Source organism: Nycticebus coucang, chromosome 23 (assembly GCF_027406575.1).
Source record: "Nycticebus coucang isolate mNycCou1 chromosome 23, mNycCou1.pri, whole genome shotgun sequence".
NCBI lineage: Eukaryota > Metazoa > Chordata > Mammalia > Primates > Lorisidae > Nycticebus > Nycticebus coucang.
The window spans coordinates 26,165,369-26,237,457 of NC_069802.1; the positions used below are offsets into that span (position 1 = coordinate 26,165,369).

Genomic DNA, 72,089 nt, shown 5'->3' on the forward strand with positions numbered 1-72,089 from the left:
TTTTAGTATGCCTTGAAATTTTTTGTTGACGTCAGAATGATGTATAATAGGACCTTAAATACATAGGCATTTAATGTGAGGTTTTATTTTATTCTGGCTAGAAGTTGGACCGTGTTTAACACTTGCTGTAGCTGGAAGTGCTAGAGGCTTCCAATTCCGCTAGTGTCCCAGTTTAGTCTTAGTCTTCCCAATTGACTTTGGGCTTCCCTACGAAGTCTTCCTCAGTGGGAGGCTCTGTCTTGCAGCTTTCTTAGCTGTAATCTACTGTTATTATCCTAGAGCTGTGTTGGTGTTGTGGTAAAGAGTGGGGAGGAGAAGATTTGTAATTGTATAATTAAATTAATAGGGCTATGTCCCTGAGCTTTGATCTTCATAAATGTTTGTGAACTTTTTTTTTACTTGAAGTCTCCAGGAGATCAGTTCCCTTTCCCAAGGTGGAACAAGGCTCTGATAAAGTCTTTTCTCTGGAAAGGAGGCCTTCATTATGAAGAATGTTCTGGGCATACTTCATAATGGTTACTCTTTCTCTGTCTCTTCCAGAGCCAGGAGGGTTTTTGTTGTTGTTTGTTTGTTTGTTTTGTCTTTTCGCTGTGAAAACTTGGTGGATTCCCTGAAGAAAAACCCCATCAAAGTGTCGGGTTTCCCACACTAAATTCCCTGGAAATTTCACACACTAAAAGCTGGGTTGGTGGTTGTGGGGAGAAAGATGGAACGGCAAAGAAACCCATTAAACCAGGCTCTCATTTATGGGAATGGCCTGTCCTACTAAACAGCTATGTCTCATTGTAGGAGACAGAGTTGCAGGCAGGAGAAAAACAAAGGTTAATGTTTGCAACACTCTGTAAGCCAGTTTCCTTAGAGTCTGGAGGGAAATTAGTTGAGGGCTGATGTTAGACTTGAAGTTAGCAGTTAAAGTGGAAGTGGACAGTAGCAATCAGTTTTCTTTCCCGTAGTTTGTACGTCACAAGGTAGGCTGGTAGGGCCTCAGAGAAAAGCGATTCCATTGACAGTAAGTAAGAAAAATGGAAAACTAATTTGGAAACTTTAGGGTGGAGACGTATAACCAAGAAAGAATTCAGAATTCGGTCCAAATTGTAGGCAAATCATAAAAACTCAAAAGCACTCTTTCCGTACCAGAGCCTTAACCTGGACGTATCACACATGCCTCATTAAAGATTTTGATCTTCTTTGGATGTTTCCACTTGGGCTTCTGTTACTTATGTTTAAGTTCTGGAATTGATCTTCCATTTTCTTTGCTGTCCACAGCAGCATGTAAGAACCTTTTTATATGAATGATCCCCAGAAGGATTTTTGGTCTTCACACTTAGATTTGAATCACAGATTAATCACTCTCAGCCTTTCACTATCTCTCTCCAAGATATTAATTCCACTTAGCAATAGCCATCAAATCCCAATGAGCTCATGGTTACTATTTCTCCCATACTTGAGACCCATGCATGCTCTTTTGCTGTACACCACATGTTCTTCCCAGTGCACTACAAGTGAAATTTTAACAATTACCTGCCTCCTTGTGGTACCTATGTTCTACCTGCCACTACTGATACCTTGCCAGCCAGCAATGGGTGATAGAATCCAAAATGCAATCATAGTATCTGTTTTCTTGGATCATTTCCAGCAGTAAATCTTTTAGGTTAGGTTTCATGAAAAGTAGACTTTGAGGCAAAGTTTAGCATTAGAAAGTTTATTAGGTAGTACATGTAGGATCAACATCAGTAGAAAGAAAAGATAAAAGTAGAATCAGATAGGAAAAAGTTGGTTGTGATGCTATTGTGTCATAAAGAATTTGACTGGTCTTTGTCCTTGATTCATAGGAGGTAACTTTTAAACCCTTGGAATTTCCTGAGTGGTAGGACAGTGTCTTTGTTATTTATAGTGGGTCCCTGGACCACATTTGTATTCATGCTAAGGAGATAACTTAGGATGGAGGCTGTTTCTGCCACAGAGACCAACCATGCTATTAAAGGGTGGAAGCTTTGAGCCACATGATATTGCCCAACCTCCTGACCTTTAAGGAGGGGAAGGAGGCTAGAAATAAGTTCAATCATGGAGCCAACGATTCACCTTTATAATGAAATCCTAATAAAAACTCCAGACACTTAGGCTCAGTGGAGGTTCCTGGCTTGTGAGGACATCAATGTGGGGGAGGGTCATATATTGTAATTCCATGGGAAGAGGAGGCAGAGGCTCTGATTTGCTTTCCTTTGCTTTCCTGAGTTTTGTAAGTCATTCTAGTAAATTATCAAATATAATGGGGTTATGAGAAATCCACAGTTGGGTAGAAATACTGGTAGCCTGAAGATCCCTGAACTTATGGATGATTTCTGAAGTGAGGGCATCTTCGGTGCTATTGGGGACTTTGCCTTTAACTTGTGGGGTCTGATGTAACTCTGGATGATTAGTGGCCAAACCACAGTGTGGTACATCAGATGCAAACATAACAAAGGCCTCAGCTGATCTCCTGGTGAATTTAGGTACTTTGAGGTTCACAGATGTCCCCAGTTGGGTGGAGGGGCCCCACCTTTATGTCTCAAACATGTACTCAGGCTGAGCATTGGGCATGTCAGGTTTCTTTAGCCAAGAAAGTTCCTGAAGAGAGCTGACTGCTAAAGAAGGTTGGATGCAAGCAGCACTCCCAGCAGCTGAGGGATGTTTCATTCTGGAGGTGGGATTTTAATGGCAAGTCATAGCATCCAATATAGTTTTTTAACTACTATCTCTTAAATAGTAGAGAGGATAAAACAGTACTGAAAATTCTTTCAAATTTGTAAGCATTTTGTAGATAAGAGAATTCACAGAGGGAGATCAGTGGGTTGATCCTGGCAAATCCTTGTAAGTGATCATATTGTTTCCCCATTTAAATCTTGTTGCTCTCTTCCTATTGTTTCAGGAAGAATAAAGCCTTACTCCTCAGCAACACTCCTCAGACTCTGTATGATATGATTCCTTCTTGCATCTGCAGGATTATGACTTCCTCATGTCGTTGTTTCACCATCTCACCCTCGTTTTCTCTGTCTATAGATTGCACCTTACTTTTTAAAGTTCCAGGGCAGGTGCACAGAATATTTTCTCTGCTTGAAATGCATTCTTCCCTCTTTGGACGATTTGTATTCATTTTTTAGGTCTTTGTCTAAATGTCTCTTTCTCAGAGAGGACTTCCGTCACCCTCCATTAGATGAAGGCCACTTGTTGTATGCTCTCGTGGCTTCTATCCTCTGTATACAGTCTTTTAAAACACTTAATACAAATTGAACAACATGGTTATTTATGTGTTTAGCTGTTGAATGTCTGTCTCTGTCCCTTTTACGTGTTTCTTGAAGACAACGATGGCTATTTTTTTCTGTCCTCTTTCCTTAGCATTTAACTCAATCGCTGACATGCGGACTTAATAAATATTGAGTGAAGTGATTAAGGCATGGGCAACCGTGGTACTGTATAGTGGTTAATAGCATGGCTGTGGAATCAAGATTGGGTTAAAATACTCCAAATACTAATTTGTCCATTGAGATCTCTGTAAACGAATTCTCCATCTAGGCGATGTAGAAACTGGAATATCATCGCATGTTGAGTTTGTCAGAGGAGGAGAACTTACCCTCCCTAACACCCTAGGAGATTAATGTAGAATGAGATTACCTATTTATCAGCAGTTGTGCTCAGTTCAACTGAGGCACAGTGGTAAGAAAGCAAAAGTGAATAGAAACTGAAAAGAAAACTGGAGTGGCACAGGCAGTGTGGATAGAGAGCAAAAGTAACCTACACAAGTTTCAGGGTAAGAAAGAGATTTTATGTGAGAAGAACAAAGAGAAAGTTTAGAGCACTTCCAAACAGAGTTGGAAGTGGGTCCCTCTCCAGAAGGAGAAAAGGTGAGAGAGTGTGAGACACAAAGGCCTGCAGGGCTATAAATAATCTTTCCATTTGAATTTTGTTGCGGGTCTTTCATTGACCTTTTTGCGCCTCCAGGAAGTATTGTCTTTTTTCCATTGGTCATTGGTTACCATGTTACTTCATAGCCATATTCTTATGGGCCCTCCAAACTTTCTGTCTTAGCAGGCCAGGTTTTCCTCCCAGTTCCTCTTGAAACAGCCCAGTTTTCCTCCCACGCACCCTTTCTTAGTGTCCCTGCTCAAGTCTTATAGCACATAACTCAATGTTGCCACAGGTCTCACATAAGCTAACGTATATGAGGAACAGTTCATAGGACATACTTTATATGTGTTTGTTATTATCATTATTATTAATTTAGGTTGGGAGACACCTGTGGCTTGAGACCTGGAGCTGGTTAGCTGCATTAGACATTTCTTCCAGGTGAGTAAGTCCATATCATAGACCAAATAATAGATTCGAGTGGGGCATTTCTGTAAGTAGAATTCTAACTTTTTGTCCTGACAGTGTCTCCAATATTTTAGAGTTTTATATTAGCCCTCAGATTGGAAACTGAAAACTGAGATTATAATAGGTAGAATGAAATCTTGACTTTGGTGCTGACTTTGACACTAACTGGCTGATTTAACTTGGGCAAAGTCAAGGAGTTTAAGTTCCTTCATTTGTAAAATGAAGCAAAAAGAGATAATCAGTTGAAAACCCTTTCCGGGTTTATAAGTCAGTGATGATACATCATGATCTAACAAAAGCTAATACAGTTGCAGATACTAAAATTCATGGATGTTCACATTCCTGACATAAAATGGTGCAGAATTTGCCAATAACCTTTGCACATTTTCCTGTATACTTTAAATCATCTCTAGATTACATATAATACTTAATACAATGTATATTCTATATAGTTATTATGCTGTATTGATTAGCAAATAAGAATCCCTAAAACGTCTGTATATGTTAAGTATAGATGCAGCCATACATTTGGGGGGTAATATTTTCTATCTGCAGTTGGTCAAATCCATGGATAAGGCATCCAGAAATATGGAGGCTCAAATGTACTGTGATTTTTCCTAGTATTGGAACACAAACATACCTAGGTTTATCAGTTTATTAAATGCATTTTCAACTTATGATATTTTCAATTTACAAAGGATTTATCAGTACATACCCCATCAGTACAGGCCCCATAAGTAGAGGGGCATCTATACTTTAATAAAAGTTATGTGAATGCAGTCTCTGTCACACTTTCAAAATATCTTATTGCATAATACCATGGGTACCTGAAACCACAGAAAGTGAAAACAGTGATAACAATGGGACTACTGTACTTTTAGGGTAGAACGTTGTACAAAACATTTTATAGGTGCAAAAAACATTAATGTTTCTTTGTGTTGACTTTGGAATGTGGGTTTGGTACAGAAAAAAAAAACCCTTCTTTATCAGTTGCAATCTTTTTTTATTTTTTTGAAAGAGGAGTCTCACTCTGTTGCAGCAGGCTAGAGTGCTATGGCGTCATAGCTCACAGCAAACTCAAAACTCCTGGCTCAAATGACCCTCCTGCCTCAGCCTCTCCAGAAGCTAAGACTACAGGCACCCACCATCTTGCCAGTAGTTTTTCTATTTCTAGTAGAGATGGGTCTGGCTCTTGCTCAGGCTGGTCTCGAACTTCTGAGCTCAAGCAATACACCTGTCTCAGCCTCCCAGAGTGCTAGGATTACAGGAGTGAGCCACCCTGCTGGCTTATCAGCTTCACTCTTTAAATTGTATTTAATTAAAACCATTGCAGTTCTTACAATTTGATATGAACCAGAGTATGGTCTTCCAGGGTAGCCAAAAAGACCAGCTGCATGAAGGTCAGAGTTCACCCTGCTCGAGTTGGTCCACAAATCTTTTCTGGTGCATTTCTTCTGGAATGAATGCAACTGAGAAAGTAGATAGGTTCTAACAGAAGAGATCCATAAAAGTCATAAGGGTCATCCTGCACCATCAATTTGCTGTCGCTTTACAAAGTATAAGGTACAGCCCTTATGGCTGTGTGATTTCTTCACTTTTTCTCAGCCTTAGCTTCCCCATCTATAACATATCCACATCTACCTTGCGGGTTACCGTAGAATGAAAACAGCTAGGGTTAACACTGAAAGGCTGTGTAGTAGGCACGCGAAAGACAAGGCAAAACAAGCTGTGCATTCGCTGGCAATTTTCTGTATTCCAGTAAAAACATTTATGGCTTGAGCGCATATTGTCCGCGCTAAGGGAAAAAAGGGCAAAATAGATTATGCCAAGTCCTAACATTTCCTCACTTTAGTTTTCTCAATGCAATTGTGCGTCGGGCGCAGAGGTTCTAAGTTCTAGATCTGGACTCATAAAAGCTAGGGTACTACAGACGGATAGGATTTCCTAAGTACGACTAGATTTTCCCCATTTCCTAAAACATGAGGGAGGGTAAGGACAGACTGAAATAGAGCGTTTAGGCCACAATGCTCAGACTCCCAGGCAGCGGCTCAAAGGGGCGGAAATCTCCAGGAAGAAGAGGAGGCTGGAAAGAGGGCGGGCCAGAGATCGGACCAATGACGCGACGGGCGGGATTGGAGTTCCCGCCTCTGGGCAGCGTGCGCGCGCACCACATACGCACGTACGTACGCACGCACGCTGCGGAAGCGCGCGCGCAGGCCCAGCCCTCGCCGCCGCCGCCATTTTAGCTCCTGGTTCGGGCCGCACGGTGTGGGCTGTTGTAGCGGGCGGGGTGGGGGTCCTCCAGAGTTAAGTAGCTGTCCTCTACTGTGCCCATACGGTAGCCAGCTTCTTGTTTTTCTTCCTTCACAACCGCCCGCTCCAAGAGTGCGAAGATGTCCAAGCGCCACCGGCTAGACCTGGGGGAGGATTACCCCTCCGGCAAGAAGCGTGCGGGGACCGATGGGTAAGCGAGGCCGGCGGCGCGCGGCAGCGGCTCGGGCTTTGTTGGGGTCCCGGCGGGGAGCGGGCGAGGCCTGGTCTGGCCGAGCGGGCCGGAGCCCGAGCCTTTGTTTTCTCTTGGGCTGGGTTCCTCCGCGTCCGGTCGGGAAAGAGCGGCGTCTGTCCGGCCCGGCAGGGTGCGGGGGTTTGTGTGTGCCGGGGTCGCCGTCCGGCCCAGTGGGGAGAGAGAAGAGGCCTGTCGCGGACACGAGGGCGCCGCCTTTTCTAGGCCAAGCCAAGCGAGGGTCACTTTCGATGGGGTCGGGCGGGAGTGAACCGCGGGCCTCGTGGTCCTGTTTCCGAGTAAGGCCTGGAGCCTGGGGCGAGAGTGGGGGAGGGCGCGGCGGGAGGATTGGCTTCCAGGGGCACCAGATGCTTCTCAGGCTGAGGGGGCCGGGCAGGGGGCAGTGGGTGTGAGTGTGGGGGGCGCGGCTGGGCGCTCCGGAAGGGGGAAGGCGGAGGGTGGAAAGTGAGAAGCGTGTGGATTCTTGTGTAGGCCGGAGTGGGGGTGGCGGGAGTTGAGTGAAGCGAGCAAAAGGGTAGTTCTCGGGGGAAGGGAGAGTGGAGAGCCTTGCCGAGAGGAAGGAAAACGTGTGGAGTATTACACCCAAGGCTGGAAGGCTGGCGGTTTGGAGCGGCTGAGTTTATACTTTGGCGGGAGAGAGCGTGCCTCGGTCCATTCAAACACTTCAAAGTAGATACTAGTCAAACTTCCGCCCTCTACCTACGCTCCCGCCATCTCCTTTATTTCCTGCCTTGGTTAAAGTAGTGGTTACTGAGCATCCCTGGGGTAGAGATTAGAACGCATCCTTTTTTTTCCCCAGTAAGTTATTTTCTATCCTCTCAGATCTTTCTCAAAAGTGTCTTAATATTTTTGGAAATAGATCGCCCCACTGAGAGTTGAAATACATTGACACATGATGTTCCGGATTCCTTTGACTTAGTCTTTGCTTAAAGATACAGAGGCATTTACCAGCGATCTCATAAAAATCATTTCTTGTCCAGTGCATGTTGTTACTTCTGCAGTACAGAGATTTATTTGAATAATTCAGGCAAAAAACACACAGGTCTGAATATCCAAATACTTTGCTTACTTTCATTTTGTTGTGTGTATGTAACTTCTATGAATTTTTGCTCACCAAAAATTCGTCAGTGGGATTGATTTCCAGGCATCTGTTGAGTTTCAGTGTGGAGTGTAAGCCAGGGTAGGATGTACTCTTAGATGCCTTCGCATATATTGAATTATTGAATACAAAACAGAAGTAGGTCACATTTTAATTTTGTAGATTTCTTTAGGTTAAAACTTTAGACACCGTAATAGTACAATGGCATTGCAGTGTTCTCTGTAGGCTGCCCTTCCCATCCTCCATAACCCACAAATACTAGTGCATTTGAGTTATGTGTCACAAACCTTTAGCGCTGGATGCAATTTAAGAGTATAATCAGCCCTTCTCAGGAATGAGAAATGGAGACCACAGATTAGGTGACTTGTACAAATTTACAGTTTACAGCAGGATCTAGAACTCTGCTTTTTGCATTTTCACTGTTCAGCGCTCAGCCTAATAATGTAGTTAACAGTCATTACAGTGTATTTTAATGACGTTTATAATGGGTTGGTAAAGTGAGAACACTTGGTCCTTGATTCCTCTGCTGCAAAAATAAATGGGTTGTCATCTGGCTAAGATGCACTTGATGTCACACAGGTTGGAACAAAGTATATGGGGAGGGAATGAGTTCACTCATTCGTATATATGTGCATGTGTGCACCATTTAAAATGCTTTCCTTGATAGTGGTCCCATGAAATGTATATGTGGTGGTTTCCTTTCCCTTCCTAAAACAGATCGCCTAGTAAGAATGTGTACTTTTTGCGTCTATGGTAGTAACCTTTGTATATTGACATTTGCATGTAGATAAAGGAGAGATCATCTTTGGAATAATGCCTGAGTTTTGAGAAATTCTAGGGAGGTTTTAATACTGATTGCCATATCATTTGAGTGCCATTTCTAATGGAAATGGTTTTATTTAGCAGTTGGTTTGCAATGTTTATTAGCACTCAGGGGTTTTTATTAAAGCCCTGGTAGGTGGTTTTATCTGAGATATGGGCCTGTCTCGAATGCCACTACTAAACAGGACTGTCCATTTCTCCAATAATGAGAAGGCAGAGTAATTCAATGGGCTATTTCACTTAGATTAATGCTCCAAACTATATAAGGCTTTATTTACTATTAGCAGATTTTAACTTTTAAGTCAGGTAAAGCAGTAGATTTCTGTTACGTATTCTGACTTCATTGTTTTCTTCATCAACCCACAAAATTTTAATTACATAATCCCTACTAAACAACTTACTGTTGAAGTATGGAAAAACTTTTTGAAATCAGGGACATTTTTCATTTTATGTTGGTTTTTGATATTGTTGACTAAGCATTTTCCTTTTAATTACAGAAAAAGGAAACTAATATATTAATGCTGTGATAACATGTAGAGTACATGCTATACACTTGACACCATTCTAGGTGCTTTATATGTAATAAACACATTTTCACTCTGATCCTATGTAGTAGGTGAGGTTAAATAACTTTCCCCAGGGAACACAAGAAATGTCTGTACACAAAAATATAAAGAAAAAGGCAATAAATTTCCTGAAACTGTCTCCATCTTGGAAGAACATTTTTTGGTAAACATTTTATTAAGATCACTGCATATTTACTCACAAATATGAGCTGTAATATTAAGTATAAGTGGAATTTGTCAGTGTGTGCCATTTGGTGCTTTTTTTCACTTAGAAATGCCATTGAATATAGGTATACTTGTCCTTTTCCTTGACTCCATAGTATTCCATTTGTAAAGGTGCATCATAAATTATTAACCCATCTCCTATGTGTTGTTTATGTAGTTTCCCAGTTATTTTGTAAATGAAAAATATGATGGACATCCTGATAGATAAATATTTGTGAAAACATATCTTCAGAAGTTCCTGGAAATAAGATTGCTGAATAAAAAGCAGTTGCTTATTTAAAATATCCCTATTTTGATGGCCAGTTTACATCTTCATTAGCAGTACTTCAGTGCCAGTTGTTCTTTGTGTAGGGTTTTAACATAGTCTTGCAACTTAAAATCTTCAGTGATAACTCATTTATTGGGCATTTTCAGTGTGCCAGGCAATGTTTAGGCATACTACATGTTAATTTATTTAATCCCTTTTTATAATCCACAAATCATTTAAAAACCACATTTTATAGATAAAATAGAAATATATAGGTATGTTTTAAGAGGAACAAAATCAGTTATAATTGGTTAGCTTACCATTGGTGTAGCTGGGGGAACATCCTAAAGAATGAATGCTTGTTCCTGCTGTGTTACTGATATATTCATGCTTTGCTTAATGTTGGGGACAAGTTCTGAGAAATGTGTCCTTAGGCAAATTCATCATCATTTCAAATATGGAGTGTACTTACACAAACTGGGATAGTATAGCCTGTTTGCTCCTAGGCTACAAACCTGTACAGCATGTTACTGTACAGAATAAATACACCAAAGGAACTTGTAACATAGTGGCAAATATGTGTATCTAAACAAAGAAAAGGTAAAGTAAAAATATAAAGTATTACGGGCCCACCACCATCCATGCAGTTAGTTAACCAAAATGTTACAGGTACGTGACTGTACTTGGAATATAGGAAATTTGACATACATTTAATATGGTGCCTACCTACATAATTTTAACATTTTAAATGACCATACTATTTTTGTATGTTATAGATAAGGAATAATGAAGATAACTTCATTATTGACTGGGTCTGTACACCTTGTGGCAAGTTTGTATGCTATAGGACTTGATCTGAAGTAAACTGGATTAGTAGAATGAATAAACATAGATTATTTTACTTTATGCCCACCATCAGGCCACCTCATAGGCAACCTTCAACTGAACACATAGCCATGAGCAACCTGCAATCATTCTGCTTATGGGGATTCCTAGTATAGATTATTTTAAAATTACCATTGTATGGGTACCCATCTCTAGTAACTAGAAGTAGATAACCCAAATTGAGTATTTAAAATTGACCTGAGTTTAATATGGTGGCTACCTGGATAATTTTAACATTTTAAATGACTTAATAGTATGTTTTGCTGTGTATAATATGTTCCTGTATATAACGCACACCCACACTTTTAGCCTAAACTTTCAGGAAAATGCCCCTCAAGAAAGTGTCTAGTTCTTGGCCAGGAGAGACACATCTGGGGAGGGCTAACACTCCTCTGGTAAATGCACATCGCACCACCTTCCCACAGCTGTATGCTCTAATCTTCTTCGAGCCCTTCCCTCCCTGCCAAGATGGCCATGTGCAAGGTCTTTAAGTGGCAGCTTCTGAGGCTGCTTGCCCTACAGGCAGCCAGGTGGGTGACTGGGGCTTGCATAGGGGTCCTGTCTGTGGGGCCTTGGGGCTTCTGTATGGCTGTGGCTCACCTCATCAGCCCCAACACCACCCCCTCCCCTGATTGTGACACGGAGGCCCCTGCAGCCCTCTCCCATGAGATCCTGGATTTTCCTGGACTGGAACCCCCAGGAGGCCTGCTGGGATCCTTAGGCACACTACCCACGTATGATGTGCATTGTTATTTTTCCCTTAGAAATTTGGGCCAAAAGGTACACATTATACACAGCAAAATATATTCAGTGAAGCTTGCTTTGTCTAGACTTCATTTTATGGTTGACCAAGGTATGTAGGTTTATAGAATATTTCCAATGTTTTATTATTGCTATTAGTAAACAATGAAAAAGGAATAAAAATTTTTAAATATTTTCTTTATAAATTAAAAGCATATCAGTATATGCTTATTGAACCAAATAGGGAAAGTGCTGGAGATTATTGCTAAGAAAATAAACTTAGCTATAATCGATATGATTACACTTTTGAGGTATACATAACATTGTTCTATGCTCTCTTCACTTACAGCATGGAACATTTTCTTGTGGCAAGGAAAGAATATTTGAAATGAATTAAAAGGGTCAAGCAAAACTGCTCCTCATTACTGTAACACTGTGAGGTGTTGTAAGTTTTTTGTCCATTAGCAGTGTTCTTAACCATTTCTTGAATATTTCAGTGCAAAAGATAGCTCTTCACATAACATGAAGGATTGTGATGCTGTCTGTTTCCTGATTAGCCCCCTTTCCACTTTCTCCTTAATCTCTAGTGTCTGTAACTTCTCTTGTTTACGTAGGAGTTTTACTTGCAAGATGCTGAGTTCTTGTATTGTCTCATCTTATGTTAAAGGTTGTGGGAAAGAGAGCATCGTCAAGGAAGGGAAAGATGTTTATGGTGGAGCACAGTGGGCTCCTTGATAGAAGTTCTTTTTTTATTATTTTTGACAGTTACATAAACAATTGAGTTTTATCTGTTTATTCATTTGGTCGTTGGACATTTATACTCTTTTTAAAAAATATAATGCTACCATAGGAATTTTGTATAAAATTTGAGATCTGAATTCTATATTTTTATTTTTAGGAAGGATCGAGATCGTGACCGGGATCGTGAAGATCGGTCTAAAGATCGAGACCGAGAACGTGATAGAGGAGATAGAGAGCGGGAAAGGGAAAAAGAAAAGGAGAAGGAACTGCGAGCTTCTACTAATGCTATGCTTATCAGTGCTGGATTACCACCTTTAAAAGCTTCCCATTCAGCTCACTCAACCCATTCGGCACATTCAACACATTCTGCTCATTCAGCACACACAGGGCATGCAGGGCACACGTCCCTTCCACAGTGCATTAATCCATTTACCAACTTACCCCATACTCCTCGATACTATGATATTCTGAAGAAACGGCTTCAGCTCCCTGTTTGGGAATATAAGGATAGATTTACAGATATTCTGGTTAGACATCAATCCTTCGTACTGGTTGGTGAGACTGGGTCTGGTAAAACAACACAGGTGAGTTATTGTATATCATGGTACATATTTTATTAATATTTACTAACTGTTGCTTGTTTGATGCTGCTTGTTGTTCCCATTGTCTGTCTTGTAGAACATTTTGAAGAACAGTTGCATTGATGTTTAGCAATTTCTAGTGACTTTCAGAGTGGAAATCCAGTAGGAAGTCCCTGTCTTCCCTTGGTCTGTGGATGAAAATAAAATAGCAGTACCATTTTTTTCCAATTACATTACCTTAGATATTGCAAAGTGATGCTTTCCTACCCATTTTGCTCTGGGACAGTACAGATGAGGGACCCACAAAATTTGTTTTCCAGTGCTCGGGTGGAGAAATCTGAACCGTTGGGTTGTTTTGTTTTTGTTGTTTGTTTTATATTATAACTCTTTGAAGCATTTGAATATTATGTATTTTTTTAAAAACATCATGTGTTGGAAAGCATACAGTCTGTACCCATGACTTTCATTCATCTAGTCATCCCCCGCCCCCTACCCCACTGTGGAACTTAACACTGTCACTGATGTCTCAGTAATATATCTAGGATATTTTTCAAGCATGGATGGGTTGTTACTTAACGTTTATAGGCTATAACGTTTATAGCCTGTCCCTAATGGTTCTTTTGCATGGGCATGTATGTAGAAGGAGGGAATTGCTGGGTCTGAAGATAAGTTGTAATTGTGGTATATACAGCTAAATAGTGTATCAGTTTACCCTTCCATGAGCGTATATGAGAGCACATGTGGGAAACTCTTAGAATATACCACTGAACTTGAATTTTATAAATCTGACAGGTGAAATATGATATTTTGATGTGCTTTTTAATTTGCATTTTCTTGCTATGAGCAACAGGTTAACCATCTTTTCATATTCTTGAGTCTGAATCATTGGTTAGAAATTTTTTTGGTTTTAAAAGTAGCAGTCCCTAGCCATTGTGGGAAATTCAGTACAGTTTTGAAATGAACTTAAAAATGAGCTGTCTTACTATGTAGAGATGATTGTTAATATACTATGCTGCTGGGTGGCGCCTGTGGCTCAGTCGGTAAGGCGCCGGCCCCATATACCCAGGGTGGCGGGTTCAAACCCGGCCCCGGCCAAACTGCAACCAAAAAATAGCCGGGCGTTGTGGCGGGCGCCTGTAGTCCCAGCTACTTGGGAGGCTGAGGCAAGAGAATCGCTTAAGCCCAGGAATTGGAGGTTGCTGTGAGCTGTGTGAGGCCACGGCACTCTACCAAGGGCCATAAAGTGAGACTCTGTCTCTACAAAAAAAAAAAATATATATACTATGCTGCTTACTGGCCTATATTTTTATATTTATGAACATATGGTACATGTTTATAGTTGAGCGTACTGCATATACAGTTTATCTTTTTTGTAAATTATGTGTGCTGTAGATCATTTTTGAGTATTTTATGGAAACATTTTGAAGGCTACTATAGCAACCAAAATAGTCTTTTATTAAAGATCAAGGCTTAGTATAATTTTTCTTTTTTAATGAGAGAAAACTTAGTGTTGATAATTAGGAAATGAAATTGTTAAAGAAGTTTTAGAAAGTACATGAAAGGCTGTACTTATCGCTATCATAGTATTTTTAATAGTTATTTGAAATGTTTTACTAGTTTGCATAGTATAAGTAGCAGCTGTTTAATTGGCACTTGGGTAAAGACCGGCACTGTGTATGTTACATGTATCGTTTCATTTAAGTTATTCTACAGCAGGGAAGGTTTTCCACCCACATTTTACAGATCAGCTGAATGAGGCTTATATTTATGAGAGCAGGGTGGCCATAGTTATGGGTTTAAGCGGGCTCAACATGTAAAACTTTGTCCCTTTATCTTATAGCTAAAGTTACGTTTATTTCATAATGCTATTCTGTGCTCTGGTATGGTCAGCCTCATCTCAGATGAGTTTATAAACAGTGTAGAAAAAGGTCAAGTCAACTTGAAACAAGCAATTTGTGATTATTTGGATTTGGGGAGGTTACTTAGATATTTAGAATTGCAGGGCATTTGGCGGGGGATGGGGTGGTGTCAAAGGGAAACCAGTTTTAAAAGTTAACTTTATCCAAAGGCTTTTGGCACACTTATTAAACTTTAAGTGTAGTCAGCCATTTTTTTTTTTTTTTGTTATTTCTTTGTGCTTATGAGAAAGTGAAGTTCTTCTACAGTAATGACTCTAACTTTTGACAGACCCCAGTAAAGGCCTTTCATATTGCTGTTTAATATTTACATACCACATAAACATATAAGAAACTGAAGCTACTAGTTCAGCTTTGGGTAGAGTGTAGAGGGTGTATGTAGGGGAAGATGGGGCAGGTGACACTGGAACTGTACATTGAGTGCCAGTACATCTTGCTATAGATTGGGAAGCCATCAGATTTTTTAAGTTGGAGGGGAGTGGCAAAGGATGTTTACGAAAATAATGTCTTACCTAGTGAGCATTTTGATGACAGACAATTTAAGAGGTCATAATAAAAGTTTGGACTGTTTGAAGGGCAGTAGGAATGGAAAGTAAAGGCTGGATTGGAGTCGGGATGTTCACTGTTCCGCAGTAGGGCAGATGGAAAGAATTATAAGTATTTGGAGGCAGGTGAGAAATGGTTTTGCTTTTGACCATGTTGAATTCGAAATTCTAATAAAATAGTCATTATTTGGGTGGAAATGACAATTTAGGTTGGGGATGAGAGCAGGAGTTAGAGTTGACATTGGTGTATTGGTGACATTGGTAGTATTAGAAATTATGAGAAAACTTAAGACCACTCAGGGTAATGTATGAAACAAGAACAGAGAGCCAAGGATCAGTTTTTTAAAAGATGGCTTCAAGTGGAGGAAGGGAAGAAGCTAAATAGTTTTAGAAGAACTGATTCCTGGCTTAAACAAGCGAGTAGTTTATGTATTTCAGGACCTGCTTCCCTTCCTGTTGCTATTTTCCTTTGAAATGTGGATAGATGCATTAACTGAGTGGTTGTCCAGATCTTGCCTGGGAATTTTTAAAATTAAATCTCTGAAACCTTTTTAAAGGCCCTAAACTTGTTTTTGAATACTTTAAACAAAACAAAATACTACCAGTACGTTGAATTGGTAGAAGCAGGTAGGAGAATCCACCTATCTTATATTAAGATAGATATTAGAGATCTGTAAAAATGTAAGACAGTACACTCATCTAAGTTGGTTTGATTTTTGAGATAGTCTCACTCTTTGGCCTGAGCTAGAGTACAGTGTTGTCGTCATAGCTCACTGCAACCTCAAAGACCTGAACTCAAGCAATCCTCCTACCTCAGTCTCCCAAGCAGCGTAGACTACAGGGGCACACTGTTGCAGCTAATGTTTGTGTTTTTGTAGAGACTGTTTTTGCTCAGACTGATCTCAAACTCCTTGACTAAAGCAGTCCTCCTATCTTGGCCTCGTGCTAGGACGAGCTACCACGCTTGGCCTAAGGTTTGAAAAATACAGTTATGTTGGGGGAGTTGAGTCCTTTCTCTTCTCCACTGCAAGACCATGTTGCAGTCATCTCCATTTTAGAAAATGTAGTTAGTTTTCATAGGAAGTGTTCTTTGTGTTAACATAGATTGGATTTTTATTGTTAGGAATTAGTATAGTTTAGCAATTTTTCAATTTTAATTTCCTAACACAATGAATCTCTTAGATTTGGCATCCTTGTTATTTTGAATGTAAGGAGGTCCTGAGATCAGAAGTTTCAGAATTGCTAAATTAACCATGATGTTTTGTTTTTGAAGTGAGAATGAGCTATCCTTTTCACTGCAGTGAATTCAAAAATCTGTGAACATGCCATGAGAGTTCTCAATTAATATTAAATATCATTCTTTTTCTTTCTTTTTTTTTTTTTTGCTGGTGAATGTTTTTTAATTTTATTTTGATAGGTCTTTTATGGTACGTTTCGCTTTGGTAAGAGGGTTCCTGAAATAAGGTATCTATTTACCTACTTACATATCTGTCTCTACATATATAAAACCTTCATAAAACCACTTAAACATGGGTCTATGGGTTTATGCAACTAGAGAGACACTGCTATTTTTGTTTAGTATTTTTGTTCATTTAAAACCCGTTAAGCAGCGGTTCTCAACCTTCCTAATGCTGCTGCCCTTTAATACAGTTCCTCTGGGTCACGACCCACAGGTTGAGAACCGCTGTTTTAAAGATACATTTTTTTTTTGAAGACAGAGCCTCAAGCCATCGCCCTAGGTAGAGTGCTGTGGCGTCACAGCTCACAGCAACCTCCAACTCCTGTCTCCTGTCGAGTCTCCTGTCTTTGCCTCCCAAGTAGCTGGGACTATAGGCACCCATCACAACGCCTGGCTATTTTTTGGTTGCAGCTGTTGTTTGGCAGGCCCGGGCTGGATTCGAACCCGCCAGCTTGGGCGTATGTGGCTGGCGCCTTAGCCGCTTGAGCCACAGGCACCGAGCCTAAAGATACATATTCTTTTTTTTTTTTGTAGAGACAGAGTCTCACTTTATGGCCCTCGGTAGAGTGCCATGGCCTCACATAGCTCACAGCAACCTCCAACTCCTGGGCTTAAGCGATTCTCTTGCCTCAGCCTCCCGAGTAGCTGGGACTACAGGCGCCCGCCACAATGCCCAGCTATTTTTTTGGTTGCAGTTTGGCCGGGGCTGGGTTTGAACCCGTCACCCTCGGTATATGGGGCCGGCGCCTTACCGACTGAGCCACAGGCGAGAAGCAGCATAATCATCCCCCCTTCAGAGTTGTTTCTTATTCGTGTGAGCAACCTGACTAAAATGTAATACAGTAGTGCAACAACCAATATTCTTGATATCAAGTATCACTGTACCAAAAAACCCCGTGTTTCTGTGGTGTTAGAGTCTGAGTCTTTTGGAAGCTTTGATGGAGACCAGTCACCTCCTAGCAGTGGATTTCTGTTTTATGTGGTAAGCACTTAACATTTTCCCCATAGTTCTTTTCTATTTAAGTGACTAGGAAGTAAGCAGAGGATCTATTAGCTTCTGTTGATGATGAAACAAGGAAGGAAGGCAACCAGCTTGTGCCTAGAAATTCTCCCTTCTACCTTCATGCCCTTCTTATTTGGGAAAGTGTTCCTGCTCTGGGTCCTGTTGATTTTTGAGACTGGAAAGTCCTAAAATTGACTTTTAAGGTGGTACCTGAGGTGTTGCCATTGTGCAGACTTTTCTGAAGGAATAGTTAGTGCTAGGAAATAGTTTCTGGTGACTTGTAAACCAAATTTTGAATGGAATTAAAAGTATAGCTTTTAGGCTAGGCACAGTGGCTCACGCTTGTAATCCCAGCACTTTGGGAGGCTGGATGGATCACTGGTGGTCAGGAACTCAAGGCCAGTTGACATCCCATCTCTAAAAATAGCTAGGTGTTGTCATGGTTCCAGCTACTCTGAGAGGCTGAGTCAAGAGAATGGCTTGAGCCCAGGAGTTTGAGGTTGCTGTGAGCTGTGATGCTGTAGTACTCTACAGAGGGCAATAAAGTGAGACTGTCTCAAAAAAAAAAAAAGGTACAGCTTTATAGCTACAAGGAGGGATGATTCCTACTTTTACCCGCATTTTTAACTTGAATTGTATAGGAATTTAAAAGTTATACTTTCTTGGAATATTTTTGGAAGCTAACATTGCTGTCATACTTGTTAAGTAGAATTTGTTGTAAGTTGGATTTTTTTTTTTATTGTACAGAGAAATATCTATTGAAGGGACAGTTCACAGCAAAGCCATATTGGACCTACTCCATTCTGGAATGTAATTGTGTCATATCAATATTATACGTGACCCTTCCTTGGCTTAAAAGAGCTTCGTATTATTATAAATTTGAGTTATAAATAATTCTCTTAGTCATATGCCTAATTGAATTTTGTTTTTAATTATTGGAATGAGATAAAGTGCTTTATGTTAAATGTACTTGATGTTCAGGCAGAGCAGAATTAATTTAAATGTGAAATTATTTGATAGATCCCACAGTGGTGTGTGGAGTATATGCGATCGTTACCAGGACCCAAAAGAGGAGTTGCCTGTACCCAACCCAGGAGAGTGGCTGCAATGAGTGTGGCTCAGAGAGTTGCTGATGAAATGGATGTGATGCTGGGCCAGGAAGTTGGTTACTCCATTCGATTTGAGGATTGCAGTAGTGCAAAAACCATCCTTAAGTAAGTATTACATCTTTAAAAATGAATGCTTTTCTTCTCTGCTTGTAGTTTTATGCCACTAGATAGGGAACTTTGCTAGTGCATGACCAAAGTCATCCAAATTTAGAATAGAATTGTCTAAAGTAGACCTTCTTAGACTTGCTGGATGACTTTTTAATATAAATTTTTTTGATAGTAAGATAACATAGCTATTCACTAAAAATGAAGTTCAGAGTTCAAATTTTAGCTAATTGGTTTGTGTAGTAAGTGAAACGTTACTAATACTTTAAAATGTGTCTTTAGTACATGCGCTTTGATATATTATTTAAATATGATGGAAAAGTAAAGTGATATATCTTAGTAAAAGCTGCTTTTAAAAGAATGGTGTGTAGGATGGAATATGATTTGGGGGAGAGGGGACTTTTGATGTTAATTATGCAGCTATTACCGTGCATGTGTTATAAGCTAAAAGTGGGAATTTTTTGTTGTGTAATATACTCTTGGAGCCTCCTAAAGATCCTTATCCCTCTTTACAGTTGTGGTCCACATGAATACCATATTGAGCTTTTTTCAAATGTTTTAACTTTCCTAATTTTTTAATCCTCATCTTACACTTTCAGTCTGTATAAGTAGCAATATTTGCTGCCTAATGGGCATTCTTTTGAAAATCTTACTTTCCTCTTGTTGCTTCTGCTTATCTGTGTTTGTGACATTTTAAGTCGGTTTTAGAAAGGATTTCTTTGAGTTGGGGCAGTGGTACGTGTCTGTATTGCCAACTGCTTTAGAAGGCTGAGGTGAGAGAATTGTCAGGCTGTAGAGTTTGAGGCTTCAGTGTGTTGTTTGTGCCTATGAATAGCCACTGCATTGTAGCCTGCACAGCATAGTGAGAGCCTGTTTCTTTAAAAAATAAAATGATTTCTTTGTCACAGTGCACTCTTTTCCTAGAGGGTGTTTTTAAAAGACATTTGGGACAGAATGTTACATGGTCAGTGATGGGAGTCTTTGATGGCATATAAATAACAGTGTTAATGAAACAAGAGTCTTAAATAATTTTTTTTTTGGCTGGGGCTGGGTTTGAACCTACCACCTCCGGCATATGGGGACAGCACCCTACCCCTTTGAGCCGCAGGTGCCACCCTTAAATAATGTTTTTTTTTAAATCATGTATTTTGTAGGAATTTTTAAGTATATGCAGAGGTTGAATAGTATAATAAACTCCACATGTATTTATCACCCACTTTCAACCATGTCAGTCTTGTTTTATCCATATCCCAACCCTTTCCCCGTCCCAACTTATTTTGAAGCATATTATTAATATCATTTTTTATATAAATGTTTCGGTGTGTATCAGACAAAGTTTCCTAAAATGTAACTGTACTACAACTATAAGAAAAATTCTTTAAAAAAAATAAAAATTAAAAAAAAAAAGAAAGAAAAATTCTTTAATCAAAATAACCACTGAGTGCTGGTTCTATGTCAGTTTCTTACTTTGATTTTTTTATCTCATTTTATTAGAACTTAATAATTCAGTATCAGTTAAAGTACTTAAATCAACTTGTCTTTAAGACTTCATGAGGTGTGTTTTGGCTTAACCCAAATTTTCATTGTTTGTTAAGTGATTTCACGTTGATCATTTATAATTACAGAATAATTACATCAACAAAAATCATAGCTTATTATTTTATACTACTTTAAAATGCACATAATGTCAAGGACTTGAGCGTAATAAAGGGCAGATTTTACTCATCTTTACTAGGAATATCATTCTAATATTTGATACATTTTCCATTGAAATTTCTTGGGTAAGCAACCCTAGTTGAATAGAGAGAACAGAATTGGGAAATTGAGATGACAATTGCACGTAAGTGTTGGGGCTGTGTATGTGTATAGTAGGAAGTAGAGAGTGGATAGGCTTTCAGAAGTTGTATACTTATGAAAGATTATGGTTCAGTTGATAGGGAATTGGGAGTAAGACATAAATGGATTTGATAGCTCAACAGTGAGAGTATTTTTGATACTGTCATGTTTTCTTTTGTAGCAATTCCCAGAGATAGTAATGAAACTTTCATTTAAAATTGTAAAGCCTTTGATACTCCTTTTAGCATCTACTGAAGAGCTAAGAGATAATCTGGTGTTGTCTTTATGTATATTAGCAAAAGAGTGTATTACTCCCATAAGTTACCCCAAAAGGAAATAAAATTTTCAAATGTAACTGTCTCCAATTTGATAGGGAGAAGGCTGCTGGTAGTCTTAACTAATAGGAATACTTTGTTAAATGCTGAAACCCTAGATATATTTTGAATAGTAGTTTGTCAACTCATGGAGAATCCATATATTAAAAACAGCAAAAGCCTTAACTTACTGAAGATCAGTTACATAGTTTATTGGGTAAGAAGAGTGACTATCAGTACTCTCCGGTAGCTATTTTCATATATTAGTCACCTAATAATTAAGTACCTTCTATGTGTCAGGCAGTGAATCTGGTCTCAGTCTCTATAAAGCAAATAAAAATACAGATGAAAAATTTCAAATTGTGATTAAGCTTCTGAAACAGAATGTTGGGGTTTATATGAAAGAGAATTTTAGTTAGAGAATTTTAGTTAGATTAGTAAAGAGGCTTGAAATAAAAGTAATGGTTAGCCAGAGCAGAGGTTGGAGTGTATAGGGTGAGAGCTTTCCAGGCAAATGGAACAGCAATTTTTTTAAAACTTTTTTCTGAAAGGAAAACTCATACTTGAATACTTGAGAAAGCAGTTGTCTATATATTCTTTAAGTAGCCTATTGATTTCTGCAAGTCAGCATTTCCATGCCAGATCTGTTTTAAGATGTTAAAGGGTGTTTTAATCTCAAAAAGACAATATAGATAAGATGAAAGAGAATCCCAAAGTATTTCAAAATATAACAGCCTAATTACATACACTGCTACGCTAAGGAGCTGGATGGTACTGAACCCCTAAGGTTGACAGCTAGAGGATTATTGGACAGGTTCTTGGGGTCTCTGGTAATGAGAATAAAGTACTAATTGTGTAGGGATTATTTAGAGATTTCAGAGTGGGTTTTCAACAGGACAGTCTCAAAAATAAATGGCTTGAGAAGAGAACCAAGAGGAAATAGTCTAGTGCACAGCCTCTTAGGGTCACAGTGCCTGAGTTGTGTCCTAGCTCTGCCGCTTAGTAACTGTGACCTTTGGCTGTCTATTATAGACTTCTTGTGCTTAGTGATTTTTTCAGAAGATAGAGCTGGTACTTCATAGGGTTTGGAGATTAAACCTTGGAGTACTCCTGGCACTCAGATTATTTTCCATTGCCGACTTCACATATGTACATAGCTCAATTGTTTGCTGTAACAAAGCTATGTGTTTTGGCATCTGTTCTTCAGCATTTCAGATTTCTAAGAACAGATTACAAATGGGTATTGATACTTTATTTTTGTTTTCTTTTTGCCACATTTGTTATATTAGAACATTAAAACATTGTAGATGGCAATTTATTCAAAATATGTTGCCTTTTCTTGTAAATGATGACTGGCCACTAGTTAAGATTAGTATTTATCTTTTTATTTTTTTTTGAGACAGAGTCTTGATCTGTTGCTCCAGGCAAGAGTGCCCTGGGTCATAGTTTACAGCAACCTCAAACTCCTGGGCTCAAGTAATCCTCTATCCTCAGCCTCCTGAGTAGCTGGGACTACAGGCACTTGCCACAACACCCAGCTAGATAAGATTAGTGTTTGTCATACTGTGTAATGTTGCTAAGAGTATGTCAAATTGAACTTGAGCCTGTGTGAGTCATTGTTGGCTCCTTTACCAATGAAAAGAACATTAAATATGTAGGGACCCTCTACTGGTATCAATGGTTTTTTATTGACTTGGTTAAGGAGGTAAGCTATGAAACAATTAGGAAGGTAATTTGAATGAGTAGATGGTTTCACAGAGGAGGCTGTATTTCATCTGAGTTGAGAAGGAAGGGGAGAGACTTAGGCAGTTAGACAAGCAGCATTTTCCAGTACTCCAGGTAGATGAACTAGGTTATTATGTTTCAGTAATATCCCTATGGCACCTTAGGGATTCTAATTACTAAATACTTAATAATTCTATTTATTTAAATAGTTGGGTCCTAACAACTTAAGTATTTAAAGTTTCTTTTAAAAATATATGAACATTGAAAAAAATACCTTTTTCATTCTTAAATAAGCACTATTTACCAGTGCGTCTGCACCATTTGAGTACTGCAGGTTTCTCAAATGTTGCAATCAGATTAGACACTGCCACCCTTATTTTCTACTCTGCACTTTTGCATGCTACTCACTTTTTATAACAGTGACTTTCAGAAATCTAGCTTCACAATGATTACATCATTGAAAGGAATGTATGATACAGTGTTAGAACTTTGAACTACCTGAAATTCATAGTCCTGCAGTGTCCTACATGGTAATATAGAAAACAGGAAAAATTTTATGTGTTCAATCATTAAGACAACGTATTCTAGGTTATTTAGCATTTAACAGATTGAATTGACAATTTGTACAATATTGAGTGACCTGTCTGTACCCCCCAAAATGGTTTAAACTTTGTGTTGGCTGTGGAAATGAGCATAGACGTTAAGGTTATAGAAGTATTCCAAACTTGAATTGTGAAAGCCTACAGCACGGGTAGGAGATGAGACATAGCCTAATCTTGAGGAGATCGTAATATTGAACAGAAAAAGTCTTTTTTTTTTTTTTTAAACGGCTGTGTTTACATGCGTCAAGTTTCCCTGAAGTTTTCTTTACATAATTTCATAAACTGAGAAACTTAGTGCTAGCCATTTTTATTACACGCACAGAAGGCACCCTTAAAAGTTAGTGCTGAATCTGAGTGATGATTGTAAAAGTAGCCGGGTTATCTTACTCTGGGTTACATATAAATGAATAGATGTCAGTACTGTTTTTGTTTTCTGTGGCATGCAAAAGTAATTGATAATGAAATAAATTATTTTGATGTAGGAAAATAATTTGTGATGACTTTATTATAGCTATTGACTTACTGTGATAGCATTTACTGTGAGCATGTTTAAAAATTCTTGGCTTTAAAATTGATCATTTTGTAGTGCTAGCATCATGAGGGATGGTGTCTTAGTCTTTTTTGGCTCCTGTAACAAAATACTGTAGATTGAGCTTATAAAAACCCCAAATTTATTTCTTACAGCATTGGAAGCTGAACAGTCTAAGATCAAGGTGCTGGCAGATTTGGTATTAGGCAAGGATTGGATTCCTGGTTTATAGAAGGCTCAGCTTTGTTTTTACGTGGTGGATAGGAATAGTGAATAGTTACAAGGCTGAGCCATCATGAGCTAATTACCTCCTAGAGGCTCCACCTCTTAAAATTGTCACTTTTCAGGGGTTAGGATTTCAGCATGAATTTGTGGGGAAAGACCGTTGAGACTACAGCAGGTAGGTAGGATGTTCTGGCTCACCAGCCATACTGAGTAGTGAAGAGAGCTATAGTGAATAAAATGACTACGCTGCTGTCATCTGATATAGTTCCTAGTGAATGAAAGCTATTTTAGCTTTTTGTCATTTTTTTTTTTAATTAAGTCTTTTGCACATAGATCATAAATACATTTATGCCAATTTCAGTGTGTTGATTATTTGTACAAATTGGAGTGTTTACATCATACTAATAAATATAGCTTTCACCTCATTTACCCAATTATAACATTAGGACATTTGTGCTCTACACGTGATAGATCCAACTTGTACTTGCAATGTGCTCCATAGTTGTGGTCCCCCTACTATCCCTCTCACCTACTCCCCATCCCTCTCCCGCCACTTCCCTTTTCCTTCTTAGCCTAAAATTGTGTTTCCTTTTTCATATGTGTGAGTTATTATAACTTGGTTTCACAGTAGTACTGAGTACATTGGATATTTTTTTTTTCCATTCCTGAGATACTTTACTAAGAAGAATATTTTCCAGTTCCATCCATGTAAACATAAAGGAGGTAAAGTCTCCATTTTTTTTTTACTGCTGCATAGTATTCCATGGTATACATATACCACAATTTATTAATCAATTCATGGGTCGATGGGCAAGCTTTTTGTCATTCTTCTGTGTCACCTTGTTGACATTCTAAAAGTATTCTACAGATAAAGGCTTCCAGGGGCCTATGTAGATTATTCAAGGCCTATTTTACTTATATAATGTTAATTATAACATTAAAGAAATTACTAATCTGTTCGGGTATATTGATGTGGGTAAGCTTTTCTTTAAATTAGGGGCATTTTCAGGTTGTATTCAAGTTGACTAGTCAATCTAAAATTTGGTGCGAGTAGTGAAGGTTGTATACTTTTAGCATTTTAACATAAATGCTATAGATTCATTTATCAACTTGTTAAAGTTAGACCAACACCATTTTGTTGCATGTGGCCCTTTTGTTGAGAGTTTCACTTAATTTTTAAGATGGAATTGAAACTTCAAAAACTTGTAAAATAAGCAGGTATTGTTATTCTGGGCTCCAAGAGACTTAAGTGTTTTAGAATTCTAGGATTCCAGGTCCCTTTTAGTCTCTTAAAAGAGCTGTCTCACACATTTAATAGTTTTCTGTGTGTGACTTGTTCCAAAATTTGCTGAAGCGTGCAACTTAGCACACGCACACGCATGTGCACAGGGTGGCCATAAAGTTCATATACAATTTAAATAGTTACAACCTTTTTCCCCCCCAAACATAGTTTTGCTTTGTCACCTGGGCTAAATAAAGTGCCAGTGGCCTCAGCCTAGCTCACAGCAACCTCAAACTCTTGGGCTCAAGCAGTCCTCTCTCAGCCTCCTGAGCAGCTGGGACTACAGGTGCACACCACCATACCCATCTGATTTTTCTATTTTTAGTAGAGGTGGGTTTCACTCTTTTCTGAAGCTGATCTCAAACCACTGATCTAAAGTGATCCTCCGGCCTTGGCCTCCCAGTGTGCTAGGATTACAGATGTGAGCCACTGTGCCTAGCCAAAGGTTCATATTTTCAATTCCTTTTTCTGAGTTTAGAGTTTTAATCATTTCATGTCAAAAGTAATTGCCTTGACACAACTGGTAAGAACAGAAATGCATTACATTTTGTTGGCTGAAAGGTTATCTCAAGGTTTCATTAAGTTACTCTGGAGTTAGTTAAGAGTGTGGTGTAGGGTTTTATTTATTGCGTACATAACCAGGTGGCAGGCAGTTAGTATACTCAGTGCTTTATATATGTACATTGCTGTTTATTTTAAATACTTTTAATCCTATTCACATTTTACAAATGGAGCATTACAAAAGTTGAAGAAATTGTCCAAGGTTAGAAAACAATTGGAAACCAGCTTTGTCTTTGTAATAAGTATGTGTTTTTAACCATTGTGTGTTTTTGTTCTTTTCCTTCATCCTCATTTCTTGTTGTTCCTGTAATTCTCTGTGTAAGTATTTATAAAGCTTTCCTAGGTAATATGGAAAGCAGTAAGTAAATCTGATTACTCAGACTAAAACATGTCAATCGTTTATAATGGGTGCCTTTTGAAGCACATAGAAAGAATTTCTTTGGATCATGATGAGTCAGGTTTTAGATTTTTTTAGAAACAGTTTTGGTTTAACTACATATTTAGTTATTCCAGGATAAAGTGTATACTTTGAAAGGCAACCAGAGTAACAAAAGTGAAATAGCACAGCACAAGTAGGATTTTCATGACAGATAAAACCTCTCCAGCATTTATACCAGGGCTTTCATGTGCATAATAGTGTGGGGATTGTTCTAGAACAGTTAATATCAAATTGATTCATTCTTTCTAATGCATTTATGATTGTACCATAGTTTGACTAATCCTATGGATAGATACTCAAATTTGCAGTGTTGCTATTAGAAAGTCACCATCCTCTTAGAATCTTGTACACTTTTTAAAACATGCACATCAGTGAAATGAAGTAAGTCCATACAAGTGAAATTGGTTGGGTATGCTTGAGTTTCATCAGCTTATGCCAGATTGTGCTCCATAGAGATTTTATCTACTCTCGTTAGAACAGATGAGCATCCCTTTCCATGGCTATGTGGCATTATAGAACTTTTTTATCTTTGTCTATCTTTTATTCGAAAAATAGAATCTCCCTGTGGTTTTAATTTAAATTTATTTCATATGAAATTAAGCAGCTCTTTGTACGTGTGTGTGTGTGTATGTCTAATTAGCCATTTGTATTTCTTTCTGGAGTCTGAGACTGGTGCTTTTCTCATTTTTCCACAATTGCTACCTAGTTGACAGCCTTTGTCAGGTGCTATTTTAAGATGCATCTCAATTTTAGAAAAGTTAAATTTGACAAATATATTTTATATAGAATTGATGAAATTTGATGTTTGTTCTTTCCCCATTTTTAACATTTCTGCTGGAAAAAAAGGAATGACTGGTCAGCTCTGCTCCATGTTGTTGTGGGCATTCGAAACTTGAGGAGTGTGAGGAAGAAAAAGATTAAAATAAAAGTAGTTGTCTTTATGAATGAGTTTTAAGAAATTTTGAAGTCTGATACGTTATCAGTTATGTGACTTTTTCCTCACATATATGATGTCTGAAGTTGGTCTGTATCTTCTGTCTCTGGAGCTCTTGTAATTTGTGGCACTTTAATGGTTGTCATTGTATCCGAGTGCTTGGACTTTATCCAGCTGTGCTTGGCATTACTTCAGCTAAGTAATGTGAATTGTTGGGACTATAAATATGGAGTTTCTTTGCTAATTAAAATGCCTTCAAAAATATTGGAGTAGATTCCATGGTGAAATGAATAGTTACTGAGTATCCAGAAAGGCTGGGAAATGGAGAGGCTGGGGGTAAACTTGATAGTATTTGAGGGGATGTTGGAAGGGAAACCAATTGATATTTTTATCCTGCAAAGCAACAAAGGAGCCCTGTTGAAGCTAAGGAAGTTAGCACAAGTGAGTATTTCTAAAGGCAAGAGAAAATGCCCAGGAGGATCCTTAGATAAATGAAAGAGATTTCTAAGCAGCTAGAGGCTATAGTGTCACTGCTTGATACATGGTGCTAGACTATGGGGTTGGGCCATAGTTTAATTGGGCAGTGTTTGTCCTTCTGTGTTCTTACACAAAGTTACCTTGCAGCTAATGTTGTTGATTCCAGAAATGTGATAGTTTACTTTTTAAAATGTGACTAAGGAAGAAGAAACAAAGTATATAAATGAATAAAGACGGGTTTATCAAAAATTAATTAAATTAAGAATTAAGTTTAAGTGAAATAGAAGGATTCGCTTCTTTCTATTGGGTACTATCAGTTTGTTAATGCTCCAACAGATGGCATTGGCTAAAAATACCAAGTTGGTCCATGAAAGATTAGCCTAGACTCATCATGAAAAGAGCCAAAATAGTGAAGATATAAATGATTACTTCAGATTTTTATACCACTTTAAATCTGTAAATAAAATCATGTTTTTTTTTTAATTTATGTGAATGAGCTGTGACTTCAGCATGTAGGGGCATACTGTTTTTTTTCCAGGTGCCAAACAGGTTCGTTGTTTTGTAATGGTAACAGCGACAATCTAAGTGGAATGGACAGGAGACAACTGACCCACGCAGTTCTCTGCAGACCGCCCTTACTCTGTGATTGCCTCTCTTCTTATCCAGGTCTCCATGGTGCCTCTCCTATGATGGCTAGATTTCATATTAGTTGCCCTTTTTTGAGCCATCCCTAAGGCTGGTTTCCCTCTCACTTTGGTTTGTTGATGAATCTGATATCTTTTTGCTTTTTATCTTCCATTTATGTATCAGCACTTCTATAGTGTTGATGCTCCTCTCAGTCCCAGTGCCTTACTGAATGAATTTCTGTTGTGCTTCTGTAGGGTCATTTCTTTGTGAGGGGGGTGGGGTGGGGCTGGAGGCAGGGAAGACTCACATTCTATCAGCCGTTTTGAACCTGGAGTTTGTTGGTTTAAGCAAGGACTTTTAAAATCATCTGCTCAGGTAACATTTTAGTAATGTGATACCATGAGGCAACTTTAAAGTCGTTTATTGGTTTCGATTTCAGGTTGAATATAGGGTTGTAACTATTTAAATTGCACACAAACTTCATGGCCACCCTTTATTTTTATGTTTAAAATTCTTCTTTTAAGAAATTCATTTATTCAGGTTCAGTGCCTGTAGTTCAGTGAGTAGGGTGCTGGCCACATACACTGAGGCTGGAGGGTTCGAGTCTGGCTCGGGCCTGCTAAACAACGAGAATTACAACCAAAAAAAATAGTCAGACCTTGTGGCAGGCACCCATAGTCCCAGCTACTTGGGAGGCTGAGGCAGGTTGCTTAAGCCCAAGAGTTTGAGGTTGCTGTGAGCTGTGACGCCATGGCACTCAAATAGTGAAAAAAAAAAAAAATTCATTTATTTTAATGATTTTTGGGTTAGCATTTGTATGAAACCATGTGATTATTATATTCTATAATCAGGGATCTCTGGTTTCCTCAGTACATTTGGGTGTTTATACTTGGCATTTGATAAGATTTGATGATGTATATTTTATTTGATGATACACTCTTGGAAAATTTTCTTGAAGTTTACTTTTGCAATTAATTATGAAACAGTAGCACTATTGTCTTTGGCAGAAGTGTATTTTTTATTTACCTATATAATGTCTTTGCATTTCTTTTTTATGGTATGAAGTTTAGTTTTAAAATGACGCAAATGAGCTTTGACCAACATGTTCTTTGTAAATATAGGTATATGACCGATGGCATGTTACTTCGTGAAGCTATGAATGATCCCCTCCTGGAGCGTTATGGTGTAATAATTCTTGATGAAGCTCATGAAAGGACACTGGCTACAGATATTCTTATGGGTGTTCTGAAGGAAGTTGTAAGACAGAGATCAGATTTAAAGGTGAAGTAATGTCTAATCTACTTTGTTATGTCTTCATTTTAGATTTTAAGTATATTTTCCCCACTTTTTAATAATGTATTTTTAAGTCAGATCTCAGTTTTTAATTCACCCAATTATTTTATAATCTCTTCATAATAAAATACTTTGGTAATTATGCCACTTACCTTACCCTTCGTTAAACCAGAGGCCTCCTTTTAGTATCAGATTCATGGCCTTATCCCAACACTAACGCTGTACCCATTATATCTTGTAATAGGGAATGGGAATAACTATACCCAGGACGAGCAGCTCCTTAGAAAAGCAGTTGCTTAAAGGCTTAAAACTATATTCTGATATTTTTGACCCCCCAAAGTTTATGAAGTTCTTTTTGCTATGGTATATGTGTACACCATTCATTGGAATGTAGACTCATTTGTTGGTATGTGTGGTACAGAAGGATTCTGCACTGGGAAGAAAGGTTCTGGGTCTCTTTTATGAGGTCTGAGCATGTTTTTGCTTATAAAAATTAAATTTGTGTTTTAAAAATATATTTAATGAATTAATGTGTGCTATCATTGCTTACTAAACTTAATGAGCTACTGAGGTTTTAGGGAGAAACTCAATTTAAAGTAGAAATTAAGGCTCAGTGCCCATAGTATAGTAGTTACGGGCGCCAGCCACATAATCCAAGCCCGGTGGGTTTGAACCCAGCCCACACCACCTAAACAACAATGACAACTGCAACAAAAAGCATCCGGGCATTGTGGTGGGCACCTGTAGTCCCAGCTATTTGGGAGGCTGAGGCAAGAGAATTGAGGTAAGAGCCCAGGAGTTTGAGGTTGCTGTGAGCTGTGACTCCAGGGCACTCTACCAAGGGCTACATAGTGAGACTCTGTCTCAAAATAATAATAATAATAATAATAATAAAGTAGAAATTAAACTCCAGGAAACGTAAAATGTTTTATGGAGGAGTTATCTTTTACCAATCATTTCACATATATAATTTTATAAACTTTGGTTTTTAAGTTATTTGATGAAGAAAGATTATAGTTTAGGGCAGCTCCTGTGGCTCAAGGAGTAGGGCACCGGCCCCATATATCCGAGTTAGTGGGTTCAAACCTGGCCCCGGCCAAAAACTACCAAAAAAAAAAAAGATTATAGTGTATTCATTTATTGGGTGTTAGGTTTATTTCTAAATTTTTTAATGTAAATAACTTTGTATAGTTGAGTCATTCTGTATTTTTTTTTTATTTCATTGGCTTCTTAAAATATCTGATACAGATATAACAGTTAAATATTACTATACCTTAAGAACCTGGGAAGACAAAACAGCTTCAAGTTATTTATTGTTTTCTTACAGGTTATAGTTATGAGTGCCACTCTAGATGCAGGAAAATTCCAGATTTACTTTGATAACTGTCCTCTCTTAACTATTCCTGGGCGTACACATCCTGTTGAGATCTTTTACACTCCAGAACCAGAGAGAGATTATCTTGAAGCAGCAATTCGAACAGTGATCCAGATTCATATGTGTGAAGAGGAAGAGGGAGATCTTCTACTTTTCTTAACTGGTCAAGAGGTATTGTTATTATTGGCTTCGTTATTTGGCCTTTGACATATTATTTCTATTATTCACAAACTTGAAACTTAAAAATTTGGCATATATTACTTCTTTTATTAATCTAGTCTAGGAATATCTTGTTATAACACCAGTGTTTGTGCTTTAGATAATTATCCTGAGAGTGCTGAATGCTTTTAGAATTTCAAAATTTAGCAATTGTAATCTCAACGGTGGAGAGATCTTGGTTATAAGCGGTAGTTTGCTGAGGCGCGAATTAGCATCATAGCTGGTTTTGAAATCAAATTATTTTCATTGGTTAAGTAGCTTATGAGTGAACTGGGGTGCCCATCCATTATCAAAATAATTCTGTGTTTTGTTTTTTATATTCCATGTGCTCACTGAGGATTGGAAGGAATGAAAAAAATTCTTGGTTAGAACTTAACTAATTTTTAGATACAAATTTTATTCTCTATACTCATTTCTACCAGGCTGTTGATAGGTATGGTGTGAAATTCTTGAGTGGCACAATAAATTTAGGGAAAGCTGTTTGGATAAAACAAAATTCTGGAAAGCATTTTGCTAAAGGGTTAGAGTTTTTCTCTAATAGGCTTTGCCAATTTTGTAAAATGTGCTTCTAAAACTTTCACACATGCAGATCATTTAGAAAATTTGCCGATTTTGATTCATTAGGTCATGAGAGGGCCTGAGATTCTGCATTTCTAATAAACTTCTAGGATAATGCTGGTGCTCTTTAAGGGTTGAGTGGCGACATTCTAGAACAGTGCTGTCCAGCACAATTTTTTGTAATGCTGGAAATGTTTGTATCTTGTGTTCACTGAAAGTGGCCACTAACAAGATAGGACTTTTGAGCATTGAAATGTGGCTAAGAAGAAAGGTTCAATTTTTATTTCATGGAAGATTAAATAATTTAAACTTAAATAGATGTACTGATCCACCCCTATTTTTGTTTTTTTATGGCCCACTTAATTAAGGATTGCTTTTACAATCCTTAATTTAAGGTTGTAAATTTAAAAGAGAATATGCAACAAATGGTGTATGAGTGTAAAGCTTAGAATGTTGTAATGTCGGGCGGCGCCTGTGGCTGAGTCGGTAAGGCGCCGGCCCCATGTGCCAAGGGTGGTGGGTTCAAACCCAGCCCTGGCCAAACTGCAACCAGGAAATAGCCGGGCGTTGTGGCAGGCGCCTGTGGTCCCAGCTGCTCGCGAGGCTGAGGCAAGAGAATCGCTTGGGCCCAGGAGTTGGAGGTTGCTGTGAGCTGTGTGAGGCCACGGCACTCTACCGAGGGCCATGAAGTGAGACTCTGTCTCTACAAAAAAAAAAAAAAAAAAATGTTGTAATGTCTTTTAGAGTGAAAGATTTACATTTGCCCTGGAATTTTGTCTCCTAAGTGTGGTCAGTAGATTGCCTGCTTGAGAGAAGAAAATTTGTTAAAACAAGGCAGCTTCTTGCCTCTGTTCCTTCCCAACTTGAAGTTTGGGAGCGGAATACAGGAATCCACATCTTTAACAAGCTCCTTGGCCCATTTTTATATTTATTTCATTTCAAGGGTCACTGTTCCATAGAAGTATTTTAGCCAATATGATGCCTCTGATACATTGATGACATCCTAAATGGTCTTGTGGGAAATTGCCTTAGTCTCTTTCAGATATGAAAGGTCTGCTGTGTGACTGCCTCCCCACACTGTAATGTGAACTCTTTCTGTTAGATTCTACCAGGGTGCTTTGTAGTAATATTTGAGCAAATGTTTGGTTTAAAAGCTATGTCAATCTTTTTTTTTCCTTGGATTTCTTCAGAGTTGTCTTTGTTTTGCGCCCCATTGGCCGTGGTTTTTTTCCCTGCAGAGCAGAGTTTCTCAGTCTCAGCACTATTTACCCTGTGAACTGGTTAATTCTGTGTTGTGACACGCACTGTGCATTGGAGGGCATGGATCATCCACCCTAAATTCTAACCATTAGATGCACTAATACTTCTGGTTGTGCCAACCAAAAATGATAGCAGACATTGCCAGATAGTTTCCCTTGGAGGTGGGTGCAAAGTTATTCTTAGTAGAGTATCATACATGTTCTTTAGGGAAATGAGATATGTTGCAAGTTTATTTTTTTCAGATAAATGAAGTTACCCTCTCTTGGTACTCGTCTTCCCTTTTATTCATTTTGAATGAAAGAATTTTCACACATTAATATTTTATAAGGAAGAGAACCTTATTTGATGGCATGTACACAACATTTATACTGTGATACGGTATTGAAGTTGTTGAGATCTTGTGTCATGTCTTATTGCTTCCAAAGTATATACTATATTTTCATTTTTTTAAGGACTGTTTTAAATTATCATACTAAGATAACCCACACATACTGGGATTCTGTTGGAAATACCAGATGGCCTGTCTCATGGTGAGGACCTGAAAAGTTTTCCTCTGAGACAACTTCACGCAGTTCATATTGGGGCAACTAAAGGACAACTTGGGATTTTATGTCACTCATGAAATAAAGTGCTACTGTAGATATGAACTATAATAATAGTGCTTCTATAGTCATTAGAATTAATTTGAGAGAGAAAGACCAGTGTAAATTGGTGAAAGATTGAGAAAGATTTGAATTCTAGAATGTTTGAACTTTACATATTTTAATGCATAAAAGCTGGATCTAATATTTAAAATAAAGTGTTGTCTAATAGTAAGTCCTTAGGGAAGCTATGCTATTGAATTAGGTAAGAGTGATTGTTTATTGAAGTATCAGTTTTAAGAGTATAGATAATTCTGAAACTCTTCATTTCTTAGGCAGTAAATTATTTTATCTTTAATTTGGTTAGTAAAATATTTTTTTCAACATGCATTCAGTTCTCAGGTAAAGTCCAAATTAATATACTGACATATTGATGCATTCGAGGCTAACACCTTTCTTTAAATCAGAAATCCCTAAACTTCTGTCTCCTGGGTATTGCTGATGACTAAGCAGATGGCTGCTGCTTGGGAAGTGAAACTTCATTTCTTTCTCTACCTGTTTGTTTTATATTCTGATGACTGTAGATAAGTTTTGTAGCATTTTGAACTTTCACTGTTGACTCTGGGAGTTTGGTAAACTTAAAGGGGAAATTTTTGTTGCAGGGTTTTAAAACTGTTTAGAACCTTGTTTATATAAAGACTTCAGTGGCGTGGGATTTTTTCCTTTGTACTTTACAGATATCTTTGTATCTCGTGCAGTTTATTTTAGCTCCTTGCAGGCTTAGCAGATTGGGTAAGGGTAGTGTAGTCCCTTCATTATAGTTGGCATAGTCATCTTAAAATACTGAAATAATATAATGATTTGGACACTTAATTTTTTAGTATGTGAAATCTGGGTATTTGGTGCCTTTTTGCCATTTTCCAGTCATAGATATTGTAAAATTAACAAAGTTACAGGTAGTGTCAGTGTTTGAAGTTTAACTTTACATGTTTTAATATGTTGAAATCTTTTTTTTTTTTTTTTAATTTGGAGAGCGCTTAATTTCGTATTGAAATACCAGCAGGGGGCATTCTAATCTAGATACAGCAGTTGAAAGTTAATTTTTTTCTAAAAATGTATCCTTTATTACATTTTTTCTTTTGATGAATAGCATTCTGCTTTTATTTATTTATTCATTTATTTTCAGAAACTTGATCTTAGGAGGGAAACTATTAACATCAGATCTTTGTTAGCAATTTTTTGTGTCACAATTTCTGGGGCAGAAAACCTTATGTTGTTTAAGAAAACATGTTTAAAATAGGTGGAAATAAATTTTTATTTACTTGGTTAACAAAGAAAATAGAGTTGTAATTGATTTCATATCATCTAAATGAAAATTAGTTTATATAGTAAAGGCACACAATAAATTCAGGTAAAATTCCCTGTTAGAATAAATTTGTAACAATCTGACTTTTGAGTAAAAAAAGTAATTTGTTAATGAGGATAGCTTCTGATTGGGTTATTCATTGGATAGATTGCTTAATATATAACAAGCTGTTTGACAGAACATGTTTACCCAACATGCTCCCTACCCCATTTTTAAAGCTTTCCCAGAATGCCTCCCCACCCCCCATGTATCGTGTCTTCTTCCTTTAAATGTTGATTTGAGTGCAGATGCATTAGAACACAGTCATGTGCTGGATAGTGGCGATTTGGTTTTGACAGACTGCATATATGGTGGCAGCAGTGGCGTGATGTCCCATATTATAACTGAATGAAATGTAGTCTGGTAACAACACTGCACCATCACATTACTCAGCTGGTGTGAACAAACCTACTTTGCTGCCAGTTGTGAAAAGTACTATATAACACATTACCATTATATATAGTACATAATGCTTGATAATAATAAATAATGATATTACTTTGATGTATTTACCATACTCTTACTTATTAAAAAGAAAAGATAATTACAAAACAGTTACAGGTGGGTGTTTCAGAAGAAGGCCATGAGACCCTCTAGTGCAGCGATTTTCAACCTATGGGTCGTGACCCCTTTTTAACAATGAAAATACATTGCAGCATTAGGAAGGTTGAGAACCTCTGCTCTGGTGGGATAAGATATGGAGGTAGAAGACAGTGATATTTATGATCCTACCCCTGCAAAGGCTTAAGCTACTGTGTGTGTGTGTCTGGCTGTCTGTCTGTGCTTTTAACAAGAAAGAGTAAGAAGTAAAAAATAATAATAATGATTAAAAATTGGAAGATGCTTATGGAATAAGTATATGAAAAATTTTTTATACAGCTTTATGTGTTTATGTTTTAAGCTAAGTGTACTCTGGGAGTCAAACAGTTAAATTTTTTAATTTAAGAAGTAAAATAATTACAGTAAGCTAAGGATAATTATTGATAAAAGAAAAATGCTTTTTTTAAAATGTGGTACAGTAGTGTTCAGAATATCCTAGGTATGCATATTTACTCACTACTAAGTGACTAGCCCAGAGCAGTTTCCAGTCCTGCAGGCTCAGTGCATGACAAGTACCTTATGCAGGTGTACACATTTTTACCCTTGTTCCATGTGTTTAGTGTTAATGCTTTCAATGTTTAGATGTACCAGTGCTTCTGTTACAGTTGCCTATGGTATTCAGTACATAAATATGCTATGTAGGTTTGTAATCCAGGATCAATGGTCTGTTACTATACTGATGTCTGCACAACAACATAACCCCATTGTTAGGCAGCATATGAGTACTTTTTCTATGGTAGGAAAATTTTTGAGGCTGCTCTTAAGATATTTGGGTTAGCCTAGTTTTTAAACATCTATGTTGATACTGTAAAGGTGTTTGTTCTCATTAGGCACAATGAAGCAAATCTTCCGTATAATTGCATTAGTGATACGTGACATTAAAGCCTAATTGCCTTATTTAAAATGTCTGGCACATCAATTTCTTTTAGATTGTGAAAATTGAAAAGGTCATGAATGCAGTTAAATATTCCTGGGTGAGAAATTGCAATTTTAGTATAATTTGTTGAGAATTAATTAGGAAATCTGACTATAAGAAAAGGGAGACGGGGGTGTGAAATGCAAATAAGGCAGTTGTATATTCATTTGAATACAAAAATCAACTTTCTTGGATTGTGGAGATCTCACTGAAATTTGCTAAATTAGGTTTGGTTACTAAATTGAAAATAGGTTATCAATAAAATGAAAGCAGATGTGTACCAGAAAATAAGCTGCATAGACTAGGAATATGATAAAAAACAGAGTCTTATCGTTTTCATTTTCTTTTTAAACTCATACTTTTATTTTGTAGGAAATTGACGAAGCCTGTAAGAGAATAAAGCGTGAAGTTGATGACTTGGGCCCTGAAGTTGGTGACATTAAAATTATTCCCTTGTACTCTACACTTCCACCTCAGCAACAGCAGCGCATTTTTGAGCCGCCGCCTCCAAAAAAACAGAATGGAGCAATTGGAAGAAAGGTAACATTAGAAAGATTCTTGACAGACATTTCATTAACAGTGAAAGAATTGGTTATGAAATACCAAATAACATTCGATCATAAAGGACTATATTGTAGATGATTGTGATCTGGATCATATACAACAGATAATCTAAATTTCAAAAGTAACAAAATGTGTTGAAGTGTAGGATTCTGCGTATCTTTTGACCCTGTGGTAAGAACATGTATTTAACAGCTTTCCCTCACCTAGGCAGTTAGTTCTCCTTAGCAAATGGAATGTCAGGGTGGGTTTAGAAAAGGGGATATTGGCCAATTGCTGTTTTTCTCCCATTATATCATTTGGCAGAAAGCAAGCATTTCTTTGGTGCCTTGGCCTCCTGCCTAGAATTTTCTTTAAGACTTATCCAAATGTCATGTCTATAATGTGAAATGTTGACTCTGCAAAACTTTCTAACAGTAGCACTAATTACACTGCATAAATATATGGGTTCCTTGAAGGCAGCAACTTTGTCCGGATCCTTTGGGTAGGGATGTGCCGTGTATACCGTGTTTGGACAAAAGTACACACCTTTTTGTGTACTTTTCCTCATTGCATTGAGTTACATTGAGAAGTATGCACCCAAGAGCTCACATCTGAGCTCTGTGCTCTCTAATGTATTAGATACGTAGGTTCAGTCTGGTGCTAACACTTGATAACATTTTGTGTTATCTGTAACTTAAGCCTATGGAGTAGAATTAGGTTTTTTGTTGTCATAGCAGTGGTTTGTGTTTTTTATGTTGCAAATCCTAAGGGATACTGAGGAGACTTTTGTCTTATTGAGTGTTTCAGCAGCTGCTGGATATGCAGTGATGACCACAGCTAACATAGTCTCAGTCTGGGGAGTGATCCTGGGCTTTTAATGCAAAATTGAGGGCTCTGATGATGTTTTGCTGTCCATTGATGGTGTTTCATGTTTCATTCAGTTAAAATTATTCGAGTTCTTGCTAGGAGATTATGTTATCTTTTGCTTCATTTTAGAGGTTGAGAAGAGCCTCCCTGGATGATCCTGGGGTGGGCAGGGTAAGGGAGGACTTCCTTGGCAGTGGGTGAATTATTCTCTTTATAAGGAATAATACAGGCCTAGCATGCTTAAGCACAAACTAAAAACATGGAACAAGGGTAAAAATGTGTACACCTACATTATCAAGTCATATATATTTGTTGCTGGAAAGGGCAGCTGCCTGGACTGAGATGGGGCTGTCAGCTGACACCCTGAGATCTGAAATATGTTCTGACCAATCCCTGGCAGGCAAGCTCAGTTAGAGCAAGAAGAACGAGATGGGGTAAGAATTAAGAAGATGTGAAGGAGTGGATGGGCCATAGAGCAGGAAATACTGCTATTCATTTGCTATATTCAGTTTTAGTTTTTTAATGCTTCATCTTTGTTTTTATTTTTTACTCATAATGGTCAACATGTAAGTGCTTCTACTTCTATGATGTGCTGTTTATCTTTAGAAAATAAGAACCCTAAGGCCGAAGACTTAATTCTGCTGCCATTAATTAAACAATTACTGTAACAGGTACTAGAATGGAGCTTTCATTCAAAAGCTGTCATACACAATAATGATAAAATTAATTAAAATTACATAAGAACAGAGATTTACTTTCTGCTTCTGAATATGGAAAAAATATTTTTGTTTGCTTTGTTCTAGCATAAGGATAATATAGTTAGATATAGAGCAGATATATAAGAAGTATTTGAAATTTTTGAACAAGTAGAATATTTAATACAGTATTTTAAATTCCATCAAATTGTACTTCTGTGTATGTTTGAGTACCTTTTTAAGGCATTGTTTTATTTGTCATCTTACTCATTCCAGTGGGTTATGCAAAATAGATTTTACAACTTCATTGTGATAAAAATGAACACCAAGTTTTTAGTATTAAAGTTTTAAAATATTTAAGGTTAAGTTTTATGTGCATTTGCATACTTCGGTAGCATTCATTGTACAAATAGTTACTATGTTCTTTTTTACGTGCACAAATGAGTTCCTCATTAAGAAAAGTTCTGAATGCAACACATATATTTATATGAGGGTAGGTATTTGTATCTGTTCTGATGATTTCTGAAGTGTTTCAAGCATTTGATTAAGCTAAAAGCTTAGTAGTTCTGTATGTGCATTCAGTAAATCTCTTCAGTGTACCTTTTGACTAAGACTTACAATTGCTGTTTTGTGGCTTTGGTGTTAATGAAATCCAGTGATGATTATTTGATTTAAAATAATTAGTTTTTGTTAATTTTGTCCAAATAAATGGCTGGTTTTTCTGTAGCTTACCCTACGGTTTGCTAATTAATATGGTTCAGAGCATACAGTGTTCAATAAAAAAGAGAAATGGTCCTTGCGGAGATGGTTCTGTAGTTTTAAAGAGAGGCTTAATGATCCACTATCTGAAGATAGCTTAGTGTGGTGCTGTTGGAATGTTTACAAGCAAATAAGTTAATGTCCTTTGAATTGCAGACCCCCACAGAGTTCCCTGGGGACTAAAAATCCGAACTAGCTTAACCTAAATGCATTACTGTGTCCAAACAGCATTCAAGTAGGGCAACTGAAGTACTCTTGAATTCTACTTTGAAGTGAAGATACTGGAATAAATCATAGTGGGTCCCTTTGGAAAGCATGTTATTGAGGGAAAAGTTTGTAGCACATCTTGGCAGTGATGCCAAACTTTTTACCATAGGACTTATCATTGGGAATATTCACCTAAAAGTAGTTACTTAGTGAGGTTTGAACATTTCTAAAGGTCTTTAAACAGGTATTGCAAAGTTACAGTCTAAAAAGCTGTAACTGTTATGTGGAGTCCTATTGGTCAGATGTAAGTCTCTTGAACAAATTCAGGATCACTTTGTCTGTTGGCTGCCATGCCAGTTATGTATAGAATGTTTTAGAGCTTGGTTCTTTTCTGGAATTCCAGGGCAACTTTTATCGTCCCATCTCATTTATTTATCAGTGGTGTCATGGAAGCTCACTGCAACCTCAAATTCCTAGGCTCAGGTAATCCTCCTGTCTAAACCGCCCACGTAGCTGAGACTACAGGTGTGAACCATGATACCTGGCTAATTTTTCTGTTTTTAGGAGAGATTGGGGGGTCTTGCTCTTGCTGATCTGAAATACCAGAGCTCAAATTGTCCTCTCACGTCAGCCTCGGAGTATTGGAATTACAGGCATGAGCCTCCTCACCCAGACCCATCTCATTTATTTGTTTACATTATGTATGTATGTGTATTTATTTAGCCTTAGCTATTTTTAGTCCTTGGGAAAACCCCAAATTCATGCTTCTGAGGAATCATTAAACACTTAGATTTTGGGGTTTAACTTGGAGGTGGTAATATATACTCTTTACCACTAATAACATGGGTCTTGCCTTATTGGCATAATCTCTTGATTTTTAAACATGTAGAACCACACATCTCCTTTATAATTATTATAGAATTTGTTTCACACACCTGCAACAAAACGCATGTATACACAAATGAAATTATTTTGTGGAAAAAGAAGTGACTTTTTTTTTTTTTCTCTTTTGAGAGAGTCTCAGTTTGTCACCCTCAGTAGAGTGCTGTGGCATCATAGCTCACAGGAACCTCAAACTCTTGGGCTCAAGTGATTCTCTTGCCTCAGCCTCCCAAGTAGCTGGGACTACAGGCACCTGCCACACGCCTGGCTATTTTTAGAGATGAGGTCTCGCTGTGGCTCAGGCTGGTCTCAAACCTGTGAGCTGTGGCAATCCACCCACGTTGGCCTCTCAGTGTTAGGATTGCAGGTGTGAGCCACTGTGCTTGGCCTGAAAAAAGTGACTTTTATAGATAACTCATCAAAGAGTTGTCTTCATCAAGAAATTTTTTTCATACAGGCTGTATTTTGTTCTAGAAGAAATATGAAAAATTATTTTTTCCAAAGTAAGTTTAAAAACTTTAAAAAAATAAAAGAAGATAATTTTCTCTACTGTTTTCAGACGCATGATTTTCATCCTAGAATTCTAGAAAATCAGAAGACCTTTTATATAATTATTTAGCATGTAATTGGTTCTCTATAGTTTATAAGGCGTTTCCACATCCATTTTATTCCCTACAGCTGCGTTACCTAAACTAGGTAATAAGTAAGAATTGTTAAGGGAAATTGAAGCTTGGAGGTAAAAACTTTGCCATAATTACTTAGCTACTCAGATTTGATTCCTGGTTCGGCCACTTACCTCTGGATTCATTGATTTATTACCAAAAAACCTGACTTTCTTAGAAGAGTATTAATGTCAGGTTTTATTTATTTAAGTCTATCCATCAACCTTATACGGCCTGTTTTTGTTTGTTTCTAATTATTGATTGTGTATGTTACCTAAATGTCCTGAAGAATTTCAGTAAAATCAAACTATCCATGTTTTGTTATCCCTTTGTTGGTTCTGCCTTTTCATCTCACTAATTGAAGAAAGGAACGTTTTGGGTTTTGATCTGTAAATGATTCTAAATACCCTGTTAGTAGATTCTTAGTAAGTTTTTAAACTTCTAAGACTTTCTGCCAATTTTGGGATTGCTTTTCAATAGCTATGAAGGCTCCCCCATAGCTATGAAATAGAGAAATGAAAATGTTAATATTATTTTAAGTAAAACAGTTAATGGAACAAAAAATCCTGTGAATTATTTAAGCAATTTGATTTACCAATAAAACGTGTTTTCCTAAAAAATAATAGGAATAAATATAAGTCCTTTCATTTCTTACAGGTGCCCATAGACATTCTTGCCCACATACACTGTTTAAGTTGCACTTTCTAGTGCTGATGCCTTTTCCTTTTCTCTTGGTAGTAGATCTTACTTTACCTTCAGGGACTTTTCTAAATGTCCCTGAGGACATTTTTTTTTTTTTTTTTGTAGAGACAGAGTCTCACTGTACCGCCCTCAGGTAGAGTGCCGTGGTGTCACACGGCTCACAGCAACCTCTAAGTCTTGGGCTTATGTGATTCTCTTGCCTCAGCCTCCGGAGTAGCTGGGACTACAGGCGCCCGCCACAACGCCCGGCTATTTTTTGGTTGCAGTTCAGCTGGGGCTGGGTTTGAACCCGCCACCCTCGGCATATGGGGCCGGCGCCCTACTCACTGAGCCACAGGCGCTGCCCGACATTTTTCTTTATAAAGCTTTCCTTGTCTTCACTGTGGAAGTAAACCTTTTTGAAATCTTACAGTGAGTCTGTAAGTCAGGTGTCATTTACCGTTTCTATTCATGCCTAATCTTCCCTTACAAACTGTAAAAGCTATAAATGCAGACAGTTTATCTGATGGATTTTCTGTGTCAGCTGCTTGCATACATAGGTATCTCCATCAGAACATTAGTAATCTGTTCGTGAAAATCTGATGTTCTTCTGGGTAACAATGCAAATGAGGAATTCCCATGTTGTTTTAAAAGGAAAAAATAATGTAACGTGTCATCCCCAAGTTCTTAACCAATTTTGTAAAACATTTAGCATATAGTTAAACACATAAAAAGCAAGCTATCATACATATTAGTATTTAAATGTTTTTTGGGGGTGTGTGTGTGTTTTTGTTGGCACCCCGCTGCCTCAGCCTCCGGAAGCCGCTGGGATTACAGGCGCTCGCTGCTGTGGCCCCCGGCTGGGTTTTTTCATTTTTTTCATGAGTCGGGTCTCACTGTAGCTAAGGTGAGTCTGGAACTCCTGAGCTCAAGCCATTCTCCCTCCTCAGCCTCCCACAGTGCTGGGATTACAGGCGTGAGCCACCGCCCCCAACTAAATGTTTTAAACTTTGTTCCAGTGTATGGTTACTTGTTATCCCTATAAGATTGTACATTTACAAATGCACTACATCTGATTCTGATGATTTACCAGTTCTTACTTGATTGTATAACACCTTGAGTTTTTCTTGTGGCATTTCTAAAAAAAATGGTGAGTTAAATTTCAGTGATATAAATGCTTACAAATACTTTTCTTCCATAAATAATGCTCAAAAACACTGAAAAATATACAGGTGTGGAAGTTTGCATATTATAAGGGATGTTTTATCAGTGAGATGTTCTGTAAGGTATATTTCATTTCTTTATTGGTGTATTTCTTTTGATACTATCCTTTTATTGAATAATCATCACAATGTGGTTGAATAATAACTTGATATTATAGCTGTGTTGGAAAAGGAAGTTGCATTCTTAGTTTGAGTTTCTCTCTTTAGCATTGGCCATGGAAGACAAAATCTTATTTCTAGTTTATTTATTGGCTTGAAATTCCTTGGGTAGTGAAAGTTGAGTTAATCTTAACTGTGATGGTAGTTGTACTTAATGCATAATATAATTCATATTCTATATTTCTTCACAGGTAGTTGTGTCAACTAACATTGCAGAGACATCTTTGACAATAGACGGTGTGGTGTTTGTGATTGATCCTGGATTTGCAAAACAAAAGGTTACTGTTTTAGTTGGACATTTTATAAATTAGTGTTAGCTTAATGGTACTAGGACCCCTTTATTTAATACCTAAAATTTACTTCTTAGAATTATTTTTCTGTGTTCTACTTCTTAGAATTATTTTTCTGTGTTCTCTTTTTATTTTCAGATTTTTGCTATACGAGCCCTTTATGTTCTAGCTGGCTTCCAGAAATTAAGACAGTGTTTTATGTTTAATCCTAGGCTTTTTAGGGGGCGGAGAGGTTCTCATTTAGGATTGCTCTGGTTTCTTTGTTTGAATTTAGTGGTGGCTGGTGTGTTGGCTTGTATGTTCGAGTGAAGAGTGGGGGGGAGTGATACAAATACAGGCAATGTAATAAGAGTTACAGGCAGTCCCTGGGTTACAAATGAGACAGGTTCTGTAAGTTTTTTCTTAAGTTGAATTTGTACATAAGTTGGAACACGTACATTTACCTATTACCTGTAATAGCCTCCATTTGTAAGTGCGACCTGTATGTAAGTTGGATGTTTGTAATTTGAGGACTGCCTGTACGGGACTGCCATCCCTACAGACCAGTCACTTACCTAACATTAGAGTTCCAACTGTGTACTGGGCTCACTGTTTGCAAAAATGGTCCTATATTACTTCTTCTATTTTATGAGTGCTGGACACCAGACATTTTTGACAAGTGAAATGGCTATTCAGTAAATATTTTTTAAACATCTTTTGGATGAGTTGATTATATCTTCTAAGTACATCATGTTATTGATGGAAAATTTTTCTGTTAAATGGAGAGGAACACAGCTGACTTCTTTTGGACTAAGTTCAAGACGTTTCTCTTGATGTCTCCTCTGAGCATCAGTCTTGAAATTATAGCTTTCTTTTCAGGCAGAATCCTTCACTATCCTGCCTGTAAAAGCAAGGCACAAGGTAAACAGGTAGAGGTGAAATTATTTTAAATTAGGAGGTATAAAGATCATGTAACGTATCTGTGTGTTAGATAAGAACTTACTCATGTTAGCATGAGTCTTTCAGAATAGTGGAGTAAGAATGTCTGAGAGAAAGTTAAGGCAAGGGATGATGAATTGGGGCAGCATGATTTATGGTGGTCATCAGTAATACTGTTTATTTTAGTGATTACTATGGGCTGCCTCTGGATCAATTTTGTGTTTAAGGAACAATCTTATGTTGTTTTCATCCCAATAGGTTTATAATCCTCGCATCAGGGTTGAGTCCCTTTTGGTGACAGCTATTAGTAAAGCTTCAGCTCAACAAAGGGCTGGTCGAGCTGGACGTACCAGACCTGGGAAATGCTTCAGACTTTACACAGAGAAAGCTTACAAAACAGAAATGCAGGTAAAGGGTATTGCAGTTACTTTTCCTGTTTTAAAGATTAAGTTGAATTGTTAGCAGAAGAAAATTGCTTCGTTTACTTTATTTTGCCTAACTAAGGACCAAAGCTCCCTAGTTTCTCCCTGAGTGAGATTTATGGTATAGTCCACCAATATAGTAGTGTCCCCTCTGACACCCCGGGGGATGTGTTCCAAGACTACCAGCCCGAAGCCTCGGATAGTACAGAACCTTATGTGTACTGATACTTTATCATAGATCATAGCAGCCTCAGTATGTGCGCCCCCTAGCTCCCTGTTCAGTGGAGAACTTGCACCTTTTCACTTGAAGTACGTTATGAGGGAAGTTCTTTACAGCCTCTCCTTGGCACATCTGAATTGCCAGCATCATCACTTTCGCTTCAGGAGCATAAGCAGATAAATAGCTAAGGAGGTGGGGTACAGATATGTTTTATTTTCTGCGTTAAGGTGATTGAGGAATGTTTAACAAAGCAAATGTTTTTGTTTTTTGCTAGGATAATACCTATCCTGAGATTTTACGTTCTAATTTAGGATCAGTTGTGTTACAATTGAAGAAACTTGGTATTGACGATTTGGTGCATTTTGATTTTATGGATCCCCCAGGTATGATTTCCTAAAGTACATTTTGTTAGATCTTTTAACCAAAACGTACTTTTAGTATTTCTCTGCATCCTGTTCAGTATATGTATTAAATACATTTTACTTTTTCTTCCAGTAGGCATCAAGTTAAGTGATCTAGCATTAAAATTTAAAAGGGTGACAGTTACATGAGAAAGAGAAAAAAAAAATTACATGAAAAGGGAAAAAAAATCATTTTTTTTCCTTTAGAATTTGTTCTAGGTATTCAGCTTAATTGAATTATTTTCCAAGCATGAAGATATGAGGGCAAACTTTATGATTTTTCTTTGGGAAAAATAGTTTAAGCACATTGATGAATTAGCAATTCCTTAATATATATGGTAGATACAAAGTTCACGTGCACTAATGTACTATTTAAAATTGTACACGATATTTAAAATAGCCTCCCTGTATTTAGAAACAGACAGTTTTACCTTAACCTGCAAGAAAATTTTTGCCATTTTGTATGATTCATTGTTTGCTAGAGCTGTATAATTGAATTTGATGACAATTTGAGTTTGGTCCACTACAGAATGAAAAATGAGATTGCTTGTAATACTTTGTACTTTGTCACATTTTTGCTTGCTTAAGGCAACTTGTCTAATAGATTGCCTTTTCCCCCAGCTCCTGAAACTCTGATGCGAGCCCTGGAACTTTTGAATTATCTCGCTGCTTTAAATGATGATGGAGATCTTACTGAATTGGGATCCATGATGGCAGAGTTTCCTCTAGATCCACAGCTCGCTAAAATGGTTATTGCAAGTTGTGACTACAACTGTTCTAATGAGGTCCTATCTATTACTGCTATGTTGTCAGGTAATAGAGGGAAAGGAACTAACAAAAGCCCAGCTCTTCAAAGATTGGGTGGACTTCACTTTTGTTTTTATTTTTTCATATTTAGTATGGTAGTGGATTATATAGATCGTCTTAAGGAATTCATTTTGTTTCCTAAATACCTTGTAAATAGCTTCATAACAACACAGTATTTGGAAATTACAAGTAAGTCATTGTGCACGAAACATAGTAAAACATTGGCTCTCTCGAGTGCAAATAAAAAGTGCATTGAACACAAGTGTTTGTGTTTGAACACAAGTTTTACTGAATTCTTTGGTAGGTCCATCAGTGCTATCTTTGCGGTTTATTACTGAAAGTACAAGGAGAACTTTGTTCTAGTACTTGGCACTTACTGAGCCTGTGATAAACTTAAAGTTTTCATTTAAATCGACCCATTTCTACATGTATAAATATGTATTCCAGTGGCAGTCAGACAAACATAAATTTCAAACTTAGCATCAGATAAATAGAAGTAGAAATGTATAACTTCAGGCTTAAAATCTAATCTGGTAATGCTGTTCTTTTCACAATAGCAGAAAGGTAAAAGAAGCATACATAATAGATAAAAATTCCTGATTTTGTAAAATTGGAACATTAAGCTAAAGAAATAGTGCTGTTTTTAGTAGCAATAAAATTTAATCCATAAATGAATAGTAACTTGGAAATAGATTTCCCCAAAGGAGAAGAAATATTGTTAACAAATGAGTGCTTCTTATAGCTAAAAATAGAAAACAGGTTTTTACTGACAATCTAAATATTCTGTGCTACAAATTTTAGGACTGGGGAGAACTAACTTCTAATGCAGAGTGGTTTATTGGTCGTAATTACTTTTAATGCTGTGAATAATTCAAAATCTATGGAATTAAAGGATAAATTGAAAATTATTTAAATATAAAATTATGGCTTAGTTTAGTTGTATGGTATATTCTAAGGGGGTGAATTTTTATTTAAGAACTAGCTAAAATGTTTTCTTGCAGAGTTATGACTGATCAGACTCAGAGCAGATGGGCAGGGCAGTGTTGAATCATTTAAATTAAATTGTAGTCTCTTTTGCGGAGGTGGTGGTAGGTTGTTGTCTGCCTTTCTTTTATGTTGTTTTATTAGATTCTCCCCGTTGTCTTCTCCCAAGATTTTAGCTTTTAGAGAAAACGGGCAGGAGTTAACAGATTATGGCGTATTTGTCTGTTACCTGCCCTGTTTTTATTTCTCTAGGTTGTCTTACCAGGCATACTCTGTGATTATCATTGTTTGAGTTTTAGAGTATTAGTCCTTTAAAAACATTGTCACTGTGATGCAGTTGAAATCTTCCAATGATACCTCGGTCTTATTTATAGTATGAGTTATGCAAAATAAAAGGGTTTTACTCGTAGTCTTCAGCACGTCAAAAAAAAAGCATTTATGTGTAGCAGTTTTTAGACAGACCATTTATAGAAAAAGTGTTAAAATAAGGGATAAGAAGTCATAGAATAAACAGTTTGCTGAGCTTGTAATGCTTTGTTTGCCATTTAAATAGTTCTAACGTTTTGAGGTCCTGATATAAACAGTGCAAACCCAGGGGCCTTGTGCAGTGTTACCTGTGCATTCCCACTTGACTCTGGTGGCTAGTTCACATTAACATTCACAGCTATGAGAAGTTTCTGTACTTTTATAAATTACCTTGCTTCAGTCACATTAAGCAAGACTTTTAGTATTTACTGTGATCATGTTTTGTTGTCTGTGTTTGGCTACTTTGGCATCTTTTTAAAGGGGAAACTGTGTGGGAAAGAGTAATTTAATACTGTATTTGATCTTGTTGTCAATTCCCATTATCTTTTATCTGAACTGATAATTTATGATTTTTTCACTGACAAGGTTTTAAGAGCTTTAAACATGTGGTGAAAAAGTCCCAAACTGTTAAGTACTTTTATTTCATACTGCTTTTATGACTATGGAATTGCTAAAGTGAATTAAGGAAAGTTGTATTGCAAAATATGTAGTACACTCTTTGTAACAAAGTTTTATACAAATTAATATTGAGGCTCTAAACAAATAACTGTAGTTAAATATTTTGATGACCCTTGAAATAATGATTGTTTCAGACTAATTGTCAACTTTAAAATATTGGCATTTACTTTCATATCAAGGTTTTGATTCACATTTTTTTAAACTTGAGACTTTATTAAATCATTTCCTTGAAATCCTGGAACACTGGGCTGAGTATCACAGCCTTTTTGAATTTTCTTAATTCAAAGGCGGTTTAACCTTCCACCACTACTGCTATCATCAAAACCCCCCAAGACTTGATATTTTTACGTTTACATATGCTTCTGCTCACCGGTGCTAATAGTGGTACCCACCAATTGGTAGTAGCCATAGCATTAGGGAAAATGTTCTAATAGAAATGTAGTGATAGGCTAGTTATAAAAGGTGATTTTAGTTCTGTAGTGGGCAAGTATAACTTCCTAACCTTCACAGCCATTCAGTGGATTCACTGGATGGCCTTCTGGAAAATTTCAGTTAGCTAAAAGACTTTTGATACCGTAATTCCTATTATTGGTAGAGCTATCAGCACTGGGATTTTGGTATGTTGAGCTTTCTGGTATCTTGATGGCCTTCAGAATAGCTGTTTTGATGCCTACTTTTAGATCTAGTTAAAATAATCAGGTACCCTGTAGCTTTGCAACCCTCTTGTCTTACAGATGTGGTTAGGTGTTGATGTACCTAATCAAGGTAGTAAACAGTCCAAGATGCAGTTGGAGGCCATCCTGCCCTGCCCTATGCTCTGTGAACTGACCTAGCTAGGCCTTGTTCCTCTATCTGTGAATGCGTGACTCATCGATATGGGCGTTTGTGTTGGGCCCATACCAACCTTGTTTAGTCCCACAGTGTTTTGTTCGCCCCACGGAGGCCAAGAAAGCCGCAGATGAAGCCAAGATGAGATTTGCCCACATAGATGGAGATCATCTGACACTGCTGAATGTCTACCATGCTTTTAAACAAAGTAAGTGTAAATTAGATTGACAGCACTCTTTTGTCTAAATGTTACTTGTAGTATATAAAATGTTTCTTCATCTCACTTTCATTTATTATCTCTGACAACTTTACATTAGGAACCCAGAGGTACTTCAGAAAAACTCCTGACTAGCATTTAAAATAGAAATTGCCAGTCTTTTTCAAAGTTGTTAAAAACCACATCTATAATAGGGGGAAAGCACCAATTATAGAAAACCCAAAAAATATAGGGTGAGAAAAATGACAGACCTGTGTAGGATCTCCCACTAACGTACACATTTGTATATACTTGTCTCTTATTTTCATGCACTTCACTTTTTTCTGACTAGATTGGTAATGTTTATACAGTTGTTACTATAACATTTTCAGTAATAAAGAGTTTTTTGTATTAAAACTAACAAAAGAGAAAAATGGGTGACAAATGTGATAGTTCTCAGGCTAGAAGTGGTCTGTGATCATGAGAGAGAAAAGTTTTCTCTACTATTAGCCCAAGAATTGCATTATTTGTTAAGGTGCCCTTTTCTTGTAATTGGCAAGATTAGAGAAAAATATTCCTTAGTTGTATGGGAATGGGTTTGGTGGAACAGTTAAACACTGGAGGTAGGAATATGAAGTGATGTCCTTATGCAAAGCAGATTTTACCATACCAATTTCATCCTCTTTCACTCAGAAATAATCTAGAAAGCTATCTTTTGAAATTCTGTGGACAAAGAATTTAAAGCTTTTCATCCCAGAATTATTTGTGATAGCAAAAAAATTGGAAGCTGCCCAAGTACCCAGTATTAGAAAGATGGTTCAATAAGTTATGTCATAGGCACATGATAAAATATTATTCTAGGTTTAAATTACGTTATCAGTGAATTTTTAGTGACCTATGAAAGTATGCCAATTATTTCAAAATGAGGAAGAAAACATAGTAATTAATAATAAAGTTATTGCTAACTATTGTTAGAATGTACCATTTGCAAAAACTGAGAGGAAAACGTTAAAGTGAGAGAACAGATACAAAAATAAACAGTAACAGGGTGAGGAAAGGCTTGATTTCTACTCAGCAGTCTACTGACCTAAAGATGGTAGCATAATCAAAGATTGATAGCTCCATATCATTGCTTTGTGCCAAAAATGAGTCACTGTTAAGTTTGTGGTTTTTTCCTCATGAGTAGATTTCTAATTCCAATGTTGTACTTCTTGTTTTATATGTAACGCATTGTTATTGTCTCATAAAAATTCTATTTAGTCTCCTAAAATGGAGTCTTTTGATTTTGGCAAATCTGTAAGGTGTAGTAGTAAAATTTCATTTGTCTAAGGGTCCCAGTTCTGGAGGGCATGTGGAACAAAATGTAGCATTTCTAGTGCCACATATCTCTCTTTTTTACTTATGAACCAGGAGAGAAAGGGAGGACCTCTTCTTTGCCCAAGTCTCAAAGATTTGGGGCAGATAAAGGAGGTAAGGGCTATGGGGTTTGAAATCCCATGCATTATTTACTTCAGTACATGTCTGTTTACTCCTCACGTCCAAAACATTGGTAATACCTGACATAATGTTAAAGACTTACCTCTGATCAGATAGGCCAGTACAGTCAAGACTGTATTCCTGTAGTCTGCCAACACCATGCGAGGTGGTGACCCAGAGATGCAGGTACATAACCTATTAACCGACTATGGTAACTGCTGTAAGAGGGACTCAACTGCCTTAAGAAGGGACAGATTTACATGATTCTCAAAATCTTTGATATTATTGATAACGTTTAAGTGATAATTAAAAGATTTTTAAAGAGCAGCATGGTTTTTAGAGCTAGCCTATTATTTTCACAGGGCATTTGAACTAATTCCTTTAAAATTAGATATTGTTTTACTTTAAGCTTTTGTTAACTAAGCGTAGCAATATATTTGCATTATATCATTGTGTTTTGGAAATGAAATTTAGGATTGACAAACCCTCAGAACTGTATTTTGACTTTAAATATAAATCTAAGTATTATATTTGAAGTGAGGGAAATTTAAAATAGTAAATAATGCTTATTCTTTGAGAACATAATTGGTACTTGAGAGCTTTCTGTGAGAATAATGAATAGTAAATATCTGCAAAAACTTTTTCTTTTAACTAGAACCAGCATTGGTTAGAGGGACTTTAGTGAGCTGGAATGGTAGCTTTACTCGCCAGATATGTGATCCTTTCTAATAAATACTTCTCAGAACCAGAGGGATGTTAAGGCTGCTTGATTTTTTTTTACCTCTGCTGTATATAATGACTTGACATCTGACAGAAAAGATAGGGGAATTAGCGTTTAAATTAGTGACTGCTGCCTTCAAATAAGGAGAGCTCTTCAGAAACAAACACATTTTTCCCAGACACTCATACATTATTATTTGGATATTTCATACCCATTGATTAAATTTGAAATACATTCACTAATGTTTTTTAACTGGTGCTATGTTATGTTATTAATTGAGGCGGTATATATTTTAAAAATAGCACATGTATTTCAGATATTAGTCAATATTTTTCATTAGAGACAGTGGTTTAATTACTGAACCCCTACATTGATAAAATGTCATCTAAATAGTATTTGGATAAATACCACTTTTTAGAAACAAAATCAGGTCTAAGTTATTTTGAGGTACTTTAATCTGTGTGTGAGAGATACTTCTAAAATTTACAAGTGGTTTGGCTTTCAATCACGTGAGGAGTATATTAATGAGAAATATACAGAGTTATTTTAATGAAGTATTCTTTTAGATTTATTCCTCCCATTCATCGAATTATTTCTTAAAGGTTTGGAAACATGTTAGAATGCTCAGATATTAGTTATCTAGACGAATAACTTAGAATTACCATTTTTTTGTTAATCTTCCTTTAGTTTATGAATTCTAAAAATTGAAGACTTTGAAAAAGTTGCATTTTAAACCAAAGCCTGTATATCAATAACCTTTTCCAGAAGTGCCCCTTACTTGTCCAGTTTGGATGTTTTCTTTGCCTTTCAGCTGCGTAAGCAGAGTTGTACATTACAATCGGTTGAATCCTAGAACCAAAGAGAAGAGAATATGTAAAAGATAAGCTTGTGTCACCGTAACTGCAGAAGATCAATACAGTTTTAATTTTTATGGTTTTTATCAAAGAGCCTCTAAAGTAAATGACACAGTTTTTTGCCATGACTGTCTTTGGGACAGTGTTTTATTCATGTTGCTACAGTTTTGACTCTTTCTTTAGATGAGCAATGCTGAGTTAGTTGAAAGTTTATCAAGGATTCATCAGTGAAAAAATGCTATACTTACGTTCATACATGCAGTGAAATTACTTGAAGTGCTTAGACATAGGTCTTTTTAATTAAACATAAGTGGAGGTTTCAGACATCTTGCAAACTACCATTTGTATTTCAAACTGTGCTTTGAAAGAGGGGGATGTGTCACAATAAACTTAAACCTCTTGTGCTTTGGGGTACGGTAGCTCAGCTGTAAAGAACAATATACAATAGCTGGTTGATAACTAATTTTGTAACTTTTATACTGTATTTGATTATCTTAATCTTTGAAAGTAAGCAAGATATGGCACTTAACCAGATTCCCCCAATCTGTCCCTTCTGAAAGACCATCTATTGGAAACATCCAGTTGCATATTAATGGATAAAATAATTCACTAAAACCAGTAAACTCAAAATCCTGGTTTTGACATCCAAAACCTTAGTTGCTACTTCTGATTTTGAACCACACTACTGACTTTAGGAAAGTCAGTAACATTGCAATTAATTTAAAGAAAATGTCAGTAAATTTGTTTTGTGTTTATTTAGTTCATTCTTTGTAACAGTTTTTCTTTATAATTAGAAAATATTCCCATGTGGATGATTCATGATTCTCCTTTTTTCCACCCCTCCTTTAACCTTTTTTAGATCATGAATCGGTTCAGTGGTGTTATGACAACTTCATTAACTACAGGTCCCTGATGTCTGCAGACAATGTACGCCAGCAGCTATCTCGAATTATGGACAGATTCAATTTGCCTCGTCGAAGTACCGACTTTACAAGCAGGGACTATTACATTAATATAAGAAAAGCTTTGGTTACTGGGTACTTTATGCAGGTATGTGGATATACAGAAAGGCATTGTTAAGTATTTGATGATAATGTTTGATTCTGTTATGGTCCTTTGAATTCACTTATTAACAGTTCTCAACCTGTGGGTCACGACCCCTTTGGGGGTCGAACGACCCTTTCACAGGGGTCGCCTAAATACATCCTGCATATCAGATATTTACATTACGATTCATAACAGTAGCAAAATTACAGTTATGAAGTAGCAACAAAAATAATTTTATGGTTGGGGGTCACCACAACATGAGGAACTGTATTAAAGGGTTGCAGCATTAGGAAGGTTGAGAACCACTGGCTTAAGGGAAAGAGTTAAGTTTAAGAATACTTAATAAAAATCAGTCTTAAATGTTGTTAACATCCAGTTTGATTGAATTGATGTACTAAGAAATACTGGGGTATCCATGAGTAACAAATCAATACATTAAATGGCAGAGTCAGTAGTCCATTTATGTGGTAATTAATTTTAAAATTACCTTTTTATTTGTGGAGCCTTGGTTGTAACAAATAGACTACTTGGCCATTTTCAGGTGTGATTAGGCACTTATTTTTTCAGGAATGTGGAATTCTTAAGACTTTTGATAAATGTATTGTTTCTCTGGATCTAGATTATAATTGGAAATGTTGGTATAACGATACTAAAAGGAAACAATTGTCTGGGTGGATCCAAAAATACAGTTCACTTTTCTTTCTAAAAACTAAGCACCCCAGAGTCTATATGAGATTGCATTTGCAGTCCTATAGAGTGATCATAGGCATTTATAATTAGCTTCTTGGGCACTGCAAAAGCCAAAAATGTCTTTTGAGTTAAGCAGTAAAGATGAGACATAATTTTAAAGGTTTCATTCTGTTTGGCTGGTGTGTGTGCCAGACAGACAGTCCCTGGGTTATGAACAAGGTAGTTTCTGTGGGTTTCTTAAACTGAATTTGTATTAAGTTGAAACAAGGTACATTTGCTTATTATCTATAATAGACTCTGTTCATAAGATGTTTGTTTGTTACTTGGGGACTGCCTGTCCTGGAGTCTGTAAGAACTGACGTAAAACTTGTCAAGTAAATATTGTGACTATTTTAAGGTGTTTAAAGCTCTTAATTTCTCATTAAGAGAAATTATATTTAATAAAAGTTATGAAAATTAGGAGATTGGTGATGTGTCTGTATTTAAATCTAAGTATCAATGAGACTTATGACATCTTACAAGTTAAGTGAATAAGAGAAGTAGGTTAGGTATGAAAATTCTTTTTCTAGACTTGAAATTATATTCTTAATATTTACTTAATATAATAATTTCAGTGTGTACTAGTTTAAATTTGCTTGTAATGAAAAAAGATTGATGAAGCTTTATTCAAGCATTGTAGCTTCCTAGTTCTCTTTTTAGATCAGAATTTCTTAGAAACAGAACTGAGCATGCTGCCTATGGTCCCAACTATTAGAAAGGCAGGAGGATGGCTTGAACCCAGGAGTTAGAATTCTAAGGTGGTGGAACACCATCACTTTAAGAAAAAAGTGTTATTGGGCGGTGCCTGTGGCTCAGCCCCATATACCAGAGGTGGTGGGTTCAAACCCAGCCCTGGCCAAAAACTGCAAAAAAAGAAAAAGTGTTATCAGGTAGTATAGTAGTTGACACCTACTAGGCACTTAATAAGTATTTATTCAGTAAACTTGAATTTATTTTGTGTTATATGCACAGAGTTTTAGAATTGTAAAAGGCAGAGTTTTTTGCTTCAGTGTTTGCTAATTAAATATTAGATGACTATCACAAATCATGTCATTTGATGATTGAAAAAGAAGTATAGGAAAGACGAGCATGTTGAGCACCTCTCTTTCCCCATTCTTTGTCTTAACCTTTTCCTTTCTTTGTGGGTTACTTTTTCTTCTTTCTTCTTTTTGGTCTCTTATTTCATCTTTTACCATAGACACGAATCTTCTAATAATTGTTTATTTACCCTTGTAGTTGGTGCCTAGCTATGAAGAGGCTTCAATAGATAGTCTAAGGCAGGAAGGATAAATAACATGTATTAGGCTCTGTTGATCCCATTAGGTCCCTGTTGCAGCCACCCAACTATACCCGTCCTTGTAGATTGATAGCGGCCACAGACAGATATGTATGCCTGGGTTCCAATAGAACTTTCCTATGGGCACTAAAATTTGAATTTCATATGACATTCATGCTTCATGAAATATTTTTCTTTTGACTTTTTTCCCCATCCATTTATTGAAGGATACATACCCTATTCTTGGCTCATAGGCCTTAGAAATACAGGCTGTGAGTTAGAATTGGCCCACAGGCTGCAGTTGCCTATAGGTGCTTTTATAAGGCAGGGATAAATGAACATAGCCATAGAATAAAAAGCAAAATGTGAGGCCTACCAGCTCCTAATTATATAGGTGACTTTATACCACTTTTGTTTTGTATCTAGCACATCAGAACCATTGTATTAATTTACAGGGTTTTGGTTTCAGGTGGCACATTTAGAGCGAACAGGGCATTACTTAACTGTGAAAGATAACCAAGTGGTTCAGTTGCATCCCTCTACTGTCCTTGACCACAAGCCTGAATGGGTGCTTTATAATGAATTTGTGCTAACAACGAAGAATTACATCCGGACGTGTACAGATATCAAGCCAGAGTGGTAAGCATGCCTTTTGTTCTCTTAAGTTTCTCTTAGTATTTTATTCAGAATAGACTGTGCCTCTGCTGCTGAGTCATGGCCTTCTCCTCACTGATTGGGGAACTCTATTTTTCCTCAGGTAGGGATTTATGTTCCAGTGTGTAGGTCTGGGCAGTTGGCCTGAGGATGGTATGGCTTTCCTTCGATAAGAGAACAGTGGATTTTGTTAGTGTGGGTTGGATTTGGAGTTGCAGTTGAACAGCATCAAGAGTTTCTTGGGAGCCGTTCTCTTGTTGTTGTGTGTTCACTGGTTCTAGTGGTCAGTCTTTTTTACATATTTTATTTGTCCCATTACAAATAGCTCTCAACTCTTTATTATTTATATATTGGTTTTAGGACCTGTGCAAGGATAAGATCCACAGCTCTTTGTATTTTAGTGTATTACTAACTTTTACAAAATGTAATCAGAACTGATTGTTTTATTTTAAGCAAAATAACCCCTGCTCCTGTGAAGTTTTGTTTGTTTGTTTTATTTTTGCCAGGATCCATTTTATAACTTACGATAGAAAATGTCAACCCAGAGCAGTGGGATTAAAGGCACTATTTAGGTGGTGTCACTTGAATATACATTGTGTGGCTTTTTCCCTACACTGCTTTGTGACTTTTGACACTTAAATTGTGTAGGGCATTACCATTTTATCTAAAATGTTTTGTTGAGAAAAAATTGTATGGTAAACTTTATGAAAGTTTCGGTCAAGTGTATTTTTGGGGACATAGAGTTACATTTACAGCTATTAAAACATTGAAAATGAGAAGATCGAATCATTTGAATGTCAAGATGCTTTGTATACAGAGCCAGTGTTATTTACTATAACCTTGGGGAGGCAGGTTAAAACTCTAGAGTGAACAGTGCTAGAATGATGGAGAAGTCAGTGAACTTAGTGTTGTTATCTTTATATTAATGTAAAGAAAAGGTTTTTAAAAGAATGTATGTTGGTATTTTTTGAAACGTATATATTCAACATCAGAAAATGGACATCTTCCTAAAATATTTAATATTTCTAAAAGTGGTATCGATAAGGATTAGGAATTTGTATTTTTATCATTTAGATTTGAAAATTTGCCTTAGTTCATCAAGTGTATTAATAAGTGGTGTCTATCCTCTTAGCATCTCCTATATGTTAATTAAATGTTAATTTGGTGATTTTCTCCTTCTGGACAGGTTGGTGAAAATTGCCCCTCAATATTATGACATGAGCAATTTCCCACAGTGTGAAGCAAAGAGACAGTTGGACCGCATCATTGCCAAACTTCAATCCAAGGAATATTCACAGTACTGAATTCAGTGCTTAGAACTGAAGTTATTCAGAGGACAGCTTTAAAAGATGAATGAACTCAAAAGTTCAAGTTGTGCTCTTCACGTTGGTTCAATAATGGCCTTTATTTGAAAGCTTTTTAATTTTTCTTTACAGTAAATATTCCATTCTGATTTCATAAATTAAACATTTATGCCTCCCTTTTGTGTTGACACTGTAGCTCATACTGGAAAAGTCGATCAATGTTTTGCAGTTTATTGAAAGTAGTTCTATATATAACAATGTTATAAGCATTTCTTTAGAAATGGTTGAAAATGCTTCTAAAATGTGATTATCGACCATGGTATGCATGATCGTTGTAATTGTTGACATTCCTTTTAGAAGTTGTGAAATGTTACAACTTGTGCTTATGTAGACACAATCTTCTGTCTCAGTACAGAGGCACTGACTTCAATAAAGTCTATTTATACTAATTTTGGCCAAAGCCCATTGGTATCTTTGTTCTGGTCTCTAACTATTGCTTTTTCTCTTTGCAAGTGTGGGGCTTTTTCCTTTTATTTTTTAATTATAATTATAGTATTATTACATATTTAACATCTTTCTACAAGGAGTTTTCCTTACATAAAGTAGTCATTAAAGCAATATTTTTAAAAGCTTCACTTAGCATTTGTGTTAGGTTAATCAGGATGTGATCTACTGGGATGAAGTGTAGTGTTCATTTGAAATTGGATCCCAGAAGACCAGAGTAATGAAGGGATAGCTTTCTCCTTGCTGTTAATTTATTATCTTGTTATATTTTTATCAAGTCTTTTTATTTCATAAACATTTACATAAACATTTTAAGCACTCTGGCCTCTGAGACATGTTTATTTGTATCAGATAAAGGGGAAGGATGTTGTACATGTTCATGAGTTTTACCAAATTCTTAGTGTTGGAAGTTCTACGCAGTATACAGAGTAATTTGGGTAGCGTGTTAAAGTGTACAGATGACCTTCCATTTTCTAACACAGGCAGTAGATAAGTGAATCACCATTTTGGAACCCAAAATGAGGTATTTGATGTGGCCATCAAAGATTCTATAATAAATCTCTTCATTTTGTTGGAAGACTGACTGCTGTACTCGTTAATGTCTGGCTTCTCTTTCTCTTCCCCTCACACCTTTAAAAAATGTTTTGAATGTTACAGGAAATAAATAAGCATTTGTCATTGGAATTTAAATGTATATGGAAGCTCATGTTTTCTTTAGGAAGTTAGGCAAATTAACAATTTCAGACTACTATCATAGTTTTTAGCATAGACGAGTATTGTTACTAAATGGTGCCTAGTAGCTTGAAAGAGTTAATGTGCTTCTATAAGTGCCTAATTTTGTTCCCATGAAATAATCACACTAGAATATTTCTGGTTACATTTAAATATTGGTTTGAATTTCATCCAACAATGCCCAATTTCAACTGGGCAATGTTGCTGGAATCTTTGTAAGTTATGGTTAAGTTTGGGTACTTGGTCAAATTGTGCACCATAAAGGTAACTCTTGCCAAAGGAATGTATTGACTGTTGATTTGGTTTGTAAATGTATTGAATATCTTTGTAATCTGACCATCTATCCAGTTTTACATAGCTCTCAGTGTGGTGTAACCTATTATTTAATCTTTGGCTACTTACAATCTGAAGTTAGGTCACTAACTTTTTTTTTTTTTTTGGCAGATAGAGTGTTATTATGTTGCCCTAGGTAGAGTGCTATGGCTTCTCAGCTCACAGCAACCTCAAACTCTTAGGCTTAAGCAATTGTCTTGCCTCAGCCTCCCAAGTAGCTGGGACTACAGGCACCCGCCGCAAGGCCTAGCTATTTGGTTGTTGTTGTTGTCCTTGTTTAGCAGGCCCAGGTTGGTTTCTTTTCTTTCTTTTTTATTTGAGACAGAACCTCAAGCTGTCGCCCTGGGTAGAGTGCAGTGGCATCACAGCTCACAGCAACCTCCAACTCCTGGGCTAACGTGATTCTCTTAGCCTCCAAACTTTGGACTACAGGCACCTGTCACAGTGCCTGGCTATTTTTTGGTTGTAGTTGTCATTGTTTGGCAGACCTGGGCTGGATTCGAACCTGCCAGCCCTGGTGTATGTGGCCGGTGCCCTTAACCACTGAGCTACGGGTACTGAGCTTCACTAACTTTTCTTACAGGGAAAACTTTTAAGTTTTGTATTTTCAGATACATAGAAGAGAGGCAGGTATTTGGCAGTTTCTAGGACTGGTGAGTGTGTATGGGGAGTGGCCACAAGGAAAGACGAGAACGCGCTGAGCTTTTACTTCCCATCTTGATATCCATCCCTGACTGTCTACGGTTATGCAAGGCTGGTCACATCTCCCCAAAGCTGGAAGTTTCTTACCTTCGATGTTACTGGAAAAAGTGTGGCTTTTAAAACTTGTCTTCTCTAACTCCTTCATCTTAAAGATTTGTCAGTTGAACACTAAAGTTGTTAAAATTCCCTTTGGTCACATAGGGTTGTAACTATCAATAATCCCTTTGTGGTATAGAAAAAGAAAAATTAAATTTTAACATTACCTCACAATTACATTCACAAAGTAACTACTTTGTTCTAATTTTTCCTTTGGAGTGTATTTGCAAGTTTCTAGGCGTCCTGAACATTCTTGGCTAACCCCTGCCACATGTTCTCAGCCTTGCTGTCAGTAGTATGGTCTGAAATAGACTGCAGTTGAACTTGTATAACTTAGATTTCCCAGAGGACCAGGGAATGCCATTGTCTCTCTTAATGCAGTTTAAGTTTACATTAACCTCTCAAGCAGCCGTAGCATACTTTTGGCTCATCCTACTATCATTTTAAGGTACCTAATTACTACATGAGAGTTTTCATCTTTGTGTGTCCAGGCTGAGAAAAGACCTTCTCAGACCTGAGGCAATGTTAATCTTTGGAGACCTCAACCCACATGTTTTAAGTGCTTCCAGAACTCATTAAATAACATTTGAAAAATTAAAAATGATATAGGAATATCTGAGTTATAATCATTTTCTAACAGTTCCAGAATTGCTATAGTGTGAAACTATTCTACATGTATGTTACTTCAAGTGCAGTTTTTACCAATATTCAATTTAAAAAATAAAGTTGATGGATGGGTTAGATACTTGTACATGAGTATGGATTTGACTTTTCCGTTTTTTTTTTTTGTTTGTTTGTTTGTTTTTTATTAGAGAAGGTGGTGGGGGTTTGATCTTTAAAAACATTTGTGCTCTGCTGCTGTGTGTCTTTAAATCACCCTATTGGTAACAGTTGAATAAATAGTTCATCTTGTCACCAATTAAGTTGAACATGTTCACTGAGAACTTGTTAATCGCAATGACTTTTAATCACTTAATAGCTATTGCCGTATCAGTGGTAGGACTGTGGAAACATTCATGATTTGTTTAGTGTGAATTCTCTCACTTAGACTCTGGACTCATTGCTAGGGTATTTAAACTTGATCCAACAAAAATAGCCCTTTCTAGCCACCTCTGTCATTAGTTACGTGCTATGTTTAGCACATGCCTTGGAATTGCATGTGTTTGCCAAGTTTCTTAGATTTTTTTTTATTACTATGTGACCTTTTCTGTTTGAAAAGATAACTTTTTTTGTAGATACCTCATTCGTAATTTATAGACTGGTGTAAATTGAACCTAATTGAGAACTCTAGTCATAAATGTGGGAAAACCCGTTGACATAATTTGATAATTTGGAAAAATCTTTCTTCCTGATGGCAGTTTTATTTTACTTGTTGGTGGCATTCCCTTGTAGAATTTTTGTATAAATTGATTCATGACCACTGTTTATTTTATTAAGCTCTAGCTCTGGAAGGCATTGTGTGATGATACAGAGACAGATTGATATATAACTAGGGACTTGCTCAAATCGTGGTCGCATTGTGGTTTAAAAATTTGTGTGCAAAGATTTATAATAATGTAAAGCAAGTTGTGGGGAATGTGGTAAGTAAAGGTGCAAAGTGCTTTTAGAAGTTAGAAAGGAACTATTGGTTAAGATTAGGCAAGTCTTTAAAATTGACATTTATACAGCTGCCGGGAAAAGTGATGGAAATAGTAGCCAAGTAAGTTAAATGTAACCCATGCAAAGTTGTACGGGGTGGGGTAGGGGTACATCCCTGTCCCTAGCCAGCCGTTACCATGTTAGAATGCCTTATGGTGTTTCAAAGCTGGAAATCTAAATTTGTATGAAATTTCCCAACTAGAAATTTAGAATTTTTAATTCTTTTTTTTTTGTTTGTTGGCAGTTTTTGGCCAGGGCTGGGTTTGAACCTGCCACCTCTGGCATATGGGGCCGGAGCCCTACTCTGTTGAGCTATAGGCACCACCAAATTTTTTATTTTTAAAGCTGTATCCTGGACAGCCATTTGCTTCTAAGTTAGGTAAATCAGGGAAAATTTTTTGTGGACTGAGTATAGTTTAATTTCCAGGCTCTAAGGATTTTTTTTAAAGATTAAAAAGCCTTTCATGACGAGTCACAGTTTAGAAATGGTTTTTAACGTTCTTTATTGAGATATAATTTACATACTGTAAACTATACCCCTTTAGATCTACAGTTTGATAAAGTTTAACAAATGTATGCCGTTGTATAATCATCACTATAATAAATTCACAATATTTTTATCACCCAAAGAACTATCCCTGTCCTTTTGTAACTAATACTCTTCTCTCTTAGTTCAAGTGCTTGGCAATCAGCAAACTTTGTTGCTTTACTTTTGTCTTTTTCAGAAGGTCATAAATGGAATGATCTGTGTTATATTTTGTGTCATTTGAAAGAATTTTCAGAGCAAATGATCTTTGTATTTGAGGTGTAATGCTTTCTGTGTGTCGAGGTTTGCATGGCAGCTCTACCCATAAACTTACCTAGAATCAGTGGATTTTCCTCATGTCTGTTACTCATAAATAAGACCTGGTGACTTCCCTGAGAGGCAGCTTCATTTCAGCTCTGTAGACTTATGTGTAAAGAATTGCTGGGCAATTTGAAGTACAAATGTTGGCATAGCCAAATCTGAGGCGAAATCAGCCTGAAATGAGGCATAGTATTAATTTGAAAGAATGATCTATTGAAAACTATTAATGGATGCAAATTTATTTTAATGATTACAGGTATGTGTGTTTTATTTTAGATTACATAAAGAAAAATTGTTGAGATTAGATGTCAGGAGGTATTTCCCCATCGTGGCACCAGCACTGTTTTGGGCCTTAGCCAAGAACCTAGCATTAAGTACCCCAAATTCACCAATGCTGATATTCCTAAAAAGGGAAACATTGCAATTTTTAAGAAATGGTAAACTTGTACAGTAATTACAAAAGAAATGGTTAGGGGCATCGGCCCCATATACCAAGGGTGACAGGTTCACACCTAGCCCTGGCCAAACTGCAACTGAATAATAGCCAGGAATTGGCGGGGGAGGTGGGCACATGTAGTCCCAGGTACTCAGGAGGCCAAGGCAAGAGAATCACCTAAGCCCAAGAGCTGAAGGTTGCTGTGAGCTGTGATGCCACAGCACTCTACCGAGGGCGGAGAAATGATTGAAATTGCATCCCTCATTTGTGGTGAGTGTATGCAATGGCCTTAGTGTTTTTGTTCTTTAGTGTACAGTCTTACTTTTGCTTAGTATAAAAACATACTGAAGATCATTTTGTAAAATACTAAAATTCTTAAAGCCTTATATTTGGCTATTTTGTGTAATCATTTCTTCCCAATATTTATATTGATGAAACTTTTTGTAGTTTGAATTATCGCTTACATTTTATTTTCTTATTGTTTACCTTTTTTCATTTAAGAGAGACTGGACCGATGACTTCGCAGTGTTGTCTAAGCTTTACATGTTTGAATCTGTACCTCCCTTGCCTCTAGAGATACTTAATTACCTTAGATACTTAAATGCCTTTTACCAGTGTGCTGCGAAAATTTTTATTAAAGATCATTAATTGAATTATTTTTGAAAGTTCAAAGTACAATATGTTCTTTTTAGTCTCCTTTTGCTCAATGTAATTTAAGTGTGCAGAAGTTTAACTATAGGTTCAAGTGTGCTGTGAGATAAAAAATGTTGAAAAACGCTGCCCTAGAGAAACACAGGGGTGTTCGTTTCTGCAGAATATGCCATCTGTTTTAGAGGTGTCTCCTTGAAGTGATTAACTGTATCAGGCTCATGTCAGCTTTGGTGAAAGTTATGTCAGAGGTAAGGAAAGTTGTTGAAGTTCAAATTTGCCCCAGTTTTTATTCTATTAGCATTGAGAAGTGTAATATTAGATATGTCTTGCCATAGAGAAATTTTAAACAGTTCAAGTAGCTCTTGGACAGTAAATACTCCTGTTCTTAACCAAGAAACAATAAAGTGAACCAAAGACAATGGAAAATGGTCAGCTTAGTGAGAAAACGGGAAAGCAATCAGTAGCAACTTGGGTGATTGATAGGAAGAAACTCAGCATCGTAACTCAAAACTGAACCTCATAGTTGTAGGTTTTAATCTCTGGGGTAAATTGCATTCTTCCCTTATTTCAGAAGAACTAAGGCCTAAGATGATCATGTGGCCTTTTTTTTTTTTTTAGAGCAGAGCTGCCCTTCTTTACCTAGGTAAGTGCTCAACTACTGGGTGCCATTTTCTCTGAGCTGGGTACAAGGGGATCTTGGATAGATAAAGTCTGGTTGGGCCTTTGATTAGCTGTGCAGGGTTCTAAGATTGTCGTGTACATCTTAATGTTTAAAAAGTTACCTATGTGTACAACATAGGTCTATTTGTTTTCTATTTTGGTTTAATGTTTCTGAGAAAATGGACATGAAAGGGGACTTCTCTTACTCCTGGTCCTCTTTTTCCTTCAATGGTAACACAAGGGTCTGACAAGGAGATATTTTTTTTTTACTGGTGGCCTGCTTCTTTATTAGTACTGGTTTTTGATGTAATAATTTCTAGGCTATGTTTTTAAAAATAGAGCACTGATATGACTTACCTGAAATGAACATACTCCAACAGTCACTTCCTCAGTTTGGGGATTAGAAATATATTTCCAAGGTGAACCATACATTCTCTCCTGGTTATTTACACTAAACTACTTTCCCTAAGTCATGAAGCCATCATGCTGATCGAATGTCTCTTCCATCTCTTCCTGGAATCTGTTCAAGTGTTCAAGGCTGTTTTTCTCTGCTAAGCTTTGAGTTCCATTAAGGGCGAGAGCCATGTCACATATCACTGTCCCTAGTACCCTTCTCAATAGTGGTGGTAGGACTTCTTACCTTCTTAGACCTCCTGGTTGATTTTTTTTTTTTTTAACTTACTAGGCTAGAAACAAGATTGCCTAAATATTCACAGTGAAATGGTATAGGCATACACCAATTATAGTGGTGTGGTGAGTGAACATGCGCTTTGTAAGCAGACTAACTACGGCATTAAATCTCACCTCTGCCCTGATCTAGTTGTGACATCTAGATTGGTGACTTACCTAACCTGCTTTCTCATTTGTAAAAGGAGGACTGGTCATAATAGTTGGCGAGAGTGGTTGGATTCACTAAATGAAGTAACAGGTGACCAATACCGGTCCCATTGGGGCTTGTAAGTTGCATTCTTGTAACACTGTTACAGGTAAGATTAAAGGGCACAGTGGGGCCTGAGGAAAGTAAAGCTTCAGTCTTTACATGGACTGTGAAACATGTATTGATCTCTTCCAGAGATCTGTCTTGCTTTCCCTTACTCTTGGGATTCTTAGTTGGAGTCACTAGGAAAGGGTGTAAATGTTGATAGTGCTGTGAGTATGTCTAGAGCAGTGGTTCTCAATCTTCCTAATGCCGCAGCCCTTTAATACAGTTCATGTGGGTCGTGACCCACAGGTCGAGAACCGCTGGACTGGAGAATTTAGATAACCTCAATGTTTCCCTGAGTATGTTGATAACTTTTCTATAGGTATGAGATGTAGGGAATCATTTTTTGAAATCATTTTCATTGTAAAAAGGAATATTAGGTGTCTTTTGCCAGATTTTCTCTAGTAATTAGAAATAGTATCAGTCTTATTTTCATATTTATTGCCATTAGTTATATCTGAACAATACAAAAACCTACTAGTAGTGATGCAAAAGTTTTCCGTGGTGATTGGGTTGCCTACAGAATTTCTAGGCCTGTTAGATTTGCTTTTGTAGTTAGTATTTAAAGTTTTACTCTTTAATAGAAAGTAGAAAACTTAGAAGAACCGATAAGTGGCAGTTCATCACTTTCCCCGTCTTTTATTTCCAAGTCATTATCTAGTTTCTGAATGTGGCATTGCAACTCTGATTTTTTACTGTTCATACACTAAAGCATTTGAGATAAGCCCTTAGTTGAGAAAATCCTAAATCCTAGTGCTGGGGGTGGAGGGGCAGGGGGTTAAAAGAAATACAGTGACAGGCTATGGAATAGTGTTGTCATAACTTATCAGTGGCTAGTAAATAGGGTAGTTGCCTTCTGACACCATTTTGAGTGAAGGCAGTTTAATTGCGTTGCCTCTGTTTAGATAAGGGTTTGGAATCCACAGTCAAATGTGTGAATGCTGTGGTTAAAGTATTTCCATTATATAAGATTTGATTTTTTAAGTGATTTTTTTTCTTAACTTACATTTTACATCACAAGTTATTTGAAAAATGTCTTTCACTGTGAACATGGAGAAGCATAACCCATAATTGTATGTGACTTTAGTGATTCTGAAAAATTGGAAACAGAAACCTAAAATTGACAATTGGTGATTTATCCCCATATTCCCACCCCCCCCCATTGTTAAAACAATTCAGATGAAGAATTTCTAATTTCTATTCTACTTGAAGACTCCTTGATGAATGAAGATTCTAGTCTCTGGACATATCACATTCATGCTTCCAGCCTCATTGCTTCTTTCAGCATAAACAATAAACACTTAAACCACAGAGCACTTACAGGGTACTATCTGAAGCTAATTTTTGCATGCTTTGTCAATTCAGATTTTCTACTAAGTTGGAAATCCACTTTGGTTTGCTGTGATGATGGGTTTTATCCTCTGATGATTCAACCTTTTCGATTTTTGAACGAGGAGTTTTAACCTTAGCAGTCATGTAGCAGTTTAAATTCTAAACAAGAATCTGACTCTCTTGTCTCTTAAAATGATACTGTGTTCTGTTTTTGAGGAGTAAAAGGGCCAAATAGGTAGTTTCTTTTATAATTGGAATAAATGTCATAAAATTAGAGAATGTGCTGGAAGGGATCCGGAAGTCATTGATTTCAAACCCTCAGTTTCCAAGAAAACCAAAGCCCAGAGATAACTAAGTTCTGTTCAAGGTCATTCAGTTTGTTATTTTGTCCCATTCCAAGGGAAGGCATTTCTTCCCTATTATTATATATAGCACCTGGTGTGTTGTTTTTTATTATAATCCCACTTGGTTTTCAGTTTTCCCCAAATAAAAACTGTTTTGAACTGTGCCAGTGGCATTAAGATAATGAGGATATAAAACTTGATAGTTATCAGAAGAACATTTTCCCCCATTATTTTAGTGCTAAAACTGGAGGAAATTTTAAACCTTTGCTAATTTTAGACTATTTTTTTCCTAATCATTTGATTAGCATCTGAAAAGGCTGTGAAATCCTGGTCTTTTTACAACTGAAAATGAAGTTTATTTCTTTTTCATTAAATTTGCAGATAATGCATAACCATATCTTGATTTTCTTAAGGAAAAAATCTGTTGAACTTGGGATGCTTTTATGAACCAGGTACTGTGCTAAGAACTGCTTTGCACTAAATTTATCAATTCTTCTCAGTAGTGTAACCAGGGCAAGTGAGATAGTATAAGGTCATACATATAACCTGCCCAAGGTCTAGGACAGGTGAGTGAGAACAGGATTACAAACCTTAAGGAGAGGGGTGGGAAAGGCCACAAAGCCTGTTAACTTAGTCCACCCTACCTCGCTTCCATTAAATGCAGAAAAGAACACATTTATATCTGTGTGCCCCTTGGGGTGGGCCCTCTGAAGGTTCAGGCTTTATGTAGAAATCTCAGTTCTGTTCCACCTCCTCCCCTGTTCCTCTGTCCATGCCTCAAATGTTAAAGCACATCCTGTCACGTCCTCGTGTCTTCCCTGCTCCCTGCGACTTAAGCTATGCATTTAAAAACACGTTTGTCTTACTTACTTTCTTATCCATTTCCAGTTCTTTTGTTAGAGGGATGTTTTTAGGTTGTGTAGAAATCGCTGGATATAGAAGTTGACCACTCCCTCTTAATCTTTAAATCAAGAGAAAGGATTGTGATCAATATCACAGGACTCTAATGAATTATTTGTAGGGATGTAGACAGATAAATATTTATTGGTGTAGTCAGAGAAGTGAAAGTTTAGTAAGCTTTTTCAGACATATTGACATACCCTAAGCCAGCTGGTTTTTTAGCCTTTAGCAAATCTCACCTGAGTTATGTTAGCATAATTAAGTGGGATCAATAAACCATCTCTGTTTTCTTTCCCCCAAAGCCTGACACCCAGTGGTCAGGCTTTGAAACCAAAACTCTCCTGTGGGGGTTAATGATGAAGAGTGAAGGCTGTTCCTTAGCGCCCTGTGATCTCCACCGAGGAAGAGGTAGGTGACAAGGAAGAGGTAGGTGACGTGCTGAGCCATAGGCCACTCCCCTGGTTGTCGACTTGCCTTCGCAGGGGACTTGCCTCAAAGAGCCACTTCCTTATTACTTGGTTGTTGAGACTTTGTTCATTCCCTCATTTTTTACAGCAGCAGTTCTCAACTTGTGGGTCGTGACCCCTTTGGGGGTCAAACGACCCTTTCACAGGGGTCGTTTGACCCCCAAAGACCATCCTGCATATTACATATTTACATTACACTTCATAACAGCAAAATTGCAGTTATGAAGTAGCAACAAAAATAATTTTATGGTTGGGGGTCACCACAACAGGAACTATATTAAAGGGTTGTGCCATTAGGAAGGTTGAGAACTGCTGTTGTAGAGGATAAAGTGGGGTCTGAGCTCGCATCACTGAGTCACTCTAAAGTCAGTCCAGAAGGCAGAAATCATGGTACAGTCCAAATTAAATCTCCCTGAGGAAGAGTGGCAGAGAATTAGGCTGGACTATTTCACTGGGGAGTGGGGTGGGGGGATGGCTGCTTTTCCTCCAATATTGGAAGACAACTTTTCAGCTAAAAATCATCTTTTGGACTTCATTCGGAAGCCATGTACAAAAAAGAAATACCTTTATCAAAACCAGAATCCCACACATGTCCAGAGGAGATGCCTCTCAGGACGAGCCAACAGCAGACTCCCCTCCCACCTCATGTGCTCAGGCGTTCTCAGCAATGGGCAGAGCTGCCCAACTGTTTTACACTGGGTTTCTCTGTTTTTGTTGCTGTTTGCTGATGCCTTATAATTGAATTAGCACATTTAGTGAATTAATTGGTATCTTGGAACTGTAAGGATTAAGTTGGGTAATCATTATGACAGATGCTTTGTAAACTGTAAGATCCCTGTGGTAGTCATTAATACTGTTCTCCAAATATTTTTGATCTGGGGCATGTGGTAGGTTTTCACTGCCCCCTTGAAGTCAGTTTATGGCCCAGGGATTTGCCCAGGCCAGTAGGACACGAGTGGCAACTGGGTAGCCACCGTTAAAGCATGGTCTGTGATGCCCTGTGCCCCCCTCCCCTTTCTTGGCAAGTTCCAGAGTGAGGTGCCACAGAACAAAGCTCCCAGGGGACCCAAGAAGGAGACAAGCAAGAAATCCACATGTAGGAACCACTGCAATTTGCTGTAACAGTATGTATGGCTTAGCCCACCCTGGCTGGGCTACAACACAGGCCTGCTGCTGTGCTGTGGTATTTGGCAGGCAGGCTTAACCCAGTCAATGAGGCTTATGAGGGTGCACTTGTGAATTACATTCAAATCTTCTGAACACCTACCAGAAGATCATGCCAAGATCCTTCAAGGGCATGTTTGAGTGAAGGCCTGTGTTCACAAACCTGAGCATTAATAGAAAAGGTGGAGATTTCATATTTAGTGAGCCCTTCTCTTGTTCCTGGCACTGCACTATACCTACTTGGACGCATGAGCTCATTCAGTTCTTTTCTTTTTTCTTTCTTTCTTTTTTTTTTTTTTCATAGAGACAGTTCACTTTATCGCCCTCGGTAGAGTGTCATGGTGTCACACAGCTCACAGCAACCTCCAACTCCTGGGCTTAGGCGATTCTCTTGCCTCAGCCTCCTGAGTAGCTGGGACTACAGGCGCCCGCCACAACGCCTGGCTATTTTTTTGTTGCAGTTTGGCCGGGGCTGGGTTTGAATCCACTACCCTTAGTATGTGGGGCTGGCGCCCTACCCACTGAGCCATAGGCGCCGCCCGAGTTCATTCAGTTCTAATAGCAACCCTGGGACGAATCCTGGGTATTGTTCCTATTGCACAATATAGAAAAGGTAAGAGATGCCCCATGTCCCAGCTCACACAGCTAGCCAGTGAGCAGTGGGGAAATAACAGCACCAAACGCCCCCGATCTGGAACTTCAATATCCAAGCACCCATTGGAGCTTACACCTAAAAATTTGTTAGGAATACCTACTTGCACGAATTGAGTTGCCCAATGTAAGGGTTAATTACTCTGACTCTGGGTATACAAGGGAAGGTCTCTGCACTGCACCTTGACCTTTCTCAATGACCTGAACCTTGCCAAAAGTCACCCTGATCGACCTCAGCACTAATGCCCTAGTGGGCCATCCTCTGCAATTTGGAGGTTAACTTACCCCTGTTAGTGTGGGAGTGTTGGCTGGACTTTCACCAGAGCACTTTGTTTTTTTGCTTGATTCATTTTCCTGATCGACATTATTGTATCTTCTCTTTAAGAAAAAAAACTTTAGCAACCTAGAGGGATGTGGTGCATTATCAGAATGCTACACCTTTCAAATTCATATATTTTAAATTGCAAAGCCAAATATATTCATTTGCATTTACTACAAATTAATATGAATAGCTGAGTTAACGTTTAATTGCCTAAGAATATCATCATTTACTGTGCATTATGAAGCCATCCTAGATTATAAACTATATTAATTCACCTTTGTGCATTTCTGTGCTGTCATGGGATGAAAGCAGGTTGCTAGTTGGGGGCAGGGGGCTGCTTTTTATATGGTTAAAAGAATAGTTCCCAACTCACGCCCCCATCTCAGACCAATTAAGTAAAAATCTCTTTGAAATTTGCCGCCCAAGTATTAGTGTTTCTTGCAAAGCTTCCCACTTGGTTCTAATGAGAACTATTGGATTAAAATAATGAGCTTTGGTCACAGACTTGGATTCAAATTCTGGTTACTTAACCTCTCCTTCATTTTTGTCTTCTGTAAAATGGGGACAGCCATCTAGTTTTTATGTGTTTATAATAAATACAAAATTACATGCAAAACAGCATCATCGCTGGCCATGATCAGTTGCTCAATAAATTATTATTTTGGTTTGGTTTGAAATGAGTGGGAAGTATGCATGTATCACAGGTCAGAGCTGGAAAGAATGTCTCCATTTTTAATGTAGCAAACCCAACTTCAACGGGGTTTAAGAAGCACACCCAAGTTCTTCTATCTAGACCCTTTTCTTCCTCTGAACCTAATTTTCTCATCATTATATGTTGTCTCCCCTTTAAATGTCAGCTTCCTGCTTACATCATGGCAGCATTCCCTCACGCGAGGTGGGTGTCTTTACCTAGGGAGTGTGGACACTAAGCCGCCTCAGCACCTGTGGTGATGCCTCTGGCTGCGCCCTCTGTAGTCTCCTCCTAAGAATATTGTGTTGGCTTATGAAGCTCAGGGATTGGGGAAGGTCAGTTTCCAGCTATGCCTGATCAGGACATGTTTTAAAACATCACTTACGTCACCATCATGCCAACTAGCAACGCTGACATTCAGGTTTCCTCATTTGCCTGGATCTGTTTGTTTCCTCATGGTGGTGTCACAGCTTGTTCCTCCACCTCAAGCTTGGCTTCTGACCTGTGGGCACCTTGTGGGAGTCTCACCTGCAGGCCCGAGGCTGCCTGGATCTCACTCGGCTTCTCTTCTGTACCTGGAATCTCCAGTGCTCCACCTGCCAGTGCCCCACTCCTGGGTCCCGCCCTGCCCACCTGCCCCAGGCCCGAAGACTGAGGTCTCAGCGTCAGGACCAATATCTTACCATCCAGTCTAGAAGGGACTTTGCAGAGGTGATCACATGAGAAGATTATCTTGGATTGTTTACTGGACCCAGTGTAATCATAGGGTCCTTCCAGAGGGAGCAGGAGGGTTGCAGAGTAGGCAAAAGCAGCAATTAGAGTGATGGAGAAGGAGTCACAGACTGAGGGACAAAGGCAGCTTCTAGAAGTTGGAAAGACAAGGAACCTGTAGAAGGAACCTGAATCTGTTGACAGCTTGACTCAAAGGTGAGTAAGACTCGCTTTGGACGTCTGGCCTCCAGAACTGTAAAATGGTAAAGTTTTTAAGCCACCAAATCTGTGTTACAGCAACCATAGGAAACTCATACCGTCTGCATCTTGTGCTGTAAGCAAAAGCTGTAAATCACCATGGTAATACTTTCCTGTTCTCTCTTCCTAAAATGCCTTCCCCGCAAACACTCATGGGGCTTCTTTCCTCAGCTCTTTTTTGGGTCTTTTTATACCACCTACTT

The 72,089-nt window shown here is 37.5% G+C and overlaps 1 protein-coding gene across 1 annotated transcript; it reads left to right on the forward strand.

Annotated features, from left to right (window-relative positions):
* The first annotated feature begins 6,558 nt into the window (after nucleotides 1-6,558).
* On the forward strand, nucleotides 6,559-57,914 carry DHX15 (DEAH-box helicase 15). Its single transcript, XM_053577512.1, has 14 exons — nucleotides 6,559-6,814; nucleotides 12,358-12,784; nucleotides 18,725-18,918; nucleotides 29,591-29,750; nucleotides 31,090-31,308; nucleotides 37,049-37,216; nucleotides 43,546-43,632; nucleotides 44,821-44,970; nucleotides 45,479-45,587; nucleotides 46,227-46,418; nucleotides 49,294-49,416; nucleotides 53,315-53,505; nucleotides 55,977-56,146; nucleotides 57,348-57,914. The coding sequence occupies exons 1-14, from the start codon at nucleotides 6,744-6,746 to the stop codon at nucleotides 57,463-57,465; spliced, it is 2,379 nt and encodes a 792-aa protein (XP_053433487.1). The 5' UTR covers nucleotides 6,559-6,743; the 3' UTR covers nucleotides 57,466-57,914.
* Nucleotides 57,915-72,089: the final 14,175 nt, after the last annotated feature.

Coding starts and splice junctions, on each gene's coding strand:
- DHX15 (XM_053577512.1), top strand. CDS start 6,744: ATGTCCAAGCGCCACCGGCTAGACCTGGGGGAGGATTACCCCTCCGGC. Junction 31,309..37,048: donor TTTTCTTAACTGGTCAAGAG/GTATTGTTATTA, acceptor TTTATTTTGTAG/GAAATTGACGAAGCCTGTAA. Junction 43,633..44,820: donor CTGGATTTGCAAAACAAAAG/GTTACTGTTTTA, acceptor TCATCCCAATAG/GTTTATAATCCTCGCATCAG.